Source organism: Falco rusticolus, chromosome 3, assembly GCF_015220075.1.
Source record: "Falco rusticolus isolate bFalRus1 chromosome 3, bFalRus1.pri, whole genome shotgun sequence".
Taxonomy (NCBI): domain Eukaryota; kingdom Metazoa; phylum Chordata; class Aves; order Falconiformes; family Falconidae; genus Falco; species Falco rusticolus.
Window position 1 is genome coordinate 55,836,883 of NC_051189.1, and position 72,089 is coordinate 55,908,971.

Here is a 72,089-nt window from a genome sequence, read left to right on the forward strand (position 1 = left end):
CATAAGGATTTACAATAAAGACACTTGGCTTATTGATGTGATTCATAAATGCACATTTGTATTGCACAGTCCAAAAATATCAAATATTAAGCAACTTTTTTTTCATTGCAAAGATACTGATTTTTAATCCAAGATGCTTCCTACAGAAGATGTAGAAGCAGCAAGTGCTTGTCTTGCAGATTTAAGTGGATCTGAACTACTGCTGGGACAATCTTTAAGATAATTGTCAATAATTAGATAGGATTTATTTATCCAGGTCCTCTGGTACTCTTTATTGTGCTCTACTCAGCTGATAAACCCAGGCAGTTTTAAGGAAAAAAGAAAGCAGAAAGCAGTATTGTCCAAGCAATCTGCTTTCCAGATAATTTGTAAACTACTGCCCTCATGGTTAAGTTTTGATGGTCTCACTCTCTGCTTTTTAGTTATGGTGTCTTGCAGGGGATCTATGGCTGATACAGCTTTTGCCTGAGTTGGATGAAAAACCTTGTGCATTGGAGGTCTCGGCTTATGGACAGCCACCACAGGGAAATGTCAGTGGATAGAAGGTAGGTCGTTCTGGGCACCGCTCTCGTTTTGCAGCCCATGGTTGTGACACCTGGGAAATGGGAGCATAACATACTTTGCTGCTGGGGTGAAGGCTGCTCTCACCTGCACATTGCAGTTACGGCCCAGTCTGTGCGTCTCTCAAACAGGGCAAGTGGCTGAGCTTTAAGAGTTTCTAAAGGCCTTTCTAAGGAGCTTGGAAATAAAGTGTCAGAGCATTCAAATGGCCCATATGCTTCTTAATAGTGATTATAATTTTTCCAAAGGAGTCTCATTTTACTTGACCTTTTGCTCTGTGTGCTGCAAAGTTAGGTCAATAAATTAAAATCCAGCTTTGATGTTGAAGAGTCATAGTATACTCCTGGAAATGAAAGCAGCTGTCACAAACAGCATTTTTTTTAAAATTATTTATTTATTTATTTTTTATTATTTTTTTAGGAAATAAACACTGTCAAATAGACAAATGAGTTGCTCTGGTTCTCCTAATCTGAGTCAAGTTTAATTTTTAATCTGATAATAGCAGTAGTGGTGCAAAGTCTCAGCTCTCACCATGTCACAGCCAACATTTGGACCCCTGCAACAAGCTTGTAAGTTGGAGGAGCAGAGGGATGGGCTCCTTTGCATTTCTGAGACCACTACCAAGCCTGTGCTAATGCACACCACAAAGAACCACCCTCACCAGCACAGCAGTATTTCTCTTTCTGAATAGGAAATTCAGTAATTTTTTGCCTACCCTGGTTCTCAGACAAGTTTTGTTTCCTCCCTTTTCCAAGAAGACTCTCTTTTCTAGACCAGAATCTAGAAACACAACTTCTTCTGGCATAGATTCTGATTTCTGAAGAGAAAGGGACTGTTCAGAGCTAATGCTGTGGTCCAAGTCACTGTCTATCACACTTCCCTGCTCTATTTTCACTTCTCTCATGTAACATCACATCATCTCACTTAATACATTTGTTTCTGATTACAGGCTGTGTATAATGGCCCAGCACAATGCCTTACAGTATGCTATGGCTTCATGCCATGGGAAAACATATTCGTAATTTTTATGACCCCAGTGCAGCTATGATGCATTTTTTAAAAAACAGAAGAACATATAAAGGAATTATTTTGTAGCAGGATTAAGCATCATTACTCACAGCAGACATACACATTGGAACTCATTAAACCTTTGCTTTGTTATTCTTGGTATTTCAGAACATGTGCTGTAAGTGTCTCTTGGTTCTTTCCAATTCTGCTATATAAAATACCTCAAAATTAGGCAGGACTAGGTCATAAAGCTCTTGATCTCAGTTGTTTGGGCCAGATTTTTTTCCTCCCTGTCAATCTGAAGTGAATCTGCAGGCGAGGGTGGGGTTTTTTTCAGCTTTAGATAGTCCAAATAAATGCTGAAGGAATGATAAGAAAGGTGACAAGGAACAGCAGAATGGGTGGGTTACATTAAATGAGTACACACAGCCTACAGTTCCCTTTTGCCATTCCATACTAATAAAAAAATTAAAAATTAAAACTGAGAAGAGTCTGGGTGGACAGATGGATGGGGTGGGGAAGAAAATGTCAGAGCAAGCCCCTGGCTATTTCTCATTTCATTTCACTCAGTGGCAATATGTCAAAAACAGGGAGAAGAGAAGAAAAGGGAACATTGAAATCTGAGGGAGGGGGAGGATGTGTGTGAAATATTCCATAAAATGTGGTTCCATTTTAAACTCTTCTGTGCTGAAACAACTGCCACATTTTCATGGGTTCTTCCCTTTATTTTTTAATCCTTTCTGCAGTGCTCTCAGAGGAAACGGCCTGAGACCAAAACAGTGCAAAAGCCTCTCAGAGTTGTGCTACTCAAGGTCCGACTCCAGAAAACCTGCTGGCAATGAGAGATGGGGATCAGCCTCAACCTTGGTGCAACTCCACTGACATCACTGGGGCTGCTCTACAGCAGAAGTTATTCCCCTGAGAGGAAGTTCTCTATTTTAAGATGAAAAAGATACAGAAGCAAAATGGGAAGCAGAATCCAGTGAATGGCTCCATTCATGAGGATGGAAAGTTTTGGTAGGGTGGACTAAACCCTGAACTGTCACTGCTGCTTTTTCTCCCTTGGCCTCTGCCTTGGAGAGGTTTTGGAAGAAGAGGTCATTCCACACACACAACTAATTCCCCACTCAACATACCAGTGGCATTACCCGCCTCTGGCCTCCCACACGCTGTCATACCCTTATCAGGACACTCACATGCATGCTAGCACCAGGACCCTTTGGTAGCTTCATAAAAAAGCAAAGCCAGTCTTATGAGTCAGGATACGGTAACACTAAGTGCTGGAGAAAATGTGCCCAGACAGATAAGCACAAGGCTAAGGATAGTGTCTGTCTTTTGGGACTGCCTCTGCTTTAATGTCATCCAGAAGACAAGTTGAGAACATGAAGATCTCTGTGGGCTACTTTTGCTGGGCTGGAAGTCCCTGAGGCTTTATAGGATGACTGAGATGGAAGCTTTGAACCCAATCTGTCCGACAGGTCTCCCACATGTTTCTTAAAACACCTCCTAATTCAGTTTCAAAGCTCCTTGCATGTGAGTTGACTTTTGGTTGCTCAAAGAAACCATGCAGTGAAAGCCATGTTTCCCATGAGGTGGGGGGAAATCAGATGTGCTTAGCCACATTTCTGCTCCCTCAGCCTTCTCCTGAGGTTCATGGTACCATTTTCACCACTTCATACATGTGACTCGGCTGTTTGAGCACTCAACTATTTCATGTATCCCAGATCTAATGTGCTCTGTGTTCAGAGGTTTTCAGGTAAAAATGGTAAATAGAAATTTGAAAGTTGGCTCTGGAGATTCTGTCCTAACTGGGCTGGCTTAACCAGGATGAGAAGGAGTGTTTCTCCTGCATTCTATCTGGCAGAACTGTTTTTCCTGAGAATGGAAGTCCTCTGCAGCGGTTCACACAGTGAATGTGATTTGGACAGACAAATAATATTCTGATACAATCATTGCCTCTTGTGGGCTAAAAAATGAAAATACTGGACAAGATCCCACCTCCTGGCTTTGCGCTTGTCAAGAATAGGATCTATTAGTCTTTAAAGAAATAATACATAGTAGCCAAGGAGAGCTATGTGAACTGGCATCTAATCAATGTTTCATGGAAGATTTTTTTTTTCCACTTCATTTTTTTAAAATTCTCAGAACTGTCATTAGCAACAACATTTTACTGTTCCAAGCTTTCCTCGCCTTCTCATGTGGGGACGCTCCAGTCCTCTGGACAGAGTTTCTCTTTTCCTTTTAGGATAATGGTCTGTATCCCACCGAAAACAGACTCCCAGAATGGCAGTGTGGAAGAAGTGGGAAGCCTTCTTGCCACCCTTAGAAAACGGCGACAGTCCCAGCCCATCAGATTTTTTTGGCTTTAAAATCATCTCTCTGCATCCTCCAGCTGCTCTTACAAATCTGAGACCAGCTCCACCTTCAGCGGCACCAACAGATGCCACCTCTCTGTTCCCTCACAGCCTGTGCATTTTACAACATTGTCAAGTGTTTTACATCTGGTTTCCCCTGTTTGCAGCAGTGTAAACTACTACATGAGGTGATGAGCAATCTCTGACTTCTGTGATTTTCAGTGATGGCATGAACAGTTTTAGACTATTCCTGAACTTTGTAACTCAAGTCTTGGAAAATCATGCCCCCAGGTTAATTTATTTTCAAGTCCAAAGTTCCAGTATGAGGCACTTCTGCATGGCACACCTGGAGCAGTGTTTAAATCATTTGCCTTTTTCATTTAACTAGTGTAACGTGACAGCAAAGAGGCTGCTGGAGTGTCCCAGGGAAGCACCAGCCACATACACAGCATTGCTGTCATGAGCTGGCCCCAATAGCCTGGTCAGCACTGTGGGAGCAGGTATGGCTGGTACCTCACTCTGCTCTCTGGGTCCTCTGCATTTCCCATGCAGGGACAGGAGATTTGCTACGAGTGCAGCATCTTGCATCAGAGCTGGCCCAATATCCTCCCAACCCAACATACCTGCAGCTGAACCCTGAAGAGCTGCCACAGTTAGGAAAGCTGCTTAGGCTGGAGTTGTTTTACCGTGTGTGAGCCGACGGTCACTGTCTGTGCGTAACTCCTAAAAGAAGTAGAAATGAGCTGTTGCTTGGGTGAAAGCCAGGTTTCTGATTGTTTTCATTTGCATGTGCTGAATTTCCTTGCTGTTGCTGATGGTCATTTTTAGGTTTTTGATAGATAACACTTCACCTGAGCTCCAAGTATGTTCTTTCGAGAGCCTGTAATGCCACCTGTTCCTATGGCACAACATACATTCCAAGAAAAACATTACATTATAGCCACAAAAGTCTATTTTGTCTGTCCAGAAGCAGCTGATGTAGCTATTTCCCCTCCATATGATCTAAGGGCATCTGCTGCATTACTGGAAATGAAAACACATAAGACTACTGCAGAGAAGCAGACTGCCCCTTCAAGTCTTCACTTGCATTGGAACTAGAAAAGGGTTTCATTTCTGTGCCTATATATATATATACACACACACATATAATATATGTATATGTATATGTATATGTATATGTATATGTATATGTATATGTATATGTATATGTATATATGAGTGTTCACTATATATGTGTGTGTTCTATCTATACAGAAAACATGTATAAGCATGTTAATATGTGTATGTACATATGCAAGAGGGAAGAAGAGAGAACAGAGAAGCTCCAGCGTTTGTCCTCTATTAACCAGGTCATCTTCCAGACAAGAAAAAATGCTGCAACCAAGCCAAAGCTCCCGCTCAATGAGTTAATGCAAAGCCAGAAAATTATGGCAGTAACTGCTGTCTGAGCATGACCAGAATTTGAACTGCTTAGTATGTGCGTATTGCTGTACGCTCTATTTCCAAATAAGCTGCATTTATACCTGTAGGTATTGCTGTGGGGAAGGGGGTTGCTTGAAGTCTTGTTACATTTTTCCCCCCTAAAACAGTGATAAGTGTCTGGAAGATAAAAACAGCAACCTAAAAAATCCTTCATAGTTTTTCAGTGCAGAAAAAAATCACATGACATCAGAATGTAGTTCACATTATGGTGAAGGGTAGTAAGAGAGAAAGAAACCAGTAAGAAGATGGTAAAATGTTACACTTAATTAATGATTTTTAAAGGTTAGACCACAAATGGGTAAATCCTAAGCAAAGAGTCCTTTCATTAGTTGCTCGGAGGCAGCAGTTTCCTCTGGAGACAGCAGACTAAGCTAATTCCAAATCCTTGCACGTCCAGTGGCTGAACCCATATCTGGTCTCTGCAAGATGATGACTTTGCTAATAAAAAGCAGGTCCTCCACAGTGGGCGACTGAAGTCTCGTACATCTGGCTCTCCCATTGCACTCCCCAAAAGCCTGTATCTCCTTCAGCAGCAGCAGATGTGGCGTGGCCTTTTCCCTGCTCCCTGATCCGTAAGCTAGATCTTCTGCTGAGGTAGTGCCTGATGTGTTCTCCCCAGAGTGCCATCCAAAGGGTCTTTCCCCATGCTCAGAGGAGGATACTTAGGTGGCTCAAACCTGGATGCAGCATACTTATATGGCCTGGCTGTGTTCTTCCTCACCAGCACAACTGGTTTCATGGGGTCTTTCATGTTAGGAAACCAGGGAATCAAAGCAATTTATCGTATGGAAGTAAAGACATATTTTTTTCACTGGTGTGCCTCCATAAGTCTCCTAGACTCTTCCTGAGCTGTTTCCCAGCTTCTTTGTTAACCATTAATCATTCATCTTTAACACGTCAACGAACTTAGTTACTTTGCTTTACTGCATCATATCTAACACCTACGTGACTCTGGATTTGATCTTCAATGATCTTCAATATACATACCAAAAATATAATTTGTAATTCTTTTGATATCTTCCTCTCAGTCCTTCACCTCTTTGCCTGGCTGTTTGTCTTCCCTGTCAGCTGGTTAGTACTGGTGGTATTGTTTGTTAGCTCACTGCCCAAGTTAAGCACTGTAACCTTTATCTATTTAAGGGCTTTAAAAATTTGCAAGTAGACTCGTCAGAAAATAACCACCCTATCCCATGTTGAGTATTAAATCCTTAAATATATTTTCCCAAACAAGAAAAACTGAGATGGAAACTCCATCAGATAACTTCTGAAGGAGTTGTCATGTCATGCCATGTCAAACTCCTTGCTCAGATCCTGGGAACAGGCAGTGACAGACAGTGCTTTTGAAAGAAGGTCTCTGGGTTGAAGATATCACTCAAGCATTGAACGGACCCTGGTAGAAAGCAGGAACGTTGGGCAACGAAGTGACTACTATAGGGACCAAAATCTCAATACACAGTTCTCAGTCATTTGTGTTTGTCAATGGAAAACAGAAACTACTCCCTGACATGCTTTATGAAGAGCATCTTTTCTTGCTAAAACCCAACTTTACTTCAGAGCAGTTGCAGTGAAAAAATCTTTACCAGCCCTACAAAAATAGATGATTCTCTCCAAGACATTTTTAAGAAGGCAGATATGCGTAAACTCAAGTATGAAGTATAACAGAAAGCAATAAATGGCCTGTAAGAGGTCCAGGACTTTTGGGTGAGTCTGCAGACACGAAATGTATGCAGTAGGGTCTGGAAAGGATGAAGGAAAGGGGGAAAGAGAGGCACAGATTTGGAAGTATTTTTTTTTTACAACACTGGGTCAAACTAAGAGTATGGAGATCTCAAGGCCAAATTCTTGATTGATATAAAAGCAGTGTAAGCCACATGTCAGGCTCAAGTAGATCAGAGAGTTGGCCTGACTCTGCTTTCCTTGCACTGATATGAAGCAGGAGTAACTACACTGAAGCCAGTAAATAGGTTTTAGAAGACTGTCAAAGCAGCGCCTGCAGATTTAAGATTGTGTAAGGGATAATGAGTCTTGGGAGAAATTTCGACTCTGGTAGCTGTGGAGTGTAATGGTAGTCTACATGTCAAAAGGACAAAAGTAAGGGTGTATCAAGAAAGCAATTAACAGCAGGGAATAAAATAAAGTAATGGGAGGATTGGCTTAATTCTGTACTCTTCTTTTGTCTGTGTTCTGAACAAATCACACTTGCTTTTCCTTTCCAGTGACTGCTGTGTTAATGTACGTAACATCAGCAGCGGTACATGAACTTGTAACATCAGTAGTGGCGTAAGCACTGTTTGGTTTGGCCCAAATTACAGGACATTGAAAAGCAAAGTGAAAAGGAAGGACCGCTCTTTTTTTAAAATGCAGTATTAATTGCTTTCCCCCCCAGTCTGTTCTAGAGAGTCCCTCTTGCAAAGCCCATGATTAAATTTCATGTTCACAGTTGTCCTAAACCAAGATACTACCCTTCAACTTTTATATTTTTATTCTTGCTGGACATATCAAAGCATTTTGATCAGGCCAAGTCACTGAATAGAGGAGTGCCAAAGTAAATAGAAACGTTTAAATTACTACAGCAAAGGGACCAAAATTTCAGCCAGGACCCGACTTATGGGGATTTCCAAGCTATTCTATAGGGCTCTAGTATATAAATTTTCTAGATTTGACTTACCCATCAATTTTAATTATCCTGCTGATTTATTTCTGATTACCAAGGTCATCTCCACATTTAAAAAACAATTTATCTTGTCAGAAATGTTACTGATGGGGGTTTTCAGAGACTCAGGCCAGCCTCCAGCTCTCGCCATTTCAGAGCTGCTGGCGGGGAGCCTGCTAGCCCCTTCCACACCAGGCAAATCCCTGGGGGTCTGCTGGGACCCGCCGATGCATGCAGAAACCCTGCTCTCTCAACCCTCCCTGCAGGCTGGTGTCTGCTAGAGATCAGGGGCAAGGGTTGCCTGCAGCCCCTGGTTTGTACCCCATGCTTCCCCCACATGAGACCAGAGGTGACAGCAGAGCTGAATCCATCCCGTGGGATGGCAATGCTTTTCCCATCCCAATTGCATGGGTGCACACAGAGCTGTGTGACACCAACTTGTAGATTATTCCCTCCTGGTCAAGAGGTTTTGGTTATGCACTGAAACATTCATTACATCACGTAAAATAGACAAGGTTTAGCTTATTTGTTGCCTCACACTTTGGGTAACGGGCTCTTTATCTGAATGTGTTCATTACCCGAGCTAATAAATATTTTTAACATAAAGTATTACCTCCTTTGGATTTTTGGAAACCAACCAAAAAATAAACACATCCGTTTCCTATTGTTGGTTTGGAGATATTTTAGGGCCCCATCTTTATTTTTAACCCTGACTTTTCCCCTTATCCAGCAATGGAAAAAAAATAGGAGGCAACAAGAAAGCACAGGCAACAGCAGGGAAACCTCTACTGTTTAGAACTGCATATATAACTTCAGGTGAAAAATTGTAAACAAATAAAAAAATGCAGTCCAAAGCTGAAAAAATGAGCATTTACTTGTTTTTTGAAAAAATATGAAACAAGGAAAGAAAAAAGATCCCACAGACATTTCAAAATCAAAGCGTTTTCTAGAAAATGTCAATAAGAAAGATTGAAAACCTTGGGGGCAGAAGCGTTTAGAAAAATTATGCCCCCAGAATCAGGAAAAAAATGTCTGCTTTTGGAGGTATTTACTGCCTCAGTGTGAGCAACCAGAGTTTTGCCAGCAGATGGAGGTCATGGAGATACGTCACCAGCCAGATGAACTAGTGCAACATCTCCAGTTCACACCTGCACTTGCAAGTACAGGTGTAAAGGTGGAGCTGTGCTCTCCACAAAGCCCAGTTATTCACTGAAGAGTCAAAGTCATTCCCATGGGACAGAAGAGGGATGTCTGACATGGATAAAACAGGATGTTGTCACCTGTGGTGACACGGAAAGCTCCCATATGAAATGTCAGCCCAGGTCTTACAAAACACATTGGCAACAGGCTGAACTGCAGGTGGCCACGAACAGGAGCAGGCACTTGCTGAGTAGTGGTGGTTACTGGCCAGACGCTGAGGAAAAACTGTCCTGTATTTTTCCTGTACCAGGAAAAACTGGTAGAAGAGCATCAAACAGGAGCCATAGTTACTTGCCTGTGACATGGTCTTCGTCTCTTGCAGCAGAGCCAGCAAACCCTGAGCCCAACACTACCCTCCATGGGTAAACAAGGGGAGACTTGGCATCCCTCTCTCACTTTTTGGGAGCAACACCCAGAGAAAAGCTAAATCCCTGCTTGGCTGCAGAGATGGCTCGTGACATACTTGAAAATGCCCTTAGGAAACGCATAGTAAGGAATGGACAGAATAAGGGTTATTTGTTCTGATAATTGGTTGTGTCCCCATTTGCCCAGTTGCAGCCCAATTTGTGGGTTTGCAAGATCGTCGTAGGGCTGTCTCTTTACTCTGCCTGACTAAAAGAGATTTTCCCTGCTTTTAGGAAGAAGATTGGACTTTAAAATTATTTGAATAGGTAATATTTTAAAACAGCTATTTTTTTCTTATGTGGAGTGTGTTCCTTCCTTCCTTCCTTCCTTCCCTGGTTTCTATTCTTCGAATGCCTACGGAATAAGCAAGAGGAGATCACTGGCAAACACACCCAGTAAAGGGTTAAGTGAACCGGTCCTGCAATTTGCAGTTTCCCACTTTGTCTATAGAGAGGACGGACAGATCTCTGAGCTCAGCTTCCTCCTCAGGATTTCCAACAGCCTCTCAGAACCTTCACCCCCACAAGTGCTAAGGATTTCAAGTCGTTTTCCCATTGCACAAGTCCTGTTTTCCTTTCCTGAACGAAAGTCCTGTTTTCTAGTCTCCTAATGCTTATGACCTTTGTGCAGTATCATGAAATAGCCCATCTTCAGGTCACAAGGTACAAAGAACATGGAGGCTGATGGGGAACTAAGACGATAAACTCAACTTCATTTAATTGAGAAATTAGGATGCAATGCCCGTATCAATACAAGACAATACTCCTTCATGCCTCTACAGTGTCAAAGAGCAAGAGAGCTCAAGTGAGTAAGCAAGTGAGAGGGAGATTAACGAAAACAATATACAGGAGCCTAAATTGAAACATCATTTTTCACAGGAAGAAGGCTTTGGCAGGGCTCATGCTGTTTCTGATGTAGTGTCTCCAGTCGGCCCCAGGAAAAGTTGGCTGCAGTTTCTCAGAACCTGCCTTTTGAGACTCGGCGACTGCTTTTCTTCCCACAGATCTGATTAAGCTAATTGCACATTTTCTTTAATTAGAAGAACGGAGGTCATTTATCTGCAAATGGCCTGAAAAAAATGGATGTTGTTTTAATGTGGCTTTTTTTTTTTCCTTAATCCTTGGTTTTACTAAGGTGTTTGTTTGGCTTTTTTTCACTCTGCTGCTTTCAGCTACCCCGTTTTGCAAGGGCTAGGCATGCCGGACCTGGCACCCCGACAAATTCTTAGGGAGCTTATGAGACTGTTTTATGGGATCCAGTCACAGGGATTTATACTGTGAGGAAAACCTAGAGCTGAAGAGATCCTCCTCCAGCCATGGTCTGAACTGAAGTGTAAGTGAACCGAGACTCTGAGTGTTTGTGCTTTTTTTAAAAATTCTCCTCTAAGACTGGCCTGCCAAACAAAGCACACAGGTGCCACGTCAGAGAGGGCCTGTAGGATAAACAGTGGGGTGGCAGGGACCTAGATTAGGGGTCCCCTGCAGGCTGCAGGGACTCTGAAGTGAAATGCAAACAATTGGGCATATCTTACTACCGCTATTTGACATGGAAAAACCTCCCTGAAACAAGGTAGATGACAGCACCTTCAAACTCTGGCAAATGCCTCATGCCAAAGGTAAAATTGTGTAGGCTGTCAAATCTGCCTTAAAGACAAGTTGCTGGAGCTGGATGTTTTGCAGAGTTGGTGGATGTAGAAATCACAGAGCAATGTGTGAGCCAGCACCGGGGCGACAGAAAAAAGAAAGCGCATTTCAGTGATTCCTCAACTTCTGTACTGTTAAAATAGCAGTCTCAAGAAGGCCTGTCAAAAGCAGATCTTCCATCACATTATCCCTATTTGTTCTGTAAACCAAATAAAAAGGGCACACTGGACTTTCAGGACAAAAAGTCCCTCTCATCACTGAAGTCAGTGAAAAATGCTCAAAAAAGGCAAGGAATTAATGTGTAGGGGGGTGAGATGGGTGAGGAGAAGGGAAGCAGCTAGAGCTGTGGTTTAGGGGATTTCCTTAAGCAGTGGACAACTCATCCGGATCTCTGCAATGTCTGGTATGTACTCCATCTACTGCAAACTGCACTGACTTTGAAGACCTGAACATGGGGGAGCAATCAGTACCACCATGTGCTAGTACCACCAGGGCACCATACCTGCTGCTAATGAGCACCACAGAGTACTTACTCAAACGACCATATTATCCTGGGTTTATTGGCTCCCCATCCCAGTGAGGTGTCAATGCGGCAAGAAACAAGCACAGTGAAGACTCCTTTCTGGCTTGGAAGGCAGTGGTGACCATTTTGTTAGTTGTTCTTCCCTTCCTGCCAGGAGACAGGCTCTTTGGGTTTATTACTGGCTAGTTGCCCAGCAAGTGAGCGAGGTGAAGACCCCACCAGGCTCAGGGACATTAAAAAAGGAGGGATGGGGAAGCTGATCTGGATTGTCACAGCAGTGGCAGCACACCTGGCTGCTGTCACCAACTCGCTCATTGCCAGAAACCTCTGGGCCCCTGTACAACTGTCTCCCCTTTCCTCTTGGGCTTGCTCCTATGCTGTGTTCCTACCTCCATTTCTATATGTGTGCCTTCAGCAAGCACCAAAAAAGGTGTTGGGTTTTTAATACTCCAGAGTGGTGTCAAACAGCTAAAGAAATGGTGTCTATCATGTATAGGCTTTGTCACAAGGTAAAGTGGTGACATTTGTCAGCAGTTTCCAACCACTGCTGTATCTGGTTCCTCCCAGTGCAAGTAGAAGCTGTCCTGGAGCAAGCAGCTATGCTCAGCAGGACCTGGGAAGTCCTAGCATTGGCCACAGGGATTAACCCACAGGGGCTCATTCAACCCTTCGGTGAGGCTTTGTCTGGCTGCATGTTTATATGTTGTAAGGGGTTATGTTATGGACATGGCCACAGCCTGGCTATGTCTGCTCTGTGCATCATCAAGGAATGCTCCCACATGGACAGAGCACCACTCAGCCTCTTTGTACCGTTCACAGACTATGCAAAATCTCTGTGCCCCTGATGCCTCATGTCAGCTGTTAGGCTGGCTGAGATGTACTGCAAACTCATCTCTGCAATCACATTTTCATACAGATCTGGTCTGGGTGCCAGTGGCAGGCTAAGTGCATGCATCTGTACCCATACCCCTGTTCATAACATCCCCTCCCTCCTTTTTCCCTCTCCGTACCACATGCTTTTCTGACCAATCTTTGGAAAGATGCTCAGCAAAAATAAGTGACACCCCCCTGCTTCGCAATAGAAAGGGAGAGTCAGCATCCTGCAACAGCTGCATTTTCCAGGCAAGGCAAGTTTTTGCAAGCAGGCAGGGAGGTGAAGCTGTGCTGCCTTTTGCCCTTTGTGCCCAGGATGTGTGATAGGCACCGAGCCCCTATGGGTGCATCCTGTCAGGAAGGCAGATGTGGCAGCAAGGGCTGGCGGGGGCTCCCTGCCAGGCAGGGAAGAGGTTAATCACAGAGCCGGGCAGAAGAGGCCACTGGGCAAAAGATGTTGCTGTCTCACGTCTGGATGTTTTAGCGTAGAGCTGTCGTGAAGCCTCGCAGAGCTGAGGGGTCCCTCAGTGGTTCCTATGGCTTTAAAGTGCCCGGGATGATTTAGTGGAGGGGAGGGATTCCTGATCAGAGAAGTGCCTTTTACTCTTTCTTTTTTCTTTTTTTTTTTTTTAAACATGTCGCTGATCAAAGCGGTGCCAAGGAGGCTAGGAAGAGCAGGATCCTAATGGATCAGCTGTGTAAAACATGTCAGCAGACAAGCCCCAGTTCTCAATGTGTCTCTCAGGGAACAGCTCACAGATTAGAAAGAAAACACACACACGCACACGCGCGCACACACACACACACATACACACTCACGAACCCTCCTGCTGACCCTGTGTCAAGGAGTTAAGTGTTATTTGGAAGTGATCGTGATCAGATATCTTTTTTCCTTATAAAACCCCAAAAATATTTTCTTCAAATATCCAACAATAATTCAAGAAGCGATGGAAAGATTAATACAAGTTAGACAATGACTTATTTGAGACAAACTAAAAACATTTGGTAGAAAAGGGCAGTGGATTCTATTGTTATCCAAATGAATCATACCCCCCACTTACAGACAGGCTTCTCTCCTGCTACCCTTACAGCTATGATGTATCTGGATGTACATGACCCTGCCACTGTTTCATTTTGGACAACTTTTGCCAAGGTGTGGAAAGAATATTTCATATTTTCTTTAGTAAGCAACCTATTAAAAAAGCAACCTCTTTTTTTAGAGGGGCAAAAGAAGAAGATGGGAAAATTATGCTAACCAGAGACAGAAAGAAGTGGGGCAGTAAGAAAAGTGGCAATTAGATATATATACACATGAAAGGTGGTTTTGCATAAATGTTGATTAAAATGCTGTAAGATTGCCCTGATAATGCTTACTAATCCATTGTTTAAAATAGGCTGCAGGAGTTGTACTTGCTGCATAGAAAAGTTAGGCTCCAATTCTGTAAGACTTTCCCTCGTAACCTGAATGGAACGGACATGTGTGTTAGCCAGGTGGGCAGTGTGAGCCAGAAATGCCCACTGCACTCAGAACATCTCTTCTGTTAGTTTGGCCCGTTGCACTCACCCCATCATTAAATGTGGGTCCACACTGGGCTGCATCCAGTAGGGTTGTGAGCAGTACGGCAGGGCAACCTGCACAGGGAGTAAGCTCGGGAGGATGGGCAGAATTTCACATCACCTACAGGAAAACAGGTGTTTTACTTGTCCTCACAGGTTCTCCTTTCTAGTGCCTAAGTGAGGTGGTGGCAATGAAAAGCAGCGCTGTCCTTAACTGCTGCAAAGGTATGAAAGCAAAACCTCTTCTCCTGCTTTGGGAGGTCATGTCATGCTACACCACAGCACAGGGATAAGAAGGTGAATAGAACAGAATAATTCAGTTGGAAGGGACCTACGACCATTATCTAGTCCAACTGCTTGACCACTTCAGGGCTGACCCAAAATTAAACTGTATTATTAAGAGCACTGTCTTGCTCTCTGAAAGAGAGCAAGCGTTGTACAAATAAGAGTCTAACAACCACCTTCTCCCTTCTTACTTTGTGGGAGATTTATCCCACAGACCAACACCACAAAATTTGCCACCTTTAGAGACAGGAACCCTCCCAGGATATTTTAGCTGCTTTAATATCCCCTTAACCACGTGCCTGTTGTATCATCCCGACTGTAACTAGAGCTGTGGAACAAAGCTAAGGTTTTCTGCCAGCCAGCAAATATGAAGAGGTAGTTATTTGATAAAGTAGCTGAAAACCCAGGGTTATATAAACAAAGAAAGAGTTCACTTCACACAAACATCAGCATTTCCACTAGAATAAATCTGTAATGCTAGCTTTCATCTCAGGCTAAGAGAAGAAAAAAACCAAACCAAAACAGCCTGTAGAAATATACACTGATATGTAATTATTTGCTTCATATTTTGTACACATTAAGTACAGCAAGATTCCTTATGAGGTGTATATTGAATTATGGTTGTGTCTTTCAGCGTATCTTGTATCTGCATGCGGTTTATAGGTTTCTTTTTTTACAGCTTTCCTGTAATTTAGTATATTTCATTGAGTTATGAACCTAGTTTTATCTGAGGAATGTTCTCCAAGGAGCATAAGAGGCAAACATCTTTCTGTGTCCAGCCAGGCTGGGCACAATGGCCAGGGATGGCCACGCAGCTCACACCAGCTCTTGGGGGTGGAAAGGACTGCCGGGGGGGTGCTTGGGTGACGGTCTGTCCTGGGCTGACCTTTCTTTCCAGAGCATGGTATCTCTTGGTGGGTGCAGGTTCAGAGCCAGGGTCCCACGCCTCCATGGTGCCCTTCAGTGAAACACCCTGTCCATCCTGCTCTCAGGGGTGCAGTGACAGCAGTGGCAAGCAGCCACTTCACTACGGTTACTCCTCCCTGCAGGTGCACTTCAGTCACCCTCCACAAAGGTGAAGTGGTGTTGGAGGAGGGTCTTCTGCCTCGGGGTGAGACTACAGTGCCTTGAGGAAGCCTTGGAGGAGAGGCGAGTAGAGGTGGGAGGGCAAAGCTCTGTAGAGGACAAATGTCTCCTCTGGAGCTTCAGTTTTCAGCAGCAAGGCCTGAGCTGCAATGTGAGGGTCTGCACCCCTGTGGAAATGCCAGAGATGGGGATGGCCGATGCGTCTTTGTGTGCTGCTGACAGCTTTGGCCCTGTCACAGGGAAGGATGGTGAGGTGATGGCGAGCCACGCACACACCCAGTACCTGGACCAACCTCCAAGAGGGGTTTGAGGGGACAGGTTGGCAAAATCCTGGGAAGCCTGAGCAGCAGCAGAGGGGGGAAGAGGCAACTTGGGTAACAGGCTCGTGCTTTGCTCTTTTGGATGTTTTGGGAAGTTGAATGTAGAGATGGGCAATGGGAATCACCTGTGGTTCAAGGCAGTGATCGATCAGGTCTCCGAGGCCTCTGCCTCTCTGCTCCATTGTTGAGTACTTGTGCCTCCTGCTGAAGATGAGATGAAATCCTATAAAAACAGTATTTTTTTCCAGTGGAAGAGATTTTCCCATCATTTGAACCATCTACTTTTGGTGCAATAATTAACACTGTATTCTATGCATGAACAACATTGTATTCTAACAATAACTGGAGTCCAATTCACCAACCACAAATCTCTAAAATGCAGCTTTATCACCATAGCAAAAATATTGACTATAAGTGATCACCATGAACAAATAAGGAGAAGACAGATGCTCCCTATTTCATCTCACTCCAGCCCTGTTTACACTTCAACCAGTTTGCCACTTGATCTTCAACCTCTGAATAGCAATGCTAATAACCTCAGTATTTCCTACTCAGCTAAAAATAAAGTTATGCACCTTTCTAGTGCATATGATATTAACGATCAATTTCTGCATTCAGATAAAGCATTTGCTAGCTCAAAGGATGTTTGCCAAAAGCCTCTTCCATTTATCAAAAGGTTGGCTAGATCTATTGCTCCTGAAAAAGGTGATGTGATGGCCCTTCTTCCAAGTAGGGGCTAGCAATGGGCATGTCCCTGAAGGTCTGAGAGTTCAGTTTGGTGAAGATGATGAGGCGGAGATTTGGATGAGGAGCTGGGTTTGCCTTTGGCTTCTGGAGATGGCACAATTAGCTTGGGAGCCTCAGGCCATAGTGATGAAGACACTGGCAGGGGCTGGCAGCGGTCCCCTGCCTCTGGGAATTGGCCTTTCCTTTCTGAGGCAACCGCATTGACTGCAGCAGAGGCAGCGGTGATTTACAGCAGCCTGTGTGAGAAAAGAACAAGGATATACATCTGCGAATAAACGCTAATGAGATGTTAAGATTAAGAAAAGCCAGGAAATTCCAGAAGTTGGGGCTGCTATGGCATCATTAGCTCTCCTGCAGCTTTGTGCGTATCTGGCAGGCAAGGGGGCCTGGAGGCATCCCGCCAGACTAGTGCCCCCGCACTAGAGGCAGGCCGCATATGGTGATCACTGCTTCCCCGCAGCTGAAGGAATTACCCCTGTGCCGGGCAAAAAGACACCTCTGAGGGGTGGGAGCCGTGCCAGGGAAGCGGAGGTTGTGCATCGCCCCAGAGGCAGTGCCAGGAAGCCGTATGACTAGGGGTGACAGGGGGATGTGGTAACCAGCAGCCTTCACCTTGTCTTCAAAAAGGCCTAATCAAAGTCTCACTGGCTGTGATCCCTATCACTGCCGAACAGCATCAGCAACCAAATTATCATTGCTTTCAGCATGTGATCCCTAGGGGTGGGGGGTAAGAGGAAGGAGGAAGGCCTTTCAGCCATCACAGTGATCAGCAAATGAAGTGCTGGCCGTGTGCCTGCCACGGCAGGCAGGGGCAGACAGGGCATGTGTCACGCTCAGTGGGGCACTTCTGGTCCAGGATAATGGTGAAACTGTGCTTGGGGCTGGAAAATTTGCCCTGTGGGGGTGAGAGATGGAGATGTGGTGACTGACCGGGTCAAGAGCTCCCTTAATGCCCGGTCCCACATCACATAACAGCAGGACAGCCCTGGACACGTCTGGGTGTTGGGGTTTACAGCCCATCACTTTCTGTGACCTGTGCAAGCCTTTGGTTTCAGAATCCACCCAAATGCTGGACAGCAACAGCCCTGGTGAGGAGGCTGATGCTCAGCCTCGGGCAGCGGCTCCCTGACGGATGGTGAGGCCCGTGCAGCAGAGCAGCCTCAGGACATCACCTCCTTCTCCCCTGGTTCCAGATAGTCTCTTAGAGAAGAAATATTGCATCCTACAAGACCTTCCCCTGACTTTCTGTTAACCTGTTACCCAAGCTTGGTCAAAGACCAACTTTGTGTCCGACAAGAGAAATAACTCAGCAGCCAGAGGGGTGTCTGTTCTCTGTGAAATACTGCATGGAAATATTTGACTTAACCTGACCCACAAATTGAAAGAGCATCCTGAAAACAAAAGCTGGAACTAAAAATATGCAAAAATATTGATGCAATATTTTTTTCCCTGTACAGGAGAAATTGTTTGCATCCTGAGCTGTTGCTTTTTGGGTTGGGATAATTTGTTCGTATAGGTAGGGGCACGGGTATGCGCATGTAATAAACTTCCTCCTCCTTTCTTTTTTTGTGGATAAACATAAATGGCAGCTGAAGTCCTGAAGGACATGTGTAAGAATATTTCTGTCGGCAGACACTACTGACACGTTGCAGAGCTGGCTGATTCACAGTGTTTGTTCAAACCAGTTCAGCCCCTGATGTGAACTGACTTCATTCCACCAAGTGGGACAGGACTGCACCCCAGCTGGGGAAGTGTTTTCTCCACTCAAGTTCAGAGCATGAGGGAAACTCTCAAAAAGACCATAGAAATACCTGCTGCAAACCACCAAACAATTCTCCGGGATACATAGGCACTGTTCCTTCCTAAGCACTTGACCCACAGCATACCAGAGAGTAAACTGCTCATGAAAACATCATGGGCATTGGGCACTGTGGGGCAAGGGGCATCTCAAAGGGGTTTTGTTAATAGCTGCACAACTCCTGCATAGCTAAAATGATACTGATGCCTTTGCATTGATGTGGGAGTAAGCACAGGACGTGGTTTTAGGATGATCTGGCTTCCTTGTCCTAGTAAATGTTGCAGCAGCACAGAGGAAGGCATAGAAACAGTGAGAGGCTGAAAGTATGTTAAAATACCATTCAGGCAGATGTAACGGGATCATAAAACCTAGCAAGGATGCACAGAGAAAGAAGATCCAAATAGAGGCTAATTCAATACTGTAGCAGAAATCTTACAAGGGGTTTCTCTTACGATATTAATAACTGAATATTAATTAAAAAGAAATATCTTAATAGGATGGTCAAAGGAGATTTAAGCCAGTACAAATTATTCAAGCATTCATGATGAAATGCTGTTTGGAACAGGAAAGTTACATTAGCAGAGGCTGCGGTGAGGAGCTGTAGGGTGAACAAGGTTTACAGACCCCTTTTCCTTGGGGTTTTGGGCTGGGTAGGGACCCCCACTCCATACCTGAGTGATCATGGAGCAGCAAATACTTTCCAAAGTAAATGTTCAGCTGAGTCCCATGCAAGGTGGTGGGCTCAGGTACCAAAGCAGGTCTAACAGGACCAGCCAGGTTACAGGAGAAGGGAACTTCATGTACCTAGAAACGCTAAGGAACAAGCTTTCAGACAGACCTGCACCCATCCATCCCCCACCCCACACCCACCCCCCCATCCCCCATCTGTCCCTGAGTTATTCACATCCAACAATGCAAAAAGGCTCTGTTTGGCTGTGGCTCAGCAGATTACCACTACATTTAATAGCTGTCTTTGGTATGACGCTGTTCACCTTATCTCCTCGCTCCTTTGCCTCAGCCTTTGAACACTAATCCACCTTCTAGCACAGCCTGCACCCTGCTTCTGCTTGATCTTTGTTTGCCATGAATGCATACAGCTCCAAGGATTTTAGGAGCAGTTTCTTTGCTGCTTGGGCCCACACTATTGCAACACTGAAGACACATGTGGATCTGCTAGCTCCCATAGCTTACTCCTGGGTTTACCCATGAAATGAGTCAGAGTTTTCCTTCCAAGAGCCTAGTTCTGGTCTTAAAGTTTGATTTAGACCCTTTTTTTTTTTTTTTTTACCCTTTTTTTGTCTTCTTCTTTTATGTATGTGTATTTATTTGCAAGGCAGTGCAGTACCTGAAAGGACTGAACAATATGAAAGTCTTTCTATATCCCCAACACTTACATATTTACTCTCCCTTCCCTTGCACATGCACACATACACACAGAGGAGCAGAGTTCAATAGCCCCTTCCTACCAGTGTTTAAAGTAATCTGGCCTCTTTTAAGCCTTTAAATAAAATTTGTTGTGTGCATGTGTGGGTTGTGGTTTTTTTTTCTTTACCCCGCTTCTTAGGAAGGAAAGCAAATGTTTCTGGCACTCCACTGCTGGATTGCTTGCATATTTGCTTGAGGAAAAAAAATTATAAAAGATGTTTGGCATAGTTTTCATTCAAAAAGGAATCCAGTGCCAGATCCAAGCATTGAGAACAAATGTGTGGCTTAACTGTCATTTACTCCAGGATCATGGGAACTGGTTTTCCCAATGAGCAGCCGCTAGCATGCTCTTCTGCTCTTTCGTGGTATATGAAGCACACTGAATTGACCAGCTTGGTGCGGCTTCACATCACAGCTGCGCCTCCGGGTGACAGCCTGGGCGCTGATGTCAGCTGAGCCACATCTCCACCGCTGTCCCTGCCACTAAGCTGTCACGCATGTCTCATGCTGGTGAGGAATTCTCCCCTCACCTTTTGCTGTGTTGTGACCAGACAATGTGTATTTGTTCTAATAATGTGAAGTTTCAACATGAAGAGCTCCGCTGGACTATGGCACTGATGGAGTGTCATCCCAGTGCTGCAGGCATTCGGCCGTCAAACTTTTCAGGGTGACATAAGTGATGGGAAACACTTGATGTCACCCAGATCCCCTCATCCCTGTGGTGCGCAGACACTCTCACAGTGGATCTGGGCTTTGCTGCCATCACCACTGGCCCCAGGCAGCTCCCTGGTTAGAGAAGGGTACCCCGACTCTGTGTGGTACTCTACTCTTCAAGGTCCTCCCCAGCCCCCTGGCATAACACATTTTGCAGTGGAGGGGGAAGCTTGCCCAGCCCGCACCAGAGGGGCAATGAAAGCCAATTTTAGGGCATCTGAAACTGGTGTGAAGTGGCACCTTTCCTATCTTTACCTACAAGCCGTCTCCAGGATCAGCTCAAAGCTCAGATCCTCAGGGTTAACTGCATGGGACGTATCAAGCCCTGGCCCCATGCTCCTGCAATAGCATCGCTCCCTGGGGTACAGTCACAGAGGCGCCTGGCCAGGTGCACTCTGTGGCTCAGTCTGTTCACTGCACTCGAATTAGAGAGCTCCTCTGGATTTCACCAGCATTTTTGCAAGAGGAAAATTCAGTCTGCAAGATGTGCATGTAGTCCTCTGGCAGCCGTCAGCTCTACTGTAATGCCCAGCTTTTATTGACTTCTGTGCAGCACTCAGCAAGGACCTGAGCTCTTATCCAAGGGCAGTGAAGCAGGAGCTAGCTTTAGAGACGTGGTGATAAAATAGAAAATTATGTACAAAGTATAAGGGTCAAACCCCTAATCTGAAGTGTTCTAGTCAGCCTGCCATGCTGGGTGTTCCTCCTGCACAAGAGATAACCCCATTTCCAAAGAGTTTGGGAGAAATTCAGCAGAAAGGAAAAAAAACCTAAAAAAAACCCAACAAAAAAAACCAAAAAAACAAAAAGCCAACCAACAACAAAAAGCACAACCCACAAAAACAAAAACAGAGTCAGTGACTCCAGAAAGCAGCTCTTACGTTTCCCTGTTCCAGTCTGAAATAAAGTCATCGCTCTTAATTCCCAGCGCATATTGTTCCTACCAAAGAGCAAAACCTTAGGAGGAAATCACATCAGTGAAGGGAACGCCAGCTCCTTTGTACTATTTTTCAACCCTGCCTTGGGAGCCAATAATCTGTCATCCCTTGAATAAACAAGCACCTTATCATATCACAAACATTTATTTAACCCTTTTCTCCTGAGCTTTTACCAGCCAAGCAAAGTGGCTGGCGGGGTTGGGGGGGAGGGTAGCCCTATCCCTAGACTGCTCTGGCAGAAAGGACAAATTTCCTGTGTATTACACCCAATCTGTAAAGTGTCAGGCTGCCCTTCTTCAGCCTCCATGAAAAGCAGCAGCTTGAATCCCTGCATTTCACATAGCACAATCAAATTTTCCTGTCCTCCCTCCCCATCCCTCCCCCAGTACATTAACACCTCCCTCCCTGGAGGGTACCCTCAATTCCATCTGAGGGTCCATCCAAATGGAGCCAGATTTAATTTCTTGGAGGTTGGGGGGTGGCAAGGGAGAGTGTTTACATTTCTTCTTTTAACAAGAGCCTGTGATGAACAGAGCTTTTGATTCCAAGTTGTGGAGGGGGTTTTTTTTAGAGATATTCTTTGACTCTGACATCATCAGAAAATGGAATCAGCAAAGTATGTGCATTTCCTCAGCTCCCACAATATCCATTTTCTCTCAGTGGATGTTTCTTGTTTTTCTTTTCCAGTGTTGCTCCCACACAATGGGGCCAATTTTTGTTCAGGACAAAGAAAATATAAACAGACCATGGATTTGGAATATGAGCAAGGCCTCCAAACTTACAGAAATCTTCAGCCATGGGGAAGGGCTACATTATGTTAACCATCTGCCAATAAAGCCTGGCTAACCAAATGCTGGCCAGTATCTCTGGTTGCTTTGCTGGTGCCTCCAGAAGGCTGCACGTGCTGATAGGCTAAAACTGGTGCTATGGAATAAATTCTTGATTTAGACTCTGTGGAGTCCCTGAGCATTTGAAGTGCATGTGTTGCAGGTAAAGCTGGCTGACCTGAGCGGAGGGGCAGGTAAAGCTTTTTCTCCTCACCACAGCAGGGTATCATAAACACTGAGCTCACCAGCCAAAGTCTGACCATCAGAGGAGAACAGCCCCACACAGAAGAGAGTCAGTTACTGGAGAGTCAAAGTAGCCTTCCTGTGGGGCTTGGCATGTTAGCTTCCTAGAAGCTTGTGAATTAACATGTCACATTAAAAAAAAAAAAATACTCCCCTCACTGAGTCATCTTCTAGCTTAAAACCATGATGAATATCTATTGTTCATGGAGTGAAACCTGCTCTTCCAAACAGCTTGGGAAGCCCATGCTTTGAAAGGCAGTATTATTTTAGGCAAAAGAGCTGTTTGCTGCTTGTGGGTAAACCACAGCATGTGAAAGTGTCCTCTCATGCAGCTCCACAAGTGACTTGCTCATGCTGGCCTGGACACGAGCCAGTTGCTGGAAGAGAGATGCCGCAGCTCAGTGGGGGCTGCCAGAGCTGAGCTCTGTTGTGTGCACCCCTGGGACAGGGGCAGAAGCAGGTTCCCCCAAGCACCCAGGGCATCTGCAGTTTCATGGGAGAGTCTTCATGACAGCAAGTCACCCAGGTCTGCATACATGACAACACTGAGCTGTGACAAGCTGATTTACGCTAAAAGAGTTGATTTATGATGGGCGATATAAACCAACTGCAATAAGGACCTCATATATCTGGGCTCACTGACTGCAACTCAGAAGCTGCTGGGAAATGCCCTGTGAAACTTTTATCCAGATAAAATAAAGTTCAGCCATCAGCAGATGAACTTCATCGACATCCTCTGAATCCACGGCTTTGACAGACCTTGTACTGATCAGCAGACACAAGCTGGCTTGTTAAAATGCTGAAGTCTATGAACAAACCCTGTCCCCACTGAAATGAGCAAGACTTTGCTTCAGCTGCTCTACTCCAGATCTTCTCTTTGGTCTAACACCCTTGTCTGCTGAGATCAACAGACTGGGATGAGAACTGACCCAAGCAAAAAGGAACAAATAATCAACAACTCAACTTCCAAAGGCTGCTTTTATAAACAACATTAAAATGGTGTCTTTCAGCTCTTCCTGTTGCCTAAACAGTAGCATGAGAATGAATTATTTGCAAGGTTTCATTTTGCCTGAAAATTTTTTATTCAGATATGTCCACTCCTTAGCAAAATGAATACCCTTGCAGCCAACCAAGACCCAGAGGATCCTTCAGCAAAGGACAGGGCACATGAAAGCCTCACTTGGATGAGGCTAGGTGATCGCCCATGGGGTGGATCCAGGGGCTCAAAGAGTGATGCTCCATGATTTTAGCACTGTGGCAGCATTTCAGTCTGACATCGCCTTTGAGTCTGAAAAAAATCATCCTGTGAGGTCACCAGATGACACCAAAAAGTAGTCCTAAAAAAAAGAAAGCAAGCAAGCCTAGGACAAAGTAAGGGTTTGGGTCTAGAGAAGAAATGGCCGACAGACGTTGCAGAAAGGCTGGGTGGAGCCTGTGAAAGCTGGGTTCTGCTCACAAAATGCTAGCAATTTAAAGGGGAAATATGCTTTTTTCATAGGAAGCTGCTCAGCTCTCCAAACCCCAGGGTGGCTCATGACCACTAAACCCTGTAACAGAAACAGTCCCAGAGCCAAATTCATCCTTAGCGAAACGCAAATTAACTTAACCTTATACTTTTTGAAAAAAAGTCAGCACTTATCAGAGGCTGAAGAGACACATTGCCTTCTTGAAGTCCTTCCCCCACCTGCAGCAAGGAGAAGCCAGGGAAAAGGTTTTGATGTTGAGAGGAAGGCAGAGGGCAGCGCCTGGCTGGCGGGCTGCGGTTTTGCTTCAATTCTCACAGCCATGCCTGCAGAGCCCCAGCATACAGAGCACGGAGCTGGCTCCTTGTAACCATGGGGAGAAAGGATAAATGGATTATTTTGGAGTGATATGCACATAGAACTCATGCCACTGGAGAATTGCAGCCAGGCTATTTTTAATGTACTGCTTCATTTTGCACCTGCTACCATTACAGAGTTGTTTTTGTTTCCATTAGAGCCACTTGTCTTGAGGAGTTTATAACTCCTATGAAATGTGTAGTTCTGGGCTGGGTCTTCATCGTTAGCTCAGGAGCAAAGATTTTTATCATTTGAAAACAGAAGAAGGTTAGCGTGGTGTCATTAACAGCGTATGGAGGGGCATTTTGAATAATTTTATGGGGTTTTCATAATTGTAATTCCTGAAGGGCAGTTTAACATAGACTCCTTTACTCATTCTGAAATAAAGCAACACAGGCTACAAGAACCTGTCCCTAAGGAGCTCGCAAAACCAAAAATGCATGAAGAGTCATTTTCAAGTACTTAATCAGCCACAATATTGCAATACAATTAAGAAATAAGAGATAAGAAACCTTAGCCCTTTTTCCCCACTCCCACCATGCGGAGGGCCAAGTGGAGCTCAGCATCTCTTTGAGAGGTGGGAGGCTGGTGTCTGGTGTGGAGCCGCATTGCCTTAGATCACACACTCCCAAATACCATCCCAGTACAGTGCCAAGGAAGAAATTCTCGCTTCAGCAGCCTGCAAGAGCCTGTGAGGGAAGCCAATGTAGAAACATCACATTGTTTGCTGCTTGCCCTCTGCCACCTTCTGTGACAAACACCAAATGTGTTTCGGTTAAATTGTGCTCATGTTGCAGTGTGATCCCACTGAGAACAACTGCGGGCAAACCAAAGTCCCTAACACCTGGATGTCTGCAGCCTTTTGTGGTATCTCCTCAGCTAATGCCAAGGCAAGGGCTCTGCAAATGCTCCCCATGGCCCAGTCTCGCACCACAAGTGCTCCTGTCTTTGGGCAACAGCCATCCGAGCAGAGCCATGCTCTCTCCACAAAGTAGAGACAGCAAGAGGATTATTTGCAGGTGTTTTCTTCCTGCCACAGAAAGCTGCTGCCCTGGCGGTCTGCTAAATGGCTTGGAGGCATGGCGTGCTTTGGTATGCCAGCAACGATCCATCTGGGGACAACAGCCAGCACCCAGGAGACACCTGCAGCGCTGCAGAGCACCCACCAAGCCTGCTGGATGTCTGTGCTTTTCAGGCTGGGCTCCCTGAAGGCCCTCTCAGCATCACCCCTGGCAGCACTGTCTTGCTTAAGACTGTTTGCCTGTTTCCCTTCCCATGTTCAAGCTCCTGATCGGGTTGTTTTGCAGTCAGGATAAAAATGGGGAAGATCTTATGTATCCCCTCCATTATTAACAGTCCTTATGAACTCTCCCCGTCCCACACATTGTTGTGTAAAACTAGAAGCCAGGGCGGGCATGAAGCGAGGTAGCAGTTTGGAGCGGCTGTGCAGCTCTGCACCAGTACCAACCACCATCAACAGGGAAATCGCATCCCAGCTTCCCCAGAAAACAAGGTATAGGGGTGATTTTTGCCCTTTGTGGCCCAGGAGAAGTCAGAAATAATGGTGCAAAACCTCAGTGTCAGATATATTCAAGACAACTGTCCCCATGTCTTCACAAATCAAGCCAATTCCCTAAATCCAAAGCATTCTGAATTCAAGTCATGGGTTTGGTTCCTTTATCTATATCAATTTGGACAATAAAAATCCATTATTTCCCCCCTGAATATTAATTCAATTAATTCAGATTCTAGACCAAATTTATTTCGACAGCCTTTGCACACTATCTTCTTGGCTTTCTGCAGATTCCTGACTAGTGATTTTGCCAGCAGTCATTTTGCCTGGTCCAGAAGCACGGGTGCTTAACCATCTAATTGCAACAATTTCTGTCAGGAAATCACAACTAATCATGGGGGCGATTGCAAGTTTGCACACATTTGGAGTTTGCAAACATTTCATTTAAAACGCGTTAACCTAATGAGATGCCACGGACGCCAGCCAAGGGGGGCTGCAGGCTCTGCTCCCGCTGTATCCTAGTAAGGGAATCCTCACACTGCAGCAGTCCCACTGGGAGGATCAGACTCAGGCCACTGAGTCCTTCTTATCACGGCTGCCTGCCAAATTCTTCTTAGGAATAAGTGTCACTTTGTGGTACCTCTATTTTCCTTCCCAATAAAATAATAATTTGGCAGTGCCTGAGATGATGATAGTAAATCAGTGTAAGACAGCAGAGGTTACCGATAAATTCAACCTATTTATCAAGCCATGTCACTTAGCTATGTTAGCTGCAAGCAGACGTAGGCTACTGTACTCTTAAAGCAGTTTGCTTCAGAAAATGAAGTAGGTAATGTTCTCAGGAAAGCAGAGAAACATGACCTCTCTTCATCCCAGGAGGGAATTACCGGGGGCTGACCTGCCTCTGTTGGGTCGGCATCGCACACTGGGGCTGAACCGCAGCCACCGTGCCTTGTGTACCACTGTGACCATCTCCTGGACCAGCTATGGCCCATGGTAGAAAAAGCAGGCATCCCGCCTACTCTTTCTAGTACAACAATACTTTTTGCACCCTCCTGGCTCAATCCGTTGCCCAGCACCCAGAGGCATTTCAAGCCTTTCAGAGTTTCAGGGATCTGTCAACAAGGAGTCCTGTCCATGGACTGGCCCAGAAGCATCCTGTGGGTTCACACTAAGCAGCTGGTTGCTCTGCTGTGCTACTGAAGGGCTGCAAGGATGAGTGTCCCCAAAGGTCTTGATCTCCTTTGATCTTGAATTCAGGCATCTACCTAACTGCCGCTGAACCCCTACGCCCACCATGGGATTGCAGCACGATGATGAAGATCCTATTAGAAGTAAAACCTACAGTCTAAATTATACGTGCAAATGTGTATGGGTTTTACAGTGTAGGACAGCAAGATTTTCCTTGAACTTGGGATTACAATTTTAATACACATCCCCCTCTTCTGCTCATATCTTTCTTTCACTTCTTCCATTTTCCCACTGTATTACAATGCTTTTCAAAGAGGGAACTAACAGGTTATCTTGAAAACAGACCACAGACTTGAAATCTGCCCTCTGTTTTCATAAAAAAGAAAAGTTTTTCAGGAGGATAATCATATTCGGAAATGATGTGACTAAATGTTATCAGGTTGTCATGGTGATTGCAGTCTTTTAAAAAATGTCTGTATTGTGGTTCACTAATGAGCAATATATTAACTAAAGCAAACACTATTTGTCTTTTCAAGTATTATTCATATGCACTAGTGAATTAAATCTTTTTTTTCTGTGATTGGAATACTGTTCTTTGTCTTACAAACACTGGAACTGAATTCAGGCAATAAAGAAGAACAGAGATAACTTTGTCACCTTTGCTATATTTCATGCCACTGTGTCAAGCTGAGCTTCACATTAACCAGTGTGCAGTAGCAGATACTGAGCATCACATCACCAGCAAAATAACTTGCATATGGTAGAACTTCAGACCTGTAGTTTCTGGCACTGGAAATTTTATGGGTCTCAATTCCAGTGTAATTCCGACCACGTATCTCACTGGTGTTAGGGTTTATGTTTGCGTGATGTGCAGAAGGCAAGCTGGAATGCTGAAGCAATGCACAAGGTGGGCTGGTTCTGAGTTTGGCCCACGCCTACTAGCTCAAACCTTTAACATTCACCTTCCAAGTCCCCTAGACTCCATGTGGCACCTGAGGGAGCTTTCCTTCTCCTAAATGGACATGGAAATGGAACAGATGAAAGTACCTTTTAGCAGTCATATATATGTCAAGACATGGTCTGTGTTTCAGAAACTCTGGACTTTAGAGCTCTTCCCAGCAGCTCTACTAAAACCTCTTCCAGAATGAATCTACTGCAACCCAAGAGGACACAGGGATTTTGGAAGGTCAGTGAGGTCACAGCAGAGGGGAGAAGTTGTATGAAGATACCCGAAAAGAGACAGTGAACACCTTTGAGAATCTGGAGGTCTTTCAATCCTGAAACAGTGCCATCTGAGGTTCAGGCTCAGTCAGGACCTTCACTACCATCTGAGCACTTGCCAAATCCTGCACTGACACTGGAAGATAAGACAGAGGTGAGCCTTGTCCAGATGGACATCAATGATAAATCACACCTTTGCAAAGCAATTTCAGGTGTTACTCTGTTATTTTCCTGAAATGAAAACTGTGTTTCTGTTCTTGATTCTTTTGACACAAGCTAAGATGAAAATCCCAACTCCTTCAGTCTTCCCTGGACCCTGTTCCTGCCCCATATCTGCAGGAAATCCATGATTTTGGTTATGTCTGCTTGCAAAGCAAGTTTGTCAGTAGAGGATGAGAGAGCTGAAAACACATCATTCAGATGTTTCGTGCTTTGTGGGGAAGAGATTACATTATTGTGCACACTTAGCTCTTGTATTACATGCTTTTCCTCTGCAATTTTCACTAAGGTCCCATTGGCATCCCTTTAGTTTTTCAAGCCTGCTAGAGGAAGACCACATTGACTGAAACATAATGACTAGCAATTGAATTAGTTAAGTCTTCCCAGGCATTTCGAAACTTTTGTTTATAGAATTTTTTAATATCATGACTCATTCACTTTATTTTTGTTCAGTGAGTAATATTTAGTACTTACACGTTCTCTTTTCGCAACATGTGCAGCTTTGTAATTGGTCTTTTGAACACAGAATCTCCCTTGCTTCAACTTTGCTCTACATAGAATTTAAAAACATAAACCCTGCTATTGAAAACTCATCACTAATTAATTATGCCTAACTACTCTCAACATAGGTTTTGTGTATCAAAAGAGTAGTCCTGGTTCTCCCCCTCCCTGCTGTATTTCCCCTCCTTCCCCCCACCACTGCAATGCTATATTTAGTTGGAGATTTAGGTTGATCTGCAATTCCCGCTGCAAATTCCTTTCCATCAGCAACTGCAGCCAGAAGGTCTGAATAAGGGAAAGGTTCGCACTTCAAGAGGCTTCCTGTTTCCCTGGATTTTCAGGTTTGCTACTGTTTGTAGAGCAAGGCTGGTACTAGACTCTGCAGACTAAGTGGCTGCTAACTCATCCCTATTCTGGCACTGGCATCAGGCTCGGGTGCAAAACGTTGTCTGGTAGATGGCCCTTCCAGAAATACAGTCAGTGAAAGCAGGGAAAGCATGTCTGATCCTGAAATATTTCCAGAGCAAAGTGTCAGAGAGGATAATGCTGACAGGACTGGCAATCTCTCTGGGAAGGAGAATGAAGTAGAGGAGAGCAGTCTGTAAATCACTGCGGAGGAAAATGCAGCGTGGAGAGAGCTCTGCGCACAGAGGACCGAAACACTTAGCCCTGCCTCAAATGCAGGCGGGGAAAACAGAAAAATATTATATACTCATGCTAGGTTTTCTCTAAGCTTTCCAATAGTTCTTCTTCCGTAATGCTTGCTTTCCTGCCAGCTCCCTCCACCTTGGCTTTAACCTAAAGTAAAAAGCAGCAGTGAGATGCAGCCTTCACTTCTTCCAGGACGTACACTGCAGAGCCCACATGCTGCCCCTTCCCAAAGAGCAGTCCGGTCTGGGATGAGAATCTTGCTAGGGGGCTTTGGAGACCAGGGTTCAACCACATCCTAACCACAAACGTCCTGGGCAGAGCCTGAAAAATGCATGCCTTTCATTCACCTACCTCCTAGGCATGTTGAGAGGATAAAAAGTTTAAAGCCCATGAGATGCTCAAATATGATGGTCCTGAGAAACATGTCGTACTGGAGGTTGGTTGGGTTTGCCTTCTTATTCCTCTCCACACTCTAAGGTTTTCATTTTGCTATTTCACTGCAATTCATGTTTTTACCCACTGTTGAACTGTCAAAAAATAACCAGTCTGGATACTTTCAGTTTCAGCTGCATTTTAACACTTTAACATTTCTTAAAATGAAGCCAAACACTTGCCTACCTAGTCTGGATGATGTCAATGTATGTGTAAAATGAACATGATGAAGAGTGTAGTATGGAGTATATCCAGTAGCTGATTTTTTTGTCAACCAAGAGAAACAAGATGGCTGTATAAAAAAGTTATCTCTGGAAGAAGAATCAAGGCTGAGATGCATCAAAAAGATGAGCTGCACTTGTTCACCTGCAAAACCTTGCTTTGTGGTAGTAGCTTCTTGTCAGTAACTGTAATAATGACTCTAAGCCTGAACAAAAGCCAGATGATACGTTGATGAGGTCTTGCATGGAATTCAGTAGGCTCAGGAACATGCTTTATATTTATAAATTTTTTTTCTCTTACTTAACATCTGTAGGCTTGAGGCCAAACTTCTCAGGCGTTTATCACAAGAAGCCAAATTTTCTATGAATGTCCCCGAAGAATATCCACATTGCTCACCCAAAGGGCTCACTTTCCCTAGGCCCAAGAATGAAAGGCCCTTTGAAAAGACGACTGCAAGCGTCAGATCTATCTTTTATTTTCACAGCATGTGCTGACTAAACAGGGCTGTCGCTGGCTTCCACCTCTCTCCATATTTTCTGCTTTCTCTCTCAGTCCTTCTGTTGTCTCTTACCATTTTCCTATCTTGGGTCACCTGAAGTTGTATAATCCATAGTTTATACCTCAACAATGTGGAGTGGTGTTGCCACAGATATATATATATGTACATAGAACGTGCTTTTGCTGTCAGATTCATTATAGTAAACAGTTTATATACTTCCAAATATCAAAGAATATTTTGCCAAATACCTCAGAACTGCAACAAGTACAGCTAATTGCCTTTGCTCTTGTCCTTGTCCCAAACTTCCTGCACTAGCAGAATGTATTTGTAGTGGCTACATAGTCAGTGCACTGTGCTGGTTGAAATGTTGGATTTGTTTCAGTTATTGTTTATGCTTTACTATTTCTTCTTCCTTTATAAATTAGAGACTCTGGAAAGTGTTGGGGGTTCAGCCTGATGCAGTTACAGTGACTTCCTAATGTTCATTTCTCTTCTTATTACATCTGTATCTGCTGTTCAGGTTAAAAGACCTAGTAGCAGTGACCAGCCCACTCCAAAACGATGGAGCCAGACACTTTCAAACCATGGAGAAATTTGGTCCAGATTCAAACTTCACAGCTTAGACTTATCTCCGTAATGAACTAAACCAACACCCAAGATACGCACAGCCTGGAACTCAGATCCCAGATAAGGTTGTCGTGTGCAAATTCTTCCCTTAAAGCTCAGACTCATGATCTTTTTCAGAAAGAGGCTTTCCTAATTTTAGATGCTACTGCCTATCTCCTCTCTGCGAGTGCCTTTGGGTGGGAGATTACCATGTGCTCAGCTGAGCCAAGTGAATGGACTTGGTGAGCAAATAGGCTTCAGTGCGAAGTCAGCGAAGCCACTTTGAGCTGTGGCGGGGGGTGAATTGAGCCCAGCTGGTGGCTTTGCCCAGACACAACCTCCATTTGAGCAACTGGTGTTGTGGAGACGGCATCCCCCAGTGCAGGGGCAGCAGTTAATGCTTGTTTCTTTGACTGCTTCGGCTAGACCTGCAAGAGCATCTCTGCCTCCATCCCTCCATGGTACTCAAAACTACGCCATCGACTTACACCGAAGCAGCATTTCGTCCTGCCTGTAAATGACAGGGCACGGATTGACAAAGCCCAGTCTATTTGTATCCCTAAGTACATTTGCATGATGCCTTTGTGGATACTTTTTACATGAGTCAGTTTCTGCAAAAGGAAAAACACTGGTTTCACCATGAAAATACAAAGATTTGTTTTCAATACCATAAAATGTCTCTCCACTTAATTGTTTCTAAAAAGCTCAGACTTATGAATAAAGGGCCTAATAAGGAGCTGCCATAGCTGGCGTGTCCCTGGGTCCTTTCTTTATTTACAATAAAGTGAGTGGGATCAGGATCTGCCCCGATGGCATGACTGCTAGCATTCCTGTAATTTCCAGTTGCGATTCCTCTTTCACATGTAACTCCACTTTTCCCAAAGAAGCCTGTCTGGTGTTTTATTTTTGTGTTTGGGCAGACTGGCGTGTTGTCTCTGGCTTTGTGAGGAATGCTGAGGTGGAACAGACAGAACATCAGCTCTAGGGGAAAAAGAAACGGCCATTGCTTTGGCGTAAGCCTCCTGCCTTTTGTCAACTAGTGTCCTACCTTTGTAGAGGGACATTTTTTCCCACCCACTTTGGGCTTGATGGAAGCTAAAGAAAAACAAAATAGACTGGTGTATACCTGGTCTGTAGATCACCGTGTCCTTCCCCTACTTAGTAAATGTTTCTTTAATTGGCTTAGTTAGCCCCTCTCACCTTTCAGCACTTGAGGAATGACTCTTTGAAGAGAGCCATGTACAGAGATTTAGTTGACATTTAGTGACACTAGGCTCTGCAGTCTCCAAAATATGACTGATGTCACTTGTTATGTTCCCTTGGGTCTCTGGGGACAAAGTCACTCTTACCCTGAAGCATGCATTGACAATCTCAAGATAACACTTCTTTGACAGAAGCAGGGGCCCTGTTCCAGGGTCTAATGTAATCTCTAGAAAGTTTCCAATCTGGGCATTGTTTGTTATTTATATTTCATATCTCGGGTTTGCATTTGACTCGCTGTGATTTTAGCATGAAAGCTGCTAATAAGAACAAAAATTCATACCTTTTCCTGCCAGACGGGTGTGCTGGCAGGTCTATGGTCAGACGGAAGAAACCTTGCCCAAGGTGAACAAATTCAAGTGAGCCTAAGAACATAAACATGAGCGGTGTTCTTATTCTGCAAACGGAGGCACCAGCGCTGAGAAGGCCAGGGCTGAGATGTGAAATGAAACCGAGTTTTACTCTAACTTAATAATAACCTAATTATAAATTAATCTATTAAGCCCACCGTACCGTGTAGATAGCCTTCACAGTGCCAGCAGACGGGTTCATAAGCAGAGTGACACTCCCTGGTTTATTCCTTGCCCCTGAAGAGCGGGGCTGGCTTTATTACGGCTTTATTTTGCCTTTACCTGTGACTGACTTCTATTTTCTTTGCCCGGACACAAGGCAGCGGAGACAGGGGCGGGCGAGCCGCTGCTGCCCCGCTCTCAGGAGCCCTCCCAAGTGGCTCCTGACTCGGGCTCGCCTTTCCGGGGGACACTCGACAGAGGCGGGGGCGCGGGGGGCGCGGGGGGCGCGGGGGGCGCGGGGGGCGCCCACCCGTGGCGCGGAGCCCCGGGCGAGGTGCGGCGGGCGCGGTGGGCACACGAGGGCGCTCGCCGCGGGGCTCAGCCCTGGCTGCGGCCGGCCCCGGCGGGCACGGCTCCGGCCCCGGCTGCTGCTCCTCCGCACCCGCCGCACGCCTTCTTCCGAACGGCGGCTTCAGTGTTGTTTTTAAAGAGCAGTGAAATAACAGTTTGTCTCTTGCAGACCAAAGGCTAAACCAACTGGTAAAATTCAGCTGCTATCTGGGATAAATACAGCTGAAACTGCCAAAACAAGCCTGACCTCCCTGCCTGCCTGCGCGCACCGGAGGGTTTCACCAGGCGCCCGGCGGAGCAGGGCTGGCACGGCGGGGAGAGCAGCGGCTGTGCAAGGAGGAAGCGGTACTGCAACAACTAGCCCATCTTTACTGCTTTAGTGCACTCTTTGAAACATTAATTAATCGTCGAGGTTAATAATTTATTGGCGGCACCGCGAGCGTGAAGAGGGGACACTAGAGATTCTTTTTTTCTGCTCTACCTTGGATGAAACTGCAGGTTTGTAGCAGCCCTCCCCTGCCGCCCCCTCCCCTGGGCAGTGTGACAGCCCCAGTGCTCCCCCGTGGGAGTAAGGCGCCGGGCTCTGGCTCAGAAGGAGCAGTTGGTACCCCGTAACCACCGACCTCTCATCAAAACCCCGGCGAGCAGTTGGAAGTCGTTGAGTCCACTGAGCAGAAACCTGAAATCCCCTCGCTCTATACAAACTGTTTCAAAGAAAGTAACAAAGTATCCTGGGATGGAGGGAGGGGATCCCAAGGAAAAGTAAGGCGTTCAACAAAGTGTGTCCCTGCCTCTACCAGGAGACTCAGGTTATAATCGGTTCTGTGTTGTAAGAGTTGAAATTACCCTATTTTCTATCTCTTGTACAGAAGCCCAAGGTCTGCCTAAGTCAGATTCTCTGGGTAATCCAAAGCAGCATGGACAGCGGAGGGCAAAGGCAGTGTTAAACCTGGTTCTTGTGCATGCTGCCCGAGTGCTCAGGTGGGCTACTTGGGTCATTGCTGTGAAGGGACCACAACATCATCCTACCAGACACCCCTCCAGGTGAATATCAGTCATACCTGGGCATGGTAACGAAGGCTTCCTTTGTGAGCATGAACTGTTCACACACACCTGCTCCCCACTTAGCCCCCAGCAGGTTTTGGGAGAGACAGGAGCAGCTTGTTCCTGCCACCTTCCTTTCCTTGGGTACTCCTCAGATCCAGGCAGCAACTTAGGCTGCAGGCAAGAAGATGTCTGTGCTCTGCCATGTGCGCAGGGTAAAGTCAATGTTTCCACAATGTGCTGGGTCTACAGCACGTGGCCAGGCTATTGCACTGTTCATGGGATGGAGGTCTGGGTGGGTAACCATGGAGGATCTCAGCCCTCCCCTGCCACTGGATATGAAAAGTTGATCGACATCCATTTTAAGTGTCACATATGATGTGAAAAGTAAAGTATGTGCATTGGATGACATGAAAACAAAGGGAATTGGTTCAGATTCATGGGCATTACAATGTCTCTCCTGTTTACCCTTGAGTCATAATACTAATGTAATGAATAATAAATATGTAATAAAATATGTAAAAAAATAAAATATGTAATGTGTAATAAAAGGGGGCACATATGCACGCAGTAAAGAGTTTTCAGAACAGACCTGACCATGGACCTAAATAAAGAGTGAAATGAAGCAAGAAACAGGACTTGAGTATGTGATGTAGTTTACTTGGTCAGAGATGACACCTCCCCCATCTTGAATCCCAGAGGCAGAAATTCTTCTGCAGACTAAGCCAGGTCAGCTGCCCACACAGGGCATCCCCGTTTTCCATCCTGTGAAGCAAAACTGGAGGGGGGAGGATGGCTAGTGTGAATGGATGCACTGGCTGAGAATACAGAAATCACCAGCAATTTCCTAGAGGTTTTGTAGGATGGCTTTTGCATGAAGGTGCCTTTCTGTCACCTGAAATGGAGCAAGACAAGGGACATAAGGGATGTCAAGACATCTGAAGTATCTGGACATCTGCGGGGTTTGACAGCAGCTTGGGTGCCACAGAGAGTCTGTCGAGGCACCAAGGTATCACCCATAGGTACTGAAGAAGCAAGTAGGTGTCTCAAAACCATTGCAGCTGTAGGCCTTAACTTCCCAAGTAAGGATTCCAATAATAGTTCTGTCTCAGAAGCAACTCATATCCACTTATGACAAGTCTGTGTGCCTAGTATGACTTGTTTTTTGTGATTGTCCGGGCTGTCCATTCCCTGTCAGTTCACAAGCAGTAGCTTTGCATCTCCTTTCCTTCCAAAGCACCCAAGCTCGGCATCTGGAGCTCATATTGCACATGCATATAACTGGCCATGGGTAAGTGAAAGTCCCTCTATTCTCTGTGTCTCTTAGACCTTTGGGTGCATAAGAAGGGCAGAAAATCCAGGCAAAGAAAACTTAATAGTAGTTGGGACAAAAAGGACTTCCCACTGCAAACCAGATCTTTTTCATAAGGGATTCAGGGTTGCTTCTCCCAGAGATGAATTCATAAACTGTGAACATTCTTTCACTTGCTTATTGCCACATCAAAGAGGCAGCAGGAATGAATTCCCAGTCTAGTTCAAGTTAAAAGTACATTCCAGTAAGGTGTTTCTGTGTGCATTTTTTATTTTTAAGTTGCAATGTTCCCACTGTTACTGGAAAGACACTTCACTTGTAAATAAACAGATTCCCAGCCTTGCTCCATTGCTTTCTATGGACACAGCTGCCAGGGGTTGCATTTATGTCAGGAACACTCCTCTTATTACACTCTAGTTGTTTCCTAAGAAATCTGTTACTCATAGCATGTTGTCCCTAGAAGGATTTTTCACATTTTCTGGTAAACACAGAGCATCATTCTTGCACGATCATGAAATTAATGTTTGTAAATTGTTGGGAGATAAACCAAGCTGTCATTTTTAGGTGCTGTCACAATCACAATCCATAATGTCAAAACACAATCAATCTCTCATCATATACAAAGGGAAACTATGCAATGGCGCTGATGTAACACTGTTTGCTGAGCAGACCACCATCTACCTTGATAGCTCCTGAAGAGATGCTTGCAAAATACCTTTTAACATTGTCTTTTTAACAAAATGGGATGTGCCAGGAAGATTCACACCTGGTGTTGAACAGAGTGATCAGTTGTCCTCAGTGCTACATCTAGAACAAGACAGCAGGCTGCATTTGTTAATTTGGTAGCTGTATATTTATTCAGGATATTAAGGTTTAGTGAGGTCATGATCAGTCATGAGCTCTCATGCTGAAGGGAAGGCATGGGATGCTGAAGAGCCAGAAACGAGGAACAGAGAGCTACTGGTTACTGCTGATAGGCTTTCTGTGCTGAGAGGGATGGGCAGGCTGGGAAGTGAGGAGAAGCAGGGCTCACTTCATATCTGGAGGTTCAGCTGAGACTCAGGCAGTCAGCACATCTGGGCCTAACAATGACTCTGAAGTTGACCCTATCATCTTGGCCTTGTCCGAGATACTCAGGATCTGGTCCTACTGCAGGATATGCCATCAGGAGTGTCATTACCCCTTATTTTAAGATTTTCTCCTTTCACGATGTTTACCTCATGCATTTATACATTTATACTTCAGACTTCCTTCTGCTGGGCTAAGTAAGCTCTCTCAGTCTTCCCTCAGAAGAAGTGTTCTCTATTCCCTGATTACGCTCCTTGCCTTTTTTTGCCTTCCTTATTTTCAGTTCATCTTTCTGGCCAAGGAGAGACAAAACACATAGAAACGATTTTTCACTGAAGTCCTACAAATTACTTGTTCAATAGCATTAATACTTTACTATAATGACTTGAAATATGTCCCCAGCTGCAGTCTAGAGGGACAGTTGATATTTTCACATCACCACCACAATCTCAATGAACAGTTAGCCCAGAAAATCTACCAGTATGGTCACTACAACTGCTCACATACCCTTTGTCTTGATGCATAGACTTTATGCAGATCTGAGATTTCTCAGAAATTCAGTTTAATCCTGGATGCAGCTTGGCATAGTTCAAGTTAGTAGGGGATAGGTGATTTTGTATCATTTTCTACCTTGAAATGAAAATAAATAGAGTTGTGATGCCTGGCAAGGATTCTGATACAAATTCTGGAGTCGTCTGAAAAACCATCTTTGTCAGTAACTCTGCAGGCAGCATTTCTTCCCGTCACAGTACCTGGCCAGGCCACCAGATCCTTCAAAATACACATTTTAACATCCAGGATCAAAGCATTAGTGCATCACCCTGGAAAAGCTGGCGAGTTGGATTCCACGTCAGGATGCACCCACTCACTGTGAGGTCTTTAGGAGGAAATGGTGGAGATATCATGTACAAACTGACTGAACATTACTCATGGCTTCAGTACCCATCAGTACTGAAAGGTGAGGAAAGATTTGAAAGAGCATTTTAAGCTCATTTAGGTTCTGTTAAGCAAAGCCTGCTTGGATGCGTTGACTACCTAGTGGAAAACTGCTTACGTAAGTTGTTAATATCTGAAACCACATTGCAGGCCCATAATCTGATGCCCAAAAGTCTGTGGGACTAGAAGCATCATGCTGCTGAGCTTCTGAATGTAAAGAAGGATCTTTCGCAGACTGGAGAACCAGATATGATGCTGTGAGACTGGTGGAAGATAGCAACTGGTCATTTCTGATCTCGGCAAGGATAAGTCCCAGCAGCTGATTTCTGGGGCATATGCATATTTTGTTTTCTCACCTCCATTCATTTTTAACCCATCTTTTTTGGCCTTGAAAACTACGAAGTAAAATTGTCTCATGAGACACTGAAACAGTCCCTTAGATGCTGCATTTGAAAGGCAACCCTTGTACACACTGGGTAAAATCATCAGTTCAGTGGACATCTGGTGCTGAAGATGCAGAAGTCCAGCTTCCCTTTCTGTCCTCTTGGAGGAGGAGACGAGGAGTGTAAGAGCATTGGAGGAAGGAAGAGAGGTGAGCAGAAGACCAAGAAGGTTTCAGTAAACTTCTGAAACTCCAATCTTACTGCAGAGAACTCAGTGTTCATGGGCACAATGAAAATGTTGAAAATGTAAAAAATGTTGGTAGCTCACCTGTCTGCTTTGTTGTCCATGCTGTGGAATTACGTATGAAGTTGCAGCCAAGGGTCCAGCTAGCCAATGTATGGCAAGAGGAAAAGGTGGTGAGTACTTCCAGGTGCTGTCCCCTGCAGAGAGCAAATCCTTTCAGGTGTTAGATTCTCTACACTGAATGGAGGACTGACCTGGATTTGTCCCACAGTCACTTTCTAAATATACAGTGTTGACAAGTTTTTATTTTCAGTGTCTTATCTATGAGTAATTCATTTTCTGTGTCTTGGAAAAAGCATATTATTAATAGGCAACAATGGTGTGGGAGTGAATCATAGGGCACTAGACTAGAGCCAAGTTTGGCCTATCAGCAGTCTAGTCTCTGCTCTTAGTTTCTGCTCTACCCCAACATAGTCATGTAGGCAGGGGTATCACCGAAACAGCAATGCTGACAGCTAGCTAAGGGACACCGAAAGGTGGCAGCTGTACAAGTGGTGAGGGTAGACTTCAGCGGGAGCCAGAGCTTGTGATACCTGCTTGCTTTTCATTCTTGCTGCTGTCTGTAGCTGGGGTCCACTCCATGTCACTGCATTTTGCTGGGCTTAGCAGCAGCTGAGGTCAGGCCATGGGCTGGTGGACTAGGCTGTAAATCCTGGTGGAGCTAGGCTGCTTGGGAAAAGGTTAAGTCCAGCCCTAATACATCAAGCAGATGTGGGCTCTCTCTTTTGCAGAATTTGGAAGCTGGTGGTTTCTTAGCATCATCTTGAAGATTTAGAATGATAAGGGTGGTTTGAATATGATGTTGAGAATGAGCTTAGAAATACACCAAACTAACATGATGGACATGTTCTGGCAGTTTATTTTGTCAGGGACCAAAATTATAGCTGGTGTGAATCCATAAAACTCTGTATCCTCCAGATAGGGACAAGTTTCAAAATGATACAAGGATATTTAGTTCTCCTAATGTGTTTTTAATCATTAGACATTAAAGTCTTGGCAAATGGAAGACTGTTTGCCTGACAGACTACCAGGTCTGTGACATCAGCATGACCAAAGATACTGAATAATGGTCTATCAAAACACATTTATGGAATTATGAATAACATGCTATATATTACTTGGCAGACTGAGAAGTAGAGTCGAAAACCATGGAGGAGTGTCAGCTCTTGAGGAAAAGGAACCAATGATCAGGAGCCAGTAGAGACCTCCATATGTGAGATAAGATAAATTCAGTCTCGGGAGTAAGCAGAGCCAACTGGGAACCCAAGCAAGAGTTTAGGACTCAGTGGGGAATAACTCCATTAGGAGGTATGCATCAGAAATTGTAGATCCAGAAAACTTCGGAAGCCCCGCAGCCAAGCAAGGGGCAGTCATCACATTTCAGATTCAAGATGGGATCCTGAACCGTGATGTCATTTTAAGTTTGAAGAGGAAGCAGCTGAACCAAGGAGGAATTTCAAATTTCCTGTTAACTGAATGGTTAGCCGAATGCTAAGCTCCAGGAGTCCTGAGAATTTTTCAGAATCTATGATCTCTTTGGTTTGAGGTTTGTTTAGGTTTTTTTAAGGTCCTGGAAGCGTAACTTCAGTTCATTCTAAGGCTCCAAAACCAGAAGACTAAATGAAACACTCATTATATTCTTCAAGTAAGCGTCATGACTACAGAGCGGGACAGAGTCGTGAGCATGCACGCTTCATGACCTTTTTTGTTATTTAGAGCTGGCAACCCTGACATTAAGACTGGAGTTGCAGGTGAATGAAAATTATCAAGGCTTTTCAAATGCATGCTAAAAAAAGACTGGGTGCATTTGAATCATCAGGGAGCTAAACTTTTAGATCAGAAAAAAAAAAAAAAAAGAGCTTGAACCATCTGGGAATTTCAGATTTGGGGTCAGAACTGCATGAACTGTGGTGTGTTGTTGGGAATTTCTAGCTCAGCAAACTGGCTGGAGCCTGGAGGGAGTATCTGGGCCAGCAGCAGGGAGAGCGTGAGGAGAGCGTGAGTCATCTGGGACTGCAGACAGGAGAGGACAGCTGCCAAATGAGTGGGTGCCCTTGGGGAGGTTTGCATTTTGCAGGTCTCCCACAGCTGAAGTCAGCGGTGCTTGGTACAAGCAAGAGCACTTTCCTGTGCCTGAATGTTAATATTTCCCAGACACACAATGGGAACTGCACAGAAAAGCTCCCCACCTTGCCAGCTAGGAGGGCCTCATCCTGCAAACATTTATACAGAAGACACTATTTACTGAGGCCACTGGGATTATAAAGCTACTCCCTTGCCCATAGGAGGTGAGGTGTCCCAGAAACCACATTCATTCCTGGTGGACTTCACCGTCTTCGTGGCTGTTTAAATCGGAGATAAACATTTCCCACTCTCTTCTGTGCTCAGAGATGCTTGTGATCATCTGGAATAACTGCATCCATGAAAGATGGCATAAGAAGCCCCAGCTTTGAATATTTTTCTCTTGTTTTCTATTTTAATACTTGATTATCTTTGCCTGGCCATCAGCGTGATAACAGTATACCAGTTTATTCAGTAAATATCTTTTCATCTTCCTGAGAAGCACTCATTATTTATGACTAGCAAGAAAACCTTTGCCTCCAATGGCAGAAGGAGAATGTCTCTTTGTTTAATTACCATGTATAGTTAGCTGCATGGTGATTGGGATAAAATAATTCACTTTCTATTCCCAGAAGAGTCTTCCTAAGTGCCTTGGGAGGCGAGGGGGAGGCTGGCAGATGAGTGTAATCTCAAGAAGCACACTGTAGTGGAATCCAGCACTAGGAGCCAGATGGCAAGTTTGCACTGAATAGCACATTTTTTTTAATAGCTGTGAAAGTTCTCTGTCTGCACATGGCTTTGCTGAATGACAGCAGAGAGCACTTCTAATTTATCTGGTGTTATACTTAGGTTATTCCTTCAGAAGGTTTCCCTTGTTTTTTCACATAAGATCAGGGCCCAGTTTCAGTACCAAAGCCAATGTTTAAATATCTGTGAGAGTTCAGAAAGCAAAGAGGGCAAAGGTGTGGGAGGAGAAAGACTAAAAAAATGAAAAGAGAAAAATGAATTTAGGAGAGTGCTAACAGCAAGCAGCACCCTGGCCTTGCTCTGTACAACCCTCTGAGAACTGGCTCTGGTGTGTAGCTCTTGACTCCATAGGTCCATTAAGCTGGTTGGGATCTGCACACACATTTCCAAGGATGGGGATGAGAACCTGAGGCAGTCAATCATTTCCCATCTTGCTTTAAAATACAGCTGCAGTCATAAATGTTGTGTAAAGAATGTTGCCATAACAGTATACACACATGGGCTTTACCTTGGTTCTGAGAGCTTCATTAGAGTATTAGCTTCCACTTGAGACCTAAAATGTAATTTCCGTCCATGAAATGACAATTGGACCCCAAATTTTGAGTTTTCTGGCTCCATTCAGATGTACGAAGTCTCAAAAACCCCATGAATGAACGTGGTCTGTGCAAGTCCAGCTCAGACCTGAGGTAATAAGCTGAAGAGGAGACAAATCCTGCCCCTGTCTTCAGCCACCCACCTAATGGGTAATGCTCTTCTGGACACAAGTGATGGCAGAATTTGCAAAGACCATGGAGAAAACACACAGTGAGAAGTATGGGGTAGTCCTGTGGGCTTTCACAATGTGCTATAAAGCAGTGAAAAAGGACTAGACTGAGACCTTCTAAGAATCAACAGATAAATCTCCCCTGGAGTGGACAGAGGTGCCATGCACCCCTGGAAATTTGGCCTGCTGTGATAGTTGTGTATTGCTTTGTACGCTTCTGGTGCACATGGTGAGTTCCTCTGCCCGAAGTCAGGCAGCCCATGCAGTTCCTGTGCTTCTGGCCACGAAAGCCTGGGCCACTTCTTTCAGTGGGACAGATCCCTCAGCTCTATCTCGCTCAGGTGATCTGGCTGCACATGGGAAATGAAGAAATGAGTCCGCCTTTGATAGCTGATATGCTGGTAACAAGAGGTGTGACTCTAAAACACATCACTTACTGTGCACCAGGCACATTTGTCAGCATGAGCCACTAAGTCCAGGAGAAATCAGAAATTTCTGAATTATTTTTTTTTAGAGTTTTCGAGTTACATGAGCTAAAACAAAATCCATGTGTTGCCTATTGTCTTAACTCTGCGGCTTTTTGTTCTGTCATTGATTACTGAGTGCCCTGCTCTTACAGGAAATGACACAAAAGTGCCATCCTTCCATACTGTCCACATATTTAAAACTTCCCCACTTTATAAGTGAAGGGCCATTAAAAACTTGCAAGCGTTTGCACCATACCTAGCACAATGGGCCCCAAACGAAACCTGTGATAAGAACCCAGAAATAGGAAAGAGCATCTTCAGCCATAGCATTGCTGCTATGACGGCACTATAATGTCTGTCTCATCTTAGATAGGGCTGCCTGCATCTACGTAAACAGTGGGATTCATCCTGTGCAAAAAGGCTGCCTTCAAAATAGTACTTCTTGTGTCTTATCTGAACCACAGACGTTGCTTTGGCTTTCTGCATGGGGGTCAGTCCTACAAAGTCATTGCTAGAACAGGCTGAAATGTTTTTGTGTTGTTTTTGCAGAATAGTGCCTGGGGAGAATGGAAAGTAAAATGTTTGTTTCTTCCAACATTTTAGGGTATTTTTCAATGACACGCATCATGTTTGCTTTCACTTTTTCCAGTTTCTGTAATTTGTGCATATTTTTGATTCTCATCTCACATTTGCCCTGGGAATGTGGAGGAAAGAGTTAAATAAAAGGCAGAATTTACTTTCTGTGATGTTTCCAGCAGTCCTTTTCCTTATCTGAGTCAACATTTTCTTTTCCAGGATGGTATTTAATTCTTCTAAGATGGGAGTAATTTTCCTTAAAAAAAACCCAACTTTAACAACAACAACAGAAGAGGTAATTGGATCAGCTCAGTGCAGCTACACACAGTGATAGCCAGAATGATGAGGATGTAAAATCATCTTTTTCCTCTTCTAACTGTTTGAAGACTGCATATTCAAGTCATACTTCTTTGACAATCAATAAACAAGTTTTTTACTGCTGTCAGCACTACAGAGCTGATGCAGCACTGAGAGAGGGAGCTGATAGCTGTACTGACTCAGCCACTCTTCAGGCAACACTCCATTCATTTCTGATCCCAAAATGTTTCTGTTACGCCGTGAGATGACATAAGGAACCCCACTAATCTGCTTTCGCAGATTTTCATCACATTTTCAGGTTCCTTGTCAGCCATTCCTACTTATGACGTACAAATAATCACAAGCTGATCTCAATAACTTCTCTTGTCCAACACACAACCCTCCTGAAAGATGTTCAGCCTTGATCTGATGATGTCAAGCTTTGGAGCATTCACCATTTCCCAGAGTAAAGCATTCCAGTGACTAATCCATGCTCTTGATAATTTGTTTCACTAACTCAGGAAGATGTTAAAGCACTTTTTTTTCTGATTCCCCAGCCTAGCACAAAACCAAGCCAAATTGTATGAAAAAGCCCAGCTTGAAGGTGCATTTCTAAGGATCCTGAGTTGAAAGGATCTTCTCTTACACATCCAAAATTTTGTATTTGGGACAGAATTCATCATTTATAAATTGTTAGGTGCTTAGCTGGCTGATTACACCTATAGCTCAGGTCTAATTGCTTCTATTCTTGCTGAAAGGCACAAAAAATTGCATCTAGTACCCTAGGAAATGTTTTAATGATCCTAATGCATATGGTCAGAATTGCCCCGCTTGCAGACAGAGATAATCTAGCTGTCGTGGACTAATGAACTGTAACCTGGAATTCTGGTTGATCCTGTCACCCTTGGCCAAAATAATCCAAGGAGGGACATGACGCATGTTGAAATCTTGTTTTGAGAACTGGACATTCAGATATCTTCCAGTACTGCTCTCAAGGTTGTATTGTACACAAAATAAAATTGTTTGGGAGAATTTAGAAAAACTTAATGATGAGGACTATTGCTGGGCTGTGAACAAAAAAATTCCTAACTTCAGAGGCATTTCATACCCCTTGCGAAGAATCCACGTAGACCTGGGCTTCACTGCTACATTGTGAGATACCTTGTTGTTTTACAGCTTACAGCCCTTCTACAGGGCTACATTTTTCCTTAAAATTAAGTATATGCTTTTGTTTTGTTTCCTTTTCCATTGTCTGTGTAACTGAATGTGGCAGGTTTTAATGTTTGTTTGCCTGGAAGTGTTGGGGTTTTATTTAAAGATATGTTTTCCATTTATATTAGTATTTCTTCCCCTAGGAAGAAACATTTGGAACCATCCAGGAAACAGTATTTTAACAAGCATTACATTGCCGTCTCTGAGAGAACAGGGAGAAGCTGATGCAGGAGGGAGAGCAAGTAGCTGTGATGCAGCATCCTCTAGTGCAGTTTGTAACAACACCTATCCTGTCCCCCGTGAAAAAGTGATCCTCGTCTTTCTCTAAATGAAAACCCAGGGTACAAAGAGTTCAAATCAAGCAAACAGTCATTAAAAGCATTAAAAATCACTGAAAATGAGTGAAAACTCAGTTTAAGTCTAGATTCCCACCTGTCAATTCTGTCACAGCGGTGTGCCACACTTCCATCAGACATCACTTTTTGGCAGCTTGCTGTATGCGCGAGGGAGTATGTTACTTAAGAGCTATATAGTGAAGCAACAAGAGGAGCTCTCAGGTTGGTAGGAAATGGCCCCAGAGCCAATTCTGGGGCATTTTCCTGCCTCCCAGGGCTGCAGGATTGTTCTGCTGCCCAGACTACCTGCCATCTCAGGAAGGTTCAGTAGGAGGAGACATCACCTCTGAGTGTGGCTGGCAGATGACATTTACCTGCTTCCCATGAAGGAGTGTAAACGCTTTAGCTGGTTAAAATGTTAAAACAGCTTTAGGTGTGAGCAAAATAATTTTACAGGGAAAAAATGATGAGTTTGGGAGAGGAAGGGTGACCACTGAACAGTGCTCCATGAGCTGGCATTTGCAGCCAGCATCCCAGATAACACCTTGGAGAGAAATTTGGATAGGAGCGGTTTCAGTGAGTAACTTACTGTCTCTGGCAGGACGACTAAATCAAAAGTCACACCTTCCCAAGCAGGGCTGTCTTTCAGATTGGAGCGGCGCCGGGTTCAGGGCTGCCTGGGGCTGTCGCAGGCACGTGCGTCGCCCACAAGCAGAGGGAATCAGCCAGCAGCTGTTTTTTTAGGTGCTTGAAGGGCTGCCTGCCCTGAAAAGTACCGATTATCATCGTATAATAGAGAAATCCGGGGTGTCTAACAACAGTTGCACCACCGATTAGGTCTTGCCAGACATTTCAAAGTAGAAGACCCAGATGCAGGCCCAGAGAACTGACTTCAGACAATGCTGTAACCAGTCCCACATAACGATTGCCCTGCCAGCTGATGCTAATGAAAATAAAAGCAACCTGTTTGTCATCTCCAAAGTGCACAAGAATTTTTCTACCACCACCAACGATGATGACACCACCTTATGTTTCCATTCTGAGCCTGACAAATCTGACACCAAAGCAGAGAGTCATTTAGGGGCAAGATAAAGCATAAATGGTAGGAAGAAAATTGTATTTAGCGATTGCACCAAAGTGGTAAATTTGGCAATTCACCAAGAAGTCAAACTGAAGTTAATACCTGAGCAAGCTTCTCGGCATCTTCTGAAAGTTGGAGCAAGTAAGCAGGTCTGTCTTGGAGGAAAACACCCCCATTAGTGGGATACGCTCTCTGTAGAGGACTCTGAGCATAGACTATGTGGCTGTCATTTCAAGGTACCCACTTGCAACAGAGAGCTTTCCCACGTACAGCTAAGCGCTCAGACTGCCTGTGCATCTGCATGTAAACACACAGAAAGTCTCTCATCCAGTCTGCAAAGCCCACACTGGTATTTTGGATGCTGCACTCTTTCCTCCTGCTTAAAGCAGAATATACTTTACCTCAGGTGCTGCTCTGAGGTGATGGTGGGCAGATATGGAAAAGTGCAATTTTCCTCTTCCTATTATTTGTGGGTTTTTAACTTACAAATGAGGTGTTCCTAAGGTTTGCAGGTGGCACCTGCTGAGTAAACACAATGCAATGATGCTATTTCAGCAATATAAAAGGCCTTTATCACAGGTGCTGATTGCAGCTGATGATGTTATATACCATATAGCCTAGCAATGCCTTGCTACATGGTTTCTTCTGGCCTTGAATTCTGCACATAGTTTGAATTGTTTTGTCCCCTTCCCTGTTAGGAAGGAATTGCATCTCAGAGTCTTCAAAGCAAACATTTCCTCACCACTTCTGGCTGCACCTCAGCAGTGGCTGAGTCAGGCCTTCAGTCCTTTTGTTCTTAGCAGCATCTGTCTCTCACATGGCACCTACAGGTCTGCGGTGCTGCTACAGCATCACTTAAAGAGAGCTCAGCACTGCCCTGGGCTCCCTCTGCCAGCTCCACAGCCACAGGATACACAGCTGGAAGCACCCCACATCTGGATGCCAGGTGGTGCAGATGTGAGGGGACACAAAGGCTTCGGCATTCTCAGAGAACATGAAGTTAGAGCATCTAGGGCCATGGGAAAGGCAGAGGTTTTCTGTCCATAAATGAATGATCTCACTGATCTTGCCATGCCAAGCAAGCTGTTAAACAGCATATGATTTGGCTTTCCAGGCTACAGCACATTTGCTCGTAGGATTGGGGCTGCACATGGACAGCCCCCACTTGAAGCATGGCAAAGGAAGAAGAGGGAGAGGGGATCACAGTGTAGGCACAGCTGGCGGTGGTGGGATGCTCTGCAGTTCATGTTACCAAATTTAGTGAAGTCACTGGACTGTTTACATGGGTAAAATTGGGTTTTTTGTTGGGTCACTATGAAACACACACAACCATGTGAAAAGCAGTTCAAAACCAGCAGTTATATTGAATAACTTAGTGCCAGGAAGAAACATCCTGAAACTGAGCCATTTATATAGTTGTAATCAGGAAACATTAAAATAAAATGTACGCACAGCAAACCTCAAGATAACTAGTGATTTTGAAATTACCAAAGGCTTTCAAAGAATACAAAGGGAAAATGGTACTACAGCCCCTCTGCAGCTGACATTGGGTGTGAAGGAATTTGTCACTGGAAGGCAACCCTCTAAATTTTTCATATATCCATAGAAAAATTGATTATATTTAATATTTGACATATATTTGTATAATTTTTAAAAATCACATTTAAAATGTTCCACTTTAATTTTTGAATGTTCTGTAATTTTTGTGTTCCTTAAGCTATCTGCTGGTAGCTAGCCTTGGGAAAAGCCTTCTTGGTCCTGTATAATTTGCTTTGTGGCTAGCACAATAAGTCTGCCCACAAGACCTTCCACAGCCTCAAGAGTTCACAGTGGTGACCCATTCAAGTCCTAATTTAGGGACAGAAGCGACAGATGCTCTCTGCCTGATGAGCCCTGTTCTATCACAATTTAGAACAGGCATGTTTATTTTATATTGGAATTCACATTAATGTACAAAATGAAGGGGTGGGGGGAAAGCACTCATTTTTGTGAATTCTTTTTCTCGCAGATCTCTGGAGCTGGAAATCCCAGTAATCTGTGACTGTTCACTTCAAAAATACTGCTTGAGGAGGAGGAGAAGAACTAGATCTGAGCAAAGAATTCATTGCAAATAATTTATCTAGAGGGCCTGGCTTATTCTGTTTGTGAGCTGTCAGCAAACAAGTTATGAGCTTTTTAAGAGCCTTTATTCAAAATTATTTTCTGGATGGTTTTAAGAAACTTTGGTCTGTACAAACGTTATCAAACAGTTGTTTATATGTGATTCTACTGCAGAGCTGAGATCAGATCTCGTTAGTTCTGGCTAGACATTTACAGCTTATTTCACCGAGCCCAGGTTAGGAAAAACTAAATATTATTGCTTATTTTTATGTGATTGTCAGCATGCATGAAATAAAAATTGTCTTTCCATCAATGCTACCTTAAAAAAATTAGTTTCAGTATAGACTTCTACTAATTAACTATTTGTTAAGCTATTAACATCAAATAAATGCAGAAGCCACAAGAAAAAGTGAATACAGGTAGCCCCCCTTTTTATTTACTCAAGATAATTTTTAGGTACTCAGGCAGTTCCGGTGATAAAAATGAGGGCACATTGTTCCTGTACGATGTCATTCATGGATGTCTGGCACTGAAAAACTGACACCTTATCATTGCTGCAGGAGCATTCAGCCTGTGGGATCACTCAGTGGGCTGAACAATCTGACACTGACGGTGGGACATGCAACAGCCAGGTTAGTAAAGTCACTCTGCTTGCCCTAGCAGGAAAGGAAACCATCTTGTCTTATAAATTAGATGTTTTGAAATCATACAATCTAGTAATTTCAGCATTACCTACATTAATGTATTAGTGATGCTGGAATTACTACATTTATCCTTTAGGAAAAAAATTACACCAAAGGAATCACAAGTTTGGCTGCTTAAGGAGAAATCCCCCAAACTTGGAAACTGGCATTTCCCCCTCTGCGGTTAGTGAACTGCATTTTGAGATCTCCATTTTTCTTATTTGGATAAAAGGAATAACACGAATTCAACAAAGACCTTTGGATTCATTACTTCATTTTTTCTGCCTAATCAATTAATTATTTTCAGCATTTTTTTCCTATGTGGACAGAAAGGCTCCAGTTTTTCATCTCTAGCTGAGAAATGTGAATTCCTAACTCCTTCAGTATTTGGTCATGATTTGGGCTCCAGGCCTATCGGTCCCTCGACTACAATCACATGGCATAAAAATGTTTTCAAAGAGCGAGGGCTAGAATCTCAGACACTGGAAAAATTGTAACTCTGCTTGACCTCTGACTTTTGACACCTATTAAGCACGATGCTATCCTGAGTTACTCAGCCGATTCTTTAAAACTGGGGGCTTGAAGGCCATGAAGCAACTCTGGATACATAGGTAGACTCTAAAGCAGTAGTACTCCTTCACAGTAGTAGCCTGCCATCTCCCAGCCATGGATTTTCCCTTCACACAACTATATATGTGTGGAGACCTGTTAAAAACCTCTCACAACTTGTTCTTGATACAAATAACTTCAGTTTGCCTGGGAAAAGACAGCATCATAGATGAACAAAGCTCCCCGATTGAGCCCTCGGTGATTAATCACCATAAGAGCAAGTGGGAGGAAGGAGCTGAATGCTCTGACACAACCTTACCAGGCTACTGAGCCGATGAACTGGGTAAACTGGACACAGAGCGAGGGAGGTTCTGCCCACACCCTCGTCCTGGAGATTTATGGAGGGGACGTTTGAGGTACAAAAAGAAAACTTCGAAGGACAAAAAGGAAAGATTACCCAATGCAGTCTGACTAATGGATTTGAACTGCACACACCATGCATGCTATTGGAAAGGGATCAGCTTTGTGGCAGGGAAGAGGCTGACGTTTGGTGTTTGCCAGCTCTGTGTTAGCAACTGAACCGGCACCTCTCAGCACAGCGGCCCTGCCGCCTGCTCACACACGGGGGGACAGCTGGGGACAAAAGGGTCTGGACCAGCATCCTCATGCTTGGCCTCTGTGGATGGCCTTAATTACATGGGGCCCAGCTGTTTGTATGACTTGGTGCACAGACCCCACTAGAAAGAGACAAAGAGCCTGGGATCTGGGTGGGTCCCTGGACCAAAACTGCCTTTGGGATGTAGGGCTTATCAAAATTGGCTGAAGTCTCACCGCAAAGGTTTGTAAGGACTCCCGCACGCTGTACGGAGGTTGCTGCCTTCTCCTGGTGAGCTGGGCAAAGCACAAGCCAGAGAAAGCACAAGAGCCCAGTTCAGCTGAGAGTGTTGTTCTCCAAGGCCTGCCTCTCTCGGACTGCCTTCCCCTTGACGTTATCCCATTTTTATATTTTGTGTGAAAAAAGGACTACCTCCAAACCTGTAATGTTAATATCAGTTGCAGGGACCTCACTGGTTTTATCTTTGCTACGTGCAGAATACCCCACTGGGCTTCCCCCTTTGCCGAAAAATGACTAAGGAGTGGGAAGCAAGTAATGCCTACCAAGGCATCAAGGCAAGCAAAATGAAGAGGGCTTTGGAAGAAGAAGGGTGTGGACATCTGCTGGTTACTAAAGTGCTGTCTGGCTGCCAGGGCAAACAGACAGAAGGGGGAAGTGGATGAGGGAAGTTTCTCTGCCGGAGCTCCCTGCTTGCCACAACTGCTCCCGGAGATAAGGAGTGGATCAAGGGAGATAGCATGCTTGGCTCGGCTCTGCTGGGCGCTGCGGGGCTCAGCTTTGCTCTGCGGAGCCCGGCCAAGCTGAGCACGTGCACAGCTCCCTGTGTGGAGTAACCCCACTGGCAGCCAGATACCCCAGAGACCAGAGAATTTAGGGGGGAAAAAGAAAGTTATGGCAATTTTTTCCCACATGTACTCTGGAGATCAGATTTTTCACAGACAGCATTGCCTCACTTGGACCATCTGGGCTCCTCTGGAGAGCCCGGCTGAAGGACAGGGCCTCTCAGCTGGCCTGGCAGGGGTGCGAGATGATGCCCTGGGGGTGCGGGATGGTGGCCCCAGGGTGCAGGATGGTGCCCCCATGGTGCAGGATGGTGCCCCAGGGGTGTGGGGTGGTGCCCCCAGGGTGTGAGATGGTGCCACGGGGGTGCTGGCTGGTGCCCCGGGCGTGCGGGATGGTGCTCCAGGGTGCAGGATGGTGCCCCCATGGTGCAGGATGGTGCCCCGGAGGTGCGGGATGGTGCCCTGGAGGTGCGGGATGGTGCCCCCAGGGTGTGGGATGGTGCCCCGGGAGTGCTGGCTGGTGCCCTGGGGGTGTGGAATGGTGCCCCCATGGTAAGGATGGTGCCCTGGTGCCGTGCTGCCGCTCAGCGCATCCTGCCCGTGGCGAGGCCACCGGGCCTGCCCTCACGCCCAGCCCACAGGCATGCCCCCCCGCCCTCGGGGAGACCCTCACCCTCTCCCGTCTCCGGTGGGATTCTTCTGCCGAAACCGTTTTTTGCTTTGTGAGAGATCAAAGGCAGCGAGAATAAACATCTCCATCTTCCCTCCGAACATATCCAGCCTAATATGCGTGGTATTTTTATTGTGGAAGGGAGCGATTTGTAAGAAGAAATGAAAATCTCCAGCGTGTCAGCTCATAGGAGCTAATGATGTTTACACAGACATACCACACTGATGGAATAGTCCCAACATCCCCTTCTCCGGGGGGGGGGGGGGGGGGGGAGTGGGGGAAAAAACGGAGGGGAGGAGGGAAAAAAAAAAAGGAAAAAGAGAAAGGGAGAGACAGCGGAGAGAGGAGTGACCCAGGCTCCCCTCCCCCGGCTCTTTCCTGCGCAGCAACCTGTACTTGACCCTCCCGAGCCTGGCTCTGCTCAGGCTCCATCCCGCCCCGCCGGAGCCGCCGCGCTGATACCAGGCAGCTGATGCGCTGCCTCATCCAAAACACACACTTGGGGGAGGCGCACGCCCACGCCGTGCTCGGGGGGGCGCCGGGGCCGGGGGGGCCGGCACCCACCTTCCCCGCTCCCGCCCGGGCCGGGCCGGGATGTGCCGGGCCGCCGAGGCCGCCGCTGTTTGCCAAGCACTACAAGTGGCGGGAGAAACTGGTCCACTTCAGGGTGGAAATATTTCAAATGCTTCGCGGGATAGAGGGGGCGGGGGGTGGGGGAGGCTGCCCGGCCAAAACTTGAGGGAGGGGAGACCGCCCGGCCCCCGCAGCCCCTCCTGGCGTGTCCCCCCGCACCCTTTTGAAGGACAAATTCAGGCATATTTGTGTGGGGGATGTGACCGGCGCACCCTGAGGACGAGGAGCCCTGGGTGCCACTGGCCCCTTCGCTTCCCCATCCCTCCATCGCTCCACGCACCCCACGGGCACGCTAGACCACCTCTGCTGCAGGCACAGCCCGGGGGGAGCACTGGAAGGGGTCCCTCGAAGACCGTAGAAGGTTACAAGCGGCAAAGGAAACAGAAGGTGAAAGGTCTCAGAGCTTAAAAAAAAGTCCTTTAGGAGTCAAAACTTCACGTTGTCAGAGTCTTTCAGCCTTGCTAGTCCCAAGTCGTTGCAGTGTTGTCTAATCCCTGCTATCCATATTTCTGCCGCTGCTCAAGTGTGTTAGAAGCTGGAGTAGCCCAGTCCAGCGGCAGCCACTCTACCTGCCCGGCTGCGTGTTTTCCTCTGCCTTTGTGCTGGGGAAGAACTATTAAAATGCATTTCCATGAGTCACAAATTCCACTGTTAAATATTTCTCTTAAAATGCTTGTGATGTACACGGTTTCCTTGAGTTTTGCCACAGACTTCACAGAAAAGCCTAGAGCAAAGACTTTTTTTTTTTTACTTTTTTTTTTTAACTTCACACACACATACACACACACACACACACACACAGTCTGGTTGTTTCCTGAAGTACAGGCTTGCTTTTACAGCCCAGGTTGCTCTGTGGACTGACCTATTTCCTACGGAGCTGATTCAAAGCCCCTGGCTGGATCAGGGCACCAATGGAAATTTCGAACTGTGCACAAAACAGAAAGGCTGCAGGGAAGCCAAAGTGACAATTAGTTTATTTTTTAAATAGTGCAATGGGTAAAACTGCATGTAGTAGTTCCACGGCTGCAGAGCTGCTGAACCCTTAGATAGCTAAGGTAGCGCTGCTGCTCCAAGCAGCTCGGTTTTGAAGCCTCCATCGCTGTTCACAGGCCCACATTTCAAATGGCACTGCTGGTCAAGAGATTGATCCCAGAGCTGGCAGGGATAGGAGGGGATGTGTTTCTACAGAAACCTGTGATGACTTCATCCAGAAAGCCCCTTGTACCTGAGCCTGCTCGCAGGATGCATTGTAAGGGCGTTGACTGGGTGGGTGGGAGATAGCTGCTTTTCCGTGCTGAGGGCTGAGATGGTTGCCAGTCTCCTGAGCTTTGGGGCCAGGCATTATTTAATCTTTTTATCTCTCGGCTTCTGTAGAAAAACGCAGATTTTAAAGCCAATCTCCATCTTGAGTTACTATTGTCTCAGTGCATCCCTAGAGACAGCACAAGTGAAATGTGATGGAACAAATGGCTGCAGAGACCCTTGCCATGGTGTATCATGTCAGTCCTCTTGCGTGGCCACATGCAAGTGGCTGTGAAAATAACTATCGGGGGAAAGAAGTCTTGCCCCATTCACCTAATTTTCACGGTAAGGCTGAACAATTTAATTTTCTCTGAAATCAAGAAAATGTCCTCAGAATTCAAGCATGTGTTATGTGTTTGAAACAGTGTTGCTGAAGGGTGGTGACTGCATAGGGTCGGTCAGTTCTGAAATACCACAGAGTCACGGGGTGCTGAGTTTCCACTGTGTAGGGGATGCAGCCATAGTAGCTTCACGCAGTAGGCTGTCCGTTGCTTTCTCTAATTTACCTGAGCCAGTGCCCCTGCATGCATTTGCTATGGAAAAGCCTCTAGAGCATGGCTCAGAACAAAAGAGCAAACTCATCTGGCACTGCAAAGGAATGGTGCTATTATTTTTCTGCTCAGGAAATGTAAGCAAATGTGTGCCAAATGCCCAATTCTTGTGATTGCTCTTACAGAACTAATGCAGTTACTGGTGTCCAGACCTCTGTCTGTGATTTAGTGTCCCATAGCTGGGCTCTGCACCTCTCTACAGTTCCCCTTATCCATAAGCCTTCCAGGTTTTTGCATTTCTAAGCAAATACACTCCAGAGCAAAAAAATTTCAAGTAGCCCTATTTTGAAGGCAGCCCCTCAGTAAAACCCACTTGACATCAGATAAATTGAAGTGCTCTGATTCAAATCAGTTCTCAAGGCTCATGATTCTCCCATCCTAGGCACACTATGGGGCGTCTACTCATGTACGTTCTCCCAGTGTTGTTCACCTCACCGGTGAATAGCCTTGATGTTCTGCACCACCTGGAAGCAAGTAGGATCACTACACCTTTTCTATGTAAGACAACATCATCCTGAACAAGGTATAAGGAAACAGACAGACAAAAAGCTCCTTATTAGAGAAAAATACTCACCTATCTAGTTTCTCTCCCATTTAAGACCTTATTTTCAGTGTGTAACCTGATGCTGGATGCTGCATGGATTATTGTAATGGCTGCATGCACATGGGTTGAGGAGTACCTTGTTTCTGCCCTCCCTCTTCACCAATTTTTCCCCATTTTTACCTTTGCCTTCTATTCCTTTTGCTGTGAGTTCAGAAGCTCAGTTGTAACTTACGTTGTTGACATTACATGTTTGCCAAGTTTTGGTATGTCAGCGTTCATGCAGCTCCAGTTTCATTCACTTTCCCCTATGTGCTTTATCCCTTTTATCTTTGGCCTTATTAATGTGATTGCCCTGTGACAACAGTTGCTGGAAGACATACAGGAGAGCTGGAACAACCCGTGTTTCCCAGTGGCTGCTGTACACTGCCTTCGCAACGATACCATACCCCAGCAGAAGAGAGCAGGAGAGCCGTGCAGCCGTGCTGCTGTCCTGCCCTCTGCCCGTGCAGTTATACAGCTCAGCTCTGCTCCTGGCAGGGATGTGAGTGTCTTTCTGGGGAACTCAGCTAGCCCTGCTAAGGATACCCCAAAGCAGCCCACAAAGCAGACTTTTGCAGTTCATTAAATAGCAAACGGGCAGGTTTGTCTTCTATTTATTTCTCCTTTTATCCCGCTAGCGAAGGATCATCAATATGCAGACAGCATCTAACACTCCCAGATAAACTGCATCTGTACAGACTCATTCAGACACAGGCTATAAATACCCGCCGCCTGTGCACAGACTACCGCCATGCTCCCTGGGTGCCTTTTCCAGGGCAGACTTTCCAAAAGGCTTTTGGAAAGATCCTTGTGCGGTGCCCAGACCACACTGGGACAAGACCTGAGAGCTGTGATAAGCAGCATGTGAATACTGCTACAGCGGCGGCACCGACCTTCTCCATTTTATGCCTATATGGTTTCAGTGCCGTGATTTAAGTAGGTTCCCCATCAACGGCGACATAAATTACAGCCAGGACTCTGGCATGGGACGCTGGGAGCCATTCAGGGCATTTCCCTTTCCAGAGATTTGTTTCCTCCAGAGCTACTTGCTAAAGTAATGCCTTCCTCCTTCCCACTGCCCTCGACTTCATGTTAAAGACACTGTTAACCTGGTGCTGCCCTTCTCCTAATCCTGACACAGAAAAAAAGGGGATGATGTGAAGGAAGAGTTAAATAATTAATATAGAAGTATCTAATTTTCAAAATCTTGCTTAATCCGGCTTTCCAGTTTAGCATTCATTTTCCCCACCCTTTGTATATACCAATTTCAGCCCTTTATCTCTCCCACTTCTAAATATTTTACTGGTGGGTTTGTTTTTTTTTATACAGCTGAGAGGAATGCTGTTCTGATAAAACAAGGCTATAATCTCCTCAGGCTGCATTTTCTTAGTTCCCACTCTTCATCTGTAGCTTTTAAACAAAAAATCTTTACTAGATGAAAATAAAGACGGTGAATTTCAGTGGTACGTTTAATAATTCATAAATCAAATGAAGTTCAAACAGGTTCAAAGTTTAAAAGTTTAAAAGTTTTGCTGAAGCTTTAAAGTTTAAACTGTCAGAGACTTTGACAAAAAACTTTTCCTGTCTGGAATATTTAAGATTGTTAAACTATATTACATGCATGGCTATTGCTACATCTTTTCAACCAAAAAGTTGTCTTCTGAAAGAATATTGATTTTATGCTTTCTTTAAACAGCTATTACATATGCTGTATAAAGAAGCATATTATTAGGGTAAAGAAGATCACAACTACATAACCTGCATATTATACAAAGTTTTTTTCAGGCCAACTTACTTTGGCCCGCAAGAAATCATTTGATTTATTAATGCTGCTACATGCTAGAGGGGTAGAAAAGGTCTCCTTTTAATGGCTTGGCCATTATAAAAGAAGAATTCAGATGAGTGTATGCAACTACAAAGTCTGAAAAGCATTAAGTTTTATGCGTGATGTCCTTCCAGACTTTGGAAAACACCAAGGACCTAATTCTGCTCTTGCTTATACCAGTATCAATATCAAAGTCAGAAATAATGCCACCGAAACCAGTGAATTTGGATGTGATTTTTTATGCGACTTAATTTCAGCAGCATATTCAAGGATCTCTTTATTCATATCTTTATCATTCCCAAAGCTTTTAAAGTATTTTTGAAAATACATTAATTTCATTCATTGTGTTTCTGAATGCCATTATAGCTGTAAATTAGATTCTGTGAAATAAATATGTTATAAATAGCACAATAGGCAGATGCTCGTACCTAAAAAGAAGAACAAATTTCCCTTGGGGAAAAACTGGCATGGCATCAGAGGAACCTCACCAGCATCCAGTGGCTGTGGCCCAGGCGCAGCTCAGACGTAAGCACCACCAGTAAGCCTAGAATTAGACATTTTTCGTTCAGTGAAAATAACACACACTTTATCTGTCATTATTAGCCTCTAAAAATAATTTCATTTTCATGAATGAGCTCACAAAGTAAGCTGTTTGTTATGGTAAAAGCAGAAACATTAATAGCTTTAAATGGCTTTAACTGATAATAGTCTGATAGATGGGGTAAATGGAAAGAGGCATTATACGTCCCTCAGTTTCTCAGGGAAATCGGGATTGGAGAGAACGAAGTGAGGGAGAAAGGCAATCTACAGTTCCTGCTGCAGCATAAGGTGGCAGTAAGAAATGTATGTCTCAGACCACTTCCGAAACAGTTCTTTTTCACTCTCAAACGCAGACCAGTGGCAATGCTGAGAGTTCAGCAGAGAGCAGAGTCATGTTCTTCTATCAGTCAGGAATCCCTTACTCCTTCTAATAAGTGCAGATTTTTTCCAACGAGCAGCAGGGAATGTTATGCACGTCACAAGACTTTTCTCCAGCCTTTTGGACTGCCTCACCCTCGCTGAAGTTAACAGTGAATAAAGGACAGTTTCCCAGTGTCCTGCTCTAGTAGATTTTTTTTTCCCCCTAGGGCCCATTGGAATAGCGTGTGAATTGTGGTGTGAATAATCTGCAATATATGCTTACAATGTGTCGTTTTGCCTGCCAGGGGATCATTTGCAAAAAGTCAGTAAAGGAGAGATACAAAACTGGCCAAAAAAAGTTATTTAAAACCATGTATTTGTGGGATAATGTTCACTCAGTGCAGTTAAGAAACCTTAGGATACACCCAGCAAGGGACTAGGTACCCACAAATTAAGTACCTGTAATGGGCAGTAGTGGCAGAACCCAGAATGAAGCATTCCGGGTTAAGACTGAACCCATCATGAGGGAAGAAGGCTAGGCATTTCCAGAGGATGGTCCAAAAATACCTCCATGCTGAGCTGGAAGTCATCTGTGAGCAGAAAGTACTGGCACAAGGTGGATTCAAACCCTAATTCACCACCTCCCCTCCATCCAGGGAGTTTAGATATCTGACTTAAGGTCAGTAATACAGTGCTGCTACCCCCACAGCGACCTGTTGAAGCTGGGTGCCTGCAGATTTTCAGTTACGGCTCTCTAGGATTAGACAGCTGAATACGTGTTTTCCATTTCACAGTTTCAGGTTTAAAAGCTTGAGGCCCCTCTATGTTCATTTTGGAGCTGTCACTTAAGTGTAATAACATGACTTGGCAATGTCCTGCCCGTAATACAGTTTTATCTCATTTCCATGACAGTTTAGCATCACCAGCTTAGAACTGACTGATTTTGCTATACTAGATGCCAACAAATTGCTGAATGAGTCTTTTATAACTTGCCGCCTGGGAAGAGGCAGTGGTCATCTTATGACAAGAGCATAAATAATTCGCAATCTGTGATTTCTGTCAGCTAAGGCGGTCAACAAAAATAGGTTGTATGGAGCTTTTTATTTCAGGGACTGCTAACTGGTATGGCCACTGCCACAGCTGCTCCTTGCCAGTTGTGCGAAATTAAAAGCCTCCACAAGCCCTACGGTGAAGGGAAATCCAGCAGCCATACAACACAAACAATGCCACGAGAGACCTTCTGCCCAATTGCCAGGCCACAGCTCTTCAGGGACCGCTCTTGCATCCTTCTGGTGGCTCGCCTCTTGGGTACCCTCCCTGTTCCGCTCATCTGGGGAGAAAAAGGGCTCATTCCTACACAAAGGAGTGGGTACGGCCACAGCAGGAGCTCTACAAACATCTTTCCTTGGGGGAAGAGGGAACCCTTATATTCCTTCCCCAGATTATAGCTTATTTGATGCCTGTGTTTAGAAATCGTAGGTAACTTGTGTCCAAGGCTGAACCAGGAGAGGGGCACTCAGTCCTGTGACAGGTCCAGTGCCAGAAAGCACAGAAAGTATGAAAATAGTTCTAATCATGGAGGAGTTCTGGCAACATCATTTGCAATTTCTAGGCCTCTTCCTTGTGTACTTGCTACCAGCCCAGACAGGGCTCTCAGACAGGTTGGGGTACAGATCCAGTAAGGTCTGGGTTAATAGTTTAGGGATGAATAAAAGGCTGAGCCCAAGAACTGTTGCACAAGTGATTTTCAGCATGTTGGATGAAAAGACTAATCTGGTCAAGCTTGGAAGAATACATAAGAAAAATAGCTTCTGATGTGCTGGTACCAGGCTGCAGAAAAGAGAAAGGAAACACCTGCCTGCTAGTCCTCAGAGGCACTTAGTTTCCTCCGGGAGGTGTTCTACAAAAACCCTGATCCTCCCTGCTTTTAGAGCTGGTAGCACCCATCTAACAGAGCATGATGCTGCAGCTCGCACAGGAGGACGTGACCTGGCCATCCTTCTGGGCTACTGTTCCCTGCCTATCCACAAGGTGACCTCCAGACCTGACCGCTTCCAGCAGATCCCTTGCCTACATGCAGCAACAGCTTTGCAATGCTTCTCAGTCGCTGCCATCGCAGGAGTGCAGGAGCAGCATGAGACTGAGGAGCCAAAGTGGCCCTTGAGCAAGAGTTTTTGAGGAATTCTCCTCAATGCTACTCTACCCACAGACGCTGCTGCTGGAGTGAGTCTGGGAATGTTACCCACACGTGGGCACGAGCAGGAGGAGCTCAGCTTCACACTCGCTGCAGGAAAACTTCACAATGCCCAACTTTTAGCTGACTCCTGGCATTTAAAAGAGTTTAGGGATGGGACCATTCAAAACTAACAAGGCTGTTTTGAATGTCCCGTGGCCACCTCACATTAACTAACCAGTTTACGTGCTGTGGGCTTTGGAGCATTATTGTCTTTTTTGCACTGCATGTTGAGATAGAGCTGTGCCTTCTGACTGTTTCTAATGAAGTGAATGTCTGAGGTCCTGTTTTGCAAATGCTTAACCTATTTTAATATACCACAGTAACATTGTTGGAGCCTCTGGGTTTTGAAGACAAAAAGGTTTCCTGGGAAGAGTTTTGATTTTACTGGCCCTCTCAAAGGACATAAATTCTGCATTTTGTAGCAATTGTCACCACTGTACTTAGGTGACAAAACCAAACAAAAGCAAACCCCCAAAATACCCAGGAAAATCCATCAAATCTGAGACAAAGAAGAATGCAGTGACAGTTTTCTGAATCTGGCCCTCAATCACAATAAATCATGGAGTGCCTTATTATACCAGCTTATACCATTGTATTTTGGCAAGGAAATTGTAATGGCATCAGTTTAAGAGTCTTTTTTTTGTACTGTATGACTACTGCAGTGAAACCTTACACATACCCAAAGACCCCTATGTCATTACACATAGGATGAAGCTGAATTAAGGAGAAAAGTGCAAGAAAGGGAGTCATTCTTCTGGTACAGTAAATTTCTGTGCATGCTTTACTAGACTGAGTCATGAGAGTGAACAAGGAGAAGGTGCCGGTGAGCACAGCAGTGTCTGAGCTGTCCCGACAGCAGTTCCCTGGTCCGTCACCAAAGGGGTGAAGAGATGGTACATGGGGAACAGCAGATCTCTTATGAAACCACACTTTCCCAGCACAACTTCTCAGTTTTCAGAAGTTGGCTGCTAGATTCGTTCTCCCTGAATTTCTCTAACCCCTCCCCAGACCTGTAAACTTCATGCCTCCATTACATGCTAGGGGGAAGAAGTGCCACCATTTTGTTCTGCATTACTGCAGGAAAAAAATATCTTTTGTTTGTTTGATGGTGGCCTTTACACCAGGTGTGTTAGACAAGGGGTTTGCACTGCCGGCTGTCCAGGGGTGTTGGTGCCTGCCGTGGTAGGGTGGGCAGGTCCCACCAACGCCAAGGCATCCTGCCCTTCTGCCTGGTCCCGGCCTCAGCTGCACACAGGCTCAGGAGGTGCTCATCCTGCTCCATGCTAAGCTGCTTCATGGAGCTAGACCTGCAGGGTACTCTTAATTTGATTTCCAGCCTAGTGGGGGAAGACAGGATGGCCAAAGCCTGTCTTAGGTCAGTTTAGGCTGCTGTGGAAATGTAACTTTCATTCTAGAAATGTGCTAGTTGTTCCCTATTCACTATTTTCACACCAATCATTTTCTGTAGACTTATATCATCTCTCTCATTTGCCTGTGTTCCCACAGGATGCAAATAGATTTCCAAACAAAATTCTTCTGAAGGGACATTGCTGGTTTAACCTCAGTACAGTGCTGCCAGTTTTAATGACCTTTGGTCCCACATGCTGAAAATAGCCTCCTGAAATCAACGGGATTCCCTGCAGAGTCGCGCTCTCTCCAGCGTTAATCAAGATCTTGCAAGTGCCACAAGCAATGCCAAGTGTCCGGCTGCGTGACCTCGCTGAAGCCAGTGATGCACAGCCAGGGGTGAGCCCTGGGGCTCGATGTAGCCTTTTTGGTCATCATCAGTTCTGTGCTGTGAGGCCACATCGCTGCTGCTCCAGGGGAGATTTGAAGATGGGGTGCCATATGCCTGTAAGAAGCCTTTGGGCGACCGACTCTCCATTTCCAAGTGTAGGAGACAGAGACCAGATGGTTCTCAGTCTCATTTTGAGCCTGCAGCAACTTTCCTATCCTTCCCTCCATCTTTTAAACTATGAAAAGGGAAGATCTGCTGTGGATAGTAGGTGACTCCTTTTCAAAGTCACGGGGTGATCTCCCAGATCTCCCAATCTTTCCCTGCACTAACTTCGTGCCTCAGCGCTCAGGGCAGCTGGATAGAGAGAGGAACTTCATGAACTCTAGGTATCAGAGACCCTTCTGAAGCCTGTGTGTCCCCACAATCTGTCCAATGTTTTTTTCAAGAGTTTTGCCAGATCTTCTGGGCCAGACCCTGTGGTTTTGGAAGAGGAAACATTATTTGTCTCATAATACAGACATCAAACACAAACAAGGGAGCTGCAGTTCCTGGCATGAAAGCTTTTTGTAGCAATTTAGTATCCACATCTTTATAATTAATGAGGGCTATAACCACTATTTTTAGTACAGTTAAAATGAACTGTAAGTTATCAGAGAAAGACATGTTGTGTAATATGTGACTAATGTATCATTTACCAAGAATTTGTATTAGATTGCTGAAAATTGCAGGGAAATTATTTCCAGAGTATTCCAACTGCGCTGGATGCTCTTTGAGCATATGGTAGAAAGCAATCTATCGTTTAGCTTGCCTGACTGGCTAATTATGCCAAAACCTACAGAAAACTGAATCACTATAATGTAAATCCAGTCTACATATTGCAAGAAAGATGTGGTCAAATATCTTTCAGGTGCAACAAGACTGAAATCATGGAAATGAACCGGGGCAAGAGTTGGAAATTAGAAATGGAAGAAGGTTGCCAAAGGCAGAACTGATAAAATACGAAGTTTCCTTGGACGGGGGATTAGCCTAGCTGTTAAAGCCTTTCTTGATTATGGAGGGGCTGGCATGAGCCATGCTCCCCCCAGCAGCCTCCAGCCTTTCTTTGGGCATCCCTGAGCCTGCAAGGCAAGGGTAGAAGGGAAGGGAGCTGCCGGGAGGGGCTGCAAAGGGGGAGTCTGAAACCCAGCTAGGTGCTGGGAGAAAGCCGCTGTCTTGGCGTACATCTGATTTGTTCTGTGTAGGGTTTCGTCTGGCTGCTGCTGCCGAGGTAGCCAAGTGTCTTGTAGGATTTGGCTTTTATCTGCCTTTGCTCAACTGCACTGTCACACATTACTCAGCATCAAGTGCCCACTTTGGGAAATGGAGACCCAGAATCCAGCTCCCTGGGTGTCTGACCTATCATTTCAGCACCAGCTTCTCAGATACATGCCAAATGAACCCCAACAAAAAAAACCAACCCCCTCCCCAAGTAACATCTTTCTATTAAAAGAAGTAGCATAACACTTTTTTGCTCTTCTCTTGAGATGGGGCACATTCTTCCCTACACGATGATGTTGTTTTCTTGTCTGGCAGTGTTGTACACACTGCACAGCTATTTGCTATGCAATTCAATTCATAAAAGTCAGCAACCTGTTGAAGTGATTAGCCGTGTTTGCTTAAGAGACGCCCAGTACTGGAATTGCTGGGAGAGTGCATTACAGGTCAGAGTTACAATATTGACCAGGATCTGGGGGGGGAAGCTTGTACAATCACATTAGCTATTCCTATTTATGACTCCTAACCTGGTTAACCTAAACACAGCTACTCTTAAGAGGTACAGCTGGGAAGTAGTACCGTATAAACTGTATACTGTATAAAGTTTATATGCAGCCAAGTTGAAGATGGAAAGATGGAGGGAGTGGATCCTTGAGATGCAGATTACTTCAGCTGCTAGGCAAAAGCACTGGCGCTGGCTGGAGCATCAAGTGTTCCATCCCAGACATTGTCATGTTCTTGAGGGAGTTCTCCAGCAAGGAGTATAAGGTCACCAGTGCTGGCTTGGTGCCTCGCTGCCTGGAGGATTTCCATCTATGCCTGGAGAACATCATCTGCATCTTCTTGGGCACTTCCCAGCCAGGTGGCACAATGTGAGGCCAGAGCACATTTGGCACAGGTGTAAGATGCAAAACATGCAGGGAATCTATGTGACTCTTTGCCTTCACCAGAAATTAAGGCAAAGGTAGAAAGAGCAGGTATTCATTATGGGAGAAAAATGTCCCTGTGATGGAGCACAGCCCTCAGAACACAAACTGGACAATGGAAACGGCAGTGGGATTTTTCAAAGCATGAAAGTAGCTTAGCAACACATATTTATTTCCTGTTTTAGAGAAGGTGCTATGAAGGCATGAATTCCTAGGAGATGAATCATATGTAAAAGACACACATTGTTTAGCTTTGAAATTTCAGGCAGAATATCAGTGAGACAGTTCAGTATATGATCTCCTCCATTCATAAAGACCTGACATGTTGATCACCTAGCACATGTGAATCCAAACACAGTATGAACCTGGGATGTCCTTGCAAAAGAGCATTTAATGTCTTTCCCCTCACCTTTCTGTTAGTGGCACAATAAGTAGCAGGCATCTTAGAAAAGCAAAACCTGTCCAGGAGATTATATTGGTACATGAGAAAACTGAAGTTAGAAATTTCCTGTGTTCCTAGTTCAAGTAATCATGTAATAGCTTACTTCCAGGAGTCCAAAATCTAAAGAAGATGCTTGTTACAGTGTTGTTTCTGCGTTGGAAAGTGTAAAGCTAGATGATGCAGGAATTATGTTTCAGTTAAATCAAAAGAAAATCAAACTTTACTAAGACAATTGTCAGGTTTTTCTGTACATGAAAAGCTTCCTGCTTTCATGGTGACCTTCAATTTTCAAAACCAGCAATGCTGTTTCTGAAAAAAATCAAGCCCGAGTGGGCATAGTTTTACAGTTTGCATTGATGACATTTATGGTTCAGCTATAAACATGAGATCTTTAATGGTCTTGAGCAAGCTAAACTCTATAGCTCTGTCATAAACGTACAAATATTGTTCCACCTGCATTGAAAGATATTTATTAACGCTTATCAATTTATATGAGGTCACTGACCTTTCAAACAGATCTCTTGTTGAAAATGTTATTGCCCTGTTACAATGCTTGACTAAAAATAATTAACTTTCTACAACATTGTTTAATAACATTGCCAAACTACCAACAATTAGGTGAAACATAAATGTGAGACCTTAGAAAATTCTGCCTCCTCCTTATCGAGCTTTTTTTGAAGACAAGCAATTTTTTTACAAATCCATGAACTTATAAAAATGTCTTGCTCCTATTCCCGAGGGATTTGTATGGTCCAGTAACTGCAGTATCCACACTGTCTCCTAGTCTTTAATCTATTTGCCCTCCCAATGCCTTTGTGAGAAAGGGCTTTTTTTCTTTCAGCAGATGGATATCTGAGACATAGAACAGATAGAAGTGGATATGGCATGGGCATGGAATGAACTGTCAGATGCTGCAGGCATCAGTATAGACAAGCAGGAAAAGGTTCTAGAAAACGGATTTTGCGGCAAAATGCTCAGGTATGTGACTAGCTTTTCACCCCATAGGCAATATTCAAAGCAACTCTTGATAATTACTCATTGCTAAGTGACTTGCTTGGCCTGCTGCAGTGATTATTAAAAAAAAATAATAATAATTCATCTGTCTACCCCTGCAGCTGTCTATGCCGGGGTGTATCCAGGCACACCTTTAGTACTCTCAAGTGATGCTGTCTGTGGCATCATGACGGTAAAATTCCCTGTGGCAAGCACTTGCCGGAGCTTTGCTGGAAGAACCAAGTGCTGCAGCATAATGGATAAATTGCGAAGGAAGGAAGCACAGCCAGCAATAGGACTACATTAGGGAATTTTAACAATTAATAAAGAATAAATATGGTACCTGACCTGAGCGAGAGTGTGGAATAATGCTCTTTTCAAGATCTCCCAGAAGGTTCAGCCTCATTAGCCGTCTTGAAATGCATGAGAATGTGGGATTTTTTCATGTTCTCCCATTCCTCATAGTTTTCTTTGATAAACCTGTACTTAAAGTGAAAATAGCGATTTAGCCTGTCTTTTTGTATTTACCTTCTCACTTGCAGAATTAATTGACTGGTCTTAAGTAATAAAGATTCATGTCTCCCCAGCACCTTCAGTCTCCTTGTGCCTGGTGGGAGGTGGAAGATGGTTCAGCCCAGGGCAGAACCATGAGTGAGGGCTTGGGTGAGGGGGCTGACCATTCCTCTGTGTCTTCCCTTGCCCCTGGGCCCACATCAGCGGTGTGTGTTGGTGGCTCTGTCTCCAGTAAAAGAGCTCTGCAGCCACTTAGAAAATAAATTCCCAGGGTTTCTGGCTTGCTCAGTTCTTCGCAAGTTAATGTGCACACAATTTCACAGCTGATTTCAACCCAAGCCACTAATGATGGTAATAAATGTCTTCCAATTGTACTAAGTCACATGTAATTGTGTATTTCAAAGAAACCAGAGGAACGGGACAGATTAGATCTATGAAAACATGAGATTAAATTCTCCTTTCACTTGTAACAGCCTTATTTGAGTATCAGAATTGGTGCCTGTGTATTACTGATTTACATATATCTTTATTTATCAGTAAATCGAATATCTGTGCACATATATAATAGACCTCGTTATTTTTAAAAGCAGAGTTTGCCTTGTTTTCAGAGGAAATGGCAATTCATCGCTCTGTTCACACATGCTCTAGAGGCAGCAGCAAGCACTTTTGCTTGGGAGGTGTTCCTCGCTCTGCCTGTGCCCATCACCTGCAGAACACTTGCAAAGTGGAAGTTGCTCTTTTTGGCCAAATTTAAGGGGAAGCAAATCCAGCCATAGGCTTCACACATGTTCATGGGAGATGGACAGCATTGCTCTGCCTGTAAAGCATGCTCTGAATGAAGGAGAAGGCAGCGTGTGTGCGTGTGTTAGGACAGGTTTTAAAACTGACTTTTGGGTATTCTGGAGAGACCCTGTGTCTCCTTACCCTGCCTGCCTATGCCAGGAGCCCCTTCCCAGTGACTGGACACTACCTACTGAATAAGAACTGCAAAGACCCCAAAGCCTGTGTGTCTCCCAAAGAGTAATACTGACATGAGAAATGAAGCAAGAACAAATGCATATTAACTTCAGGGCTGACAGGATTTTACCTGAAAGTTACAAAGACAGTGACTACTGAAGTAAAAGTACGAACCATTTAGAAGATGTTAATGAAAGTATTTCTTCACAGAGGCCAAGCCAGGTGATGGGATTGCATTTGGAAGGGGATGGCTAATACAATGGACTTGAAAAATACCAATAGCTGTGCAAAAGACGTGCTATGTGACAAAAGCTAATCCCACACAGTTGTCAGAAAAGCCCTGCATGGTGCTTGATGCCTATGTACGTTGTAAAAGAGTCACATATTAGACTGTGTCAGAGTCATCCAGGCTGGAAGGGAACCCTGGAGGCTGCCTGGCCCAGGCTTCTGCCAAAAGCAGGGCTGCTGAAGTATGGAGCTGTAGGTAGGAATCAAGATTTGACAGATCAATAGCTTATTCCATTAAGTGTTCTAGAAGAATTAATGGAAATGGCAAGATACAGCACGAGAATAAATTATATTATCTATTAGAATAATTTAAATTATTCTAAATCAATGAAAGTTGGGAAGTGCTGAGCTTTATTAGGCTGAAAAATAAATGAAGCGGTAAGGCTAGTTGTTGCTTGACCAGGGATGCTGTACAGCAGGGTTGCAGATATCATATGTTGCTCCAGATCAGCATCCTGCCCAGGCAACATGGATGTAACTGCTTTCAGATGAACTAGCTCGTCTGAAGTTATCATCATCATCATCATCATCAAGCTGCTTTAATGTTCAAGACTATGAATTATTTGAAAGAGTGTCAAGAAGATGGTGAAGCTTCTACAATGAAGTCTGGTCCATCCCCTGTCAAATCCATTTTAGCATCCCAATTGGGAAGGACTTCCCATCATTTACATTTCCCCTCAAACACAGACACTGGCTGAAGACTCCAAGTAGAGCTTGGCAAAAAATCTGAATGCCTCTAAAGGAATCTTATCCCAGGGGAGTCTGCTAGCAGATCAATATCATATTCTGAATATCTGCCCAGCCTCTTCTAAGTTTTTATTATTTTAAGTGTATTGGACTTATAGGAAGAAAAGCCAGAAATTGTACAACTATCAGGGGACTTTTTTCCCACCTTGCTTCATTTTAGCCACTGATTTGATATGACACGTGCACAGTTATGTATTACTGAAGTCCAAAAGCACATATATTCATTTGTGCCTGGGATATGAATCCTGCAAGGTCCTATGCTGAATGTAGACTAGGTAAAATTTTTGCAGTGAGAGAAAAACAACAACTGTAAGGCTGATCACTCAAAAGACTAAACGTTTTGTTCCTCTTCCTTCAGCATGAGCTGCTCTAGCCAAGAATATTAACTCGAGTAACAAAAGGGATGGCTGAAGGGGAAGTGCAAGATGAGGCTTAACATCCTCCAGGCCTGGACCTAAAGTACTTTCTGCAGCCAAAACTGCTGTTGTTGCTGAAAAGCCTGTTGTCAATTCAGGGACACAGGAGCAAGCCTGCCTATATCGCTTGAAATTCAACGGGAGTAAATTACTGGAGTAACAGTGTGAAAAGAGTGTCTTGTCATCTGGGAAGACCCAGAAGATGGTCTCATACGCACCTCTATGAAGGTCTAGATTTTCCCAGATGTTAAGGATTCACTTCTTAACAGTGAGTGTCCTTTGAAAGCCCTGAAAATGTCCAAAGTTCACCCAGTCAGGCCATTAGACAGCTGTGCTGACTGGAGGAGTGGAAAGGAGCGGAGCGGCCAGCCTCGCTGCCTTGCGGTGCCTGGGTCAGCTGAGCCTCGAGACACTGCAGAGCAGAGAAAGGGTCTCAGCCTGTACACCCCTCCATCCCATGGGACAAGTGCACCTTTCCATTTCCCATGGGTAAGAGCAGAGCCTTTGCTTAGGCCCAGTTACAGCTTCATCAGTGTTAGACGAAATGAAGACCTGCGCAGCGTAATTGCCCTGGCGTTGGACTGCATGGGTGTTTGTCCCAGGGTGCACCATGACTGGCAGGCAGGGACCTGGTGACACTCTGGCTGCAATGCTGAACACATCTGGGGCTGCTCACAGACTTGCTGAAATGGGAAAAATGTTGACTCATGCAAATAATAGCTGGCCTTCTGGTCAGAAGAGCACAGTGGTTACCAGGCATGAATAGGCAACTTAATGCACACACTTCTTTTTTTTCCCCACTACCCCCCAGGCAGCAAAAGTGCAATTTAAGGCTCAGAGAGTGTTTCCCACGAAGGCAGAGGGCAGTGGGTTAGTGGCTTCCTTCCTTGCAGGCTGCGGGGCTCCCTCGGCTGTGCCGTGGCAGGCAGCGATGAAGGAAGGAAGCGGATAACACACGACCGTCCTGCACACACCGAGCCGGGCACGGAGGAAGAGTTAGAGGTTGTGAGCTGTGAAAATCCGGGTTGGAGAATAAAAGCCAGGTGATACCGATCTCCAGATGGAGCCTGAGCTCTCCCCCAGCGCCTCTGCTGGGTCTGTGAGAACTGCTCAGGAGCTGAGACCCTGCTGCTCCTCCTGGCAGTGCCTGCCATCCTACCATCCTGCCTCCAACCTGAGCCGTGGTGCCACACCATTCAGGCCAGGGAAAACCACATGGCAAGCCCAACCCAGGCTTCAGCAGTGTCCTGGAGGCAGCGGGGTGGTTGCTTCCTTTGGTGGTGTGATGGGAAAACCCAAAGTAGGAGACAGAGAGATAAGTTTCAAAATTAATTATCCAAAAGATGCTCCCCCCAAAAAACCCAACACCTCAAGACAATAGTTGTATCTACACTGTTTTTCACTCTATCTATGGTTATATACCTATTACCTATCTTAAAAACAAGTAGTGTTGCCAAGTCAATGTATCATTTATTATCTTTTTTACATAACTTTGCTTCTATGTTCAGCCTCACTATCAAATGTGCAGGATAGTAACAGTTACTGGTTTTGGTGGGAAGCATATATATTCCCAATATTACAGTTTGCCTTATATTTTAAATAATACAGAGAACAGGAAAAACACAGTGTCCACAAAAATTGCAGCGAAAATTACAACCTAAGTATTATTCCAATATCTAATTGCACTGAAATCTGAAAGAAATAGAGATGTAATAGAGATAACTCTTGTAGCGTGCTTTTCACAAAAAATATACCAGATTAACTAAAGGATTAAAAGCAAGGATGAGGAAGAAAAGAAAGTGGGTAAAAGCAGCAGTAAATTAACAAAATAAAGGAAAGATAATCAGGTCTTGTGCTTAAACAGAGCTTTCCGCCAGGCCATAGTTTGGTGTGAGAGAGACAGAATACTTCTGTTGTTGTTATTCATGTGGCTCATGGTTCAAAGATGAAACACTGGAAACATCTGTGATCTGCTCTGCCCTATTTAAATCACTTCAGGACAAATCCAGCCCTGTTGTAAGTGGGTGTAACTTTGTTCAAGCCAGTGGAGTTGCACCTGCTTACACTAAGGCGAAATTTGGCTCAGTTTGGATCCAAATTAACTCAGCATTTGGAAATAAAAATGAGAACCTTGGCATATTCCAGCATTTCATCTGGAATCTCGTAACGCCTGAGATTAGTTTATCTAATAGATTTACAGCTTGAAAAATATTTTATTCTGCTATCAGCTCAGTCCAAAAATCTCCCTCTCCCTGCTCCCTCCATCCTTCCTCCCCCCTCTCCCCAGGCAGGAGGATTGCCTGCCTTGGCCCACGTTGGCTTGCTGCAGATGGTGGGGAGCACAGCTAATAGCAGCGCAACCTTTTTGATCTCCAAAGTGCTCCACAGGAGACAGATTCCTGTTGGTAAGGCTGGCCCTGCTGCAGTCATCTGCCAGCTTGCCCTCAGACTATAAGGATGTGAGTGTCTGAGGATGAGGGATGCTTCCTGCACCGGCACTGCCAGGGACCAGGCCAGCAACGTCTGGCATCACTGGGAAGGAGGAAGTCTGGTTTCCTCCCTCAACTACTAAAGAACTGGTACAGAGACTTGTGTGGGGAGGAGAGTAATTTATCTTTTTTTTTTTTTTAATTATTTTTGCAGCTTTGTGCAACTACCATGTTTCATTAGCAGTCATAAGGGACGAGTAGTCAAGCCTGAAAACCGGTAAGCATTTAAAGGGGTATCTCTCAAAGAAATGAAAGCACAAGGAAATGTCAAAGATCCTCCACACCAAACCCACCCGTTCAGAAAAAGCCTGAGTAAATAGATAGCCTGAGCAACGTGTTGGGAAAGTCAACAAACTCAGGCTTTCTCACATGAAGGGGGATGTGATTTCCTGAACCAAGGATTCTCTCCTGAGGAGACCCTGCCCACAACCTGGGAAGTGCAGAGTTACAGCCTGTTCATGCAATGAGCTTAGCCCTCCAGAAAGAGTAGTCCAAGAAAGCACCCAGGAGCCTAAGAGAATCTGGCTCCACAGAGCAGAGTCACTTGTGTTACACTTGGAAAATAGCTGCAAGACAGATTAGTCTTTGCATTACACATTTGTTGTTTGAACGTCTTTATATGTGCATAGATTTGCGTATGATACCCTGGCCTTTCAGGGACAACCAAGTGAGCACACTGTCATGATCCCAGAAGGCCTGTAAAGCCACCAGCAAAATTGGTAGGTGGTAGGAAACAGTGCCTGGAGAAGAGGGAGAACACGCATGGCTCAGCTGGGGAGGCAGTGGTCTTTTGGGTTAAGTACTTGCACAACCACAGAGTGGCAGAGGTTGGAAAGGATCTGTGCAGGTTTTGGCTGCAGTAGATTTAGTTTTCTTCACAGTACCTGGTATGGGGCTATGGTTTAGACTTGTGCTGGAAACAGTGTTGATAATTCGGGCTTGTTTTTGTTATCACTGAGCAGCTTACACAGAGTCTGCTCAGCACAGCACCCCACCAGCAAGTAGGCCGGGGGCTGCAAGGAGTTGACATCCAGGACAGCTGATCTCAACTGACCAAAGGAATATTCCATACCGTATGACATCATGCTCAGCATATAAACTAGGGGGAAAGTTGGCCAGGGACTGGATGAGCATCAGCTGATTGGTGGTGAGCAATTGTTTTTCATTTACATCACTTGTCTTTCTTGGGGTTTATTTCTCTATCTCTCTCTTTTTATTACTTCCCTTTTAATTACAATTTTTTTATTATTATTATTATTATTATTATTACTATTATTTTATTTATTGTTTTATTTAAATAATTAAACTGTTCTTATCTCAACCCACAAGTTTTCTCTTTTATCCTTCCTATTCTCTTTTACCCCATCCTGCTGGGGAGGAAGTGAGCAAGCAGCTATGTGGTGCTCAGTTGCCGGTTGGGGTTAAACCACGACAGTACCTCTGGAGGTCACCTGGTCCAACCCCTCTGCTCTAGCAGGGCCACCCCTAGAGCAAGCTGCCCAGGACCATGCCCAGACAGCTTTTGACATCTCCAAGGTGGGAGACACCACAACCTCTCTAGGCAACCTGTGCCAATGCTTAGTCAACATTTCCCTGGTAGAACCTCACAGCCCAGCATCCTTCCAGCTTTCAATCACAGGATTGCCATTTCAGCTTCGTCTCAGCCTGGC